General features: G+C 49.0%; 1 protein-coding gene across 5 annotated transcripts; it reads left to right on the top strand.

Annotated features, from left to right (window-relative positions):
* Positions 1 to 6,714: 6,714 nt before the first annotated feature.
* LOC102396444 (feline leukemia virus subgroup C receptor-related protein 2) lies at positions 6,715 to 65,125 on the top strand. Of its 5 annotated transcripts, none has more exons than XM_044924724.2 (10): positions 6,720 to 7,861; positions 35,639 to 35,780; positions 38,222 to 38,362; positions 48,595 to 48,662; positions 49,897 to 50,000; positions 56,277 to 56,387; positions 57,189 to 57,294; positions 57,443 to 57,554; positions 58,236 to 58,291; positions 64,759 to 65,120. In XM_044924724.2, the coding sequence occupies exons 1-10, from the start codon at positions 7,157 to 7,159 to the stop codon at positions 64,837 to 64,839; spliced, it is 1,626 nt and encodes a 541-aa protein (XP_044780659.2). In that variant the 5' UTR covers positions 6,720 to 7,156; the 3' UTR covers positions 64,840 to 65,120. The 5 variants fall into 5 exon arrangements, with proteins under 5 accessions (XP_044780661.2, XP_044780662.2, XP_044780659.2 ...); XM_044924725.2 differs by lacking the exon at positions 64,759 to 65,120 and adding an exon at positions 62,898 to 64,094 and having other exon boundaries at positions 6,722 to 7,861; XM_025296481.3 differs by lacking the exon at positions 64,759 to 65,120 and adding an exon at positions 62,253 to 64,094 and having other exon boundaries at positions 6,725 to 7,861.
* Positions 65,126 to 65,734: the final 609 nt, after the last annotated feature.

Below are 65,734 nucleotides of genomic sequence, written 5' to 3'. Positions count from 1 at the left end.
TCGAGGACAGACTTGGAGACTCTCTGAAAGGAAGGAAGAGGGGAAGGAATTCAGGTTCCCCATCAGCATAGGCGTGCCCCCCGATCATCCTGACCATGGGCTCCATGAGATTTTGGGTGAGGGGCGCAGGATGGAAAACACCCATGGGGGAGGCGCCTTAGGAAAGAAATGAGCAAATGAAGCGAACAAAGATGGGACGATTCAGAACCACCTGGACCTGCTTTCATTCATGCCAAGGCCTCTGGAGGGGGATTCGTCAGGAATTGCCTCTCAGAAGTCACTTCAGTTATGCCGTCATGTCCCTTCTAGGTCAGGACAGCAAGCCAGAGGTTGCGGTTTGAACATGAATAGGCAAGATTCCTACTGAGGGACTTGAGGGACTCAAGTAAGTGGATGACTTACTGAAGAAAATAAATATTCATGCTACTGTAAGACAGGAGCTATCATAAAGGGGAACGTACAGGATATAAGGGAAGCCTCTGAATCACACTTGGGCCCTGAGGAAGGCTTCCTGGAGGAGGTGATGTTTGTCCTGCAGTGAGGCAAGTCACATGCTAGGCCTGATGAGTTCATAATGCTCGCTGGGAGCTACAAGCGGGCCCACCCTCCTGGAGCGAAAGGTGGGAGTGGGCTGTGGTGGGCGAGGTGGCCAGAGTGACATCACAAAGACCTGTGTGCTAAGCCAAGGAGTGGGAACCTTCTGCAAACTAGCGGCAGCCACCGGAGGACTCAAGGCAGACCCGAGGCAGGGAAGAGTCCTAGAGAGAAGTGGAGAGCCCTGTGGAGCTGCGGGATGGGGACTGGGAGGCATAAGAACAATGAGGAGGGCATCATAGGACCAAGGTGAGAAGCCATGAGAATCTGAACTAAGAAGGTGAGGAGGTCTGCACCCAGTGGACAGAGTGATGGTGCCTCTCAGGGCTTGGGTTTGGCTGACTGCGAGCTGGCAGAGCTGCTCACTGACACAAGGATTCAGGGGAGAAGCAGACCTGGGTCGGCCTTTGGATGCTGGGGCAGCAGGTGAGCCACAAATATTATAAAAGGCATCAGACCCCCAGAGAGGCTACAAGCCTGAAAGTCACTAGAAGCAGACAGAAGGCCAGAGAAGGGTGAAGACTTGAGTGTAGGTAACAGGGCCTCTGAACACACACCTGCTTTTCTGAGGAGACACCCAGCACAGGCTTCCCTGAGTCTCCAAGGCTGCAGCCTAGGTATTCATTTTAGCTCCAACATTGTAAAGCCCAGGATGGAACTGACATCGCCCCTGGAAACACCCGTGGGCCTCAGTGAAGCAGCTCAATCTCTGTTTAATTTGGTTCTATTTTAAAATTCTTTAGTTTTTTTTAATATATATATACATGGTTTAAAAATCAGTTATGTATCAAAAATATCACTGCTTACCCTGCTTTCCTGGTCCTCTGAGTCAACTATTTTCAGCCATTAGCAGATGATTTTTTTTTGGTTGGTATTTACCTTCCTAGCTCTAAACAACATGGGTGTATAGATACTTGCTGGTTTTGTCCACATTAGGCATCATCCATTGACTTCCCAGTACGGCGCACAGGGATTCAGCTCTGCTCGCCCCACCCTCACCTCCACCACATATGTGTGCCCACTTCCCGTTCCTCCATCCTCCCAATACAGCTGTCATATTTGGTTATATCAATTTTCAGTTTTTACATTATTATGGTTGTGTTCATGCTGTTTACAACTGAGTCAATTCAAGTAACCATGATTTTATTCCCCTTTCCTCCATAGCTTTTTATATTCCACCAGAGTTCAAAATTGTGGCACTTAATTTGTGCTTATCACTACTCCAATCCCCCAGTTCTCTCCCAATTATGTAAACCGTTCCCAGTATTTTCAGACACAGTCTTATCAATGTCATCTTTTGGACCAATCTTTCCTGGAGTCTTTGATCAGCTTCCATCAGAACAGGCTGTTTCTCTGACTGGCTCATAGCTGTCCACCCGGGATGTTCCTTTACCACGATCTTGGTGAATTCCATCACTTGCTGTCATGTCCCAGTTTCCTGGATCTCATGTCTTACTCTCTAGGTTTCCTCCCTTGTTTTGGTGGAGCACTTCCTTTAGCAGCTTCCTGAGAAAGAGGATATGAAACTACCTTTTAAAAAACTATTCATGTGTGAAAATGTTTGATTCTTTTCCAATACTTCTTTTTTGATAGTTTTGAGTATAGGATTCTAGGCAGGAAATGATTCTCCAGAAGGCATTGTTCTACTGACCTCTAGTTTTCCAGGCTTGAGAATAACCTGATGACATTCTATACCTGTTTTCTTTAAAATGTTTTAAGAAACCTGTTCTTCTTGCTCTGAAAACTCCTTGGATCTCCTCTTTGTCCCAGTTTTCTGCAATTCTGTGGTGATGTGGAATTCAACTCAACTCCACACATAGATATGAAGACAGTCCTGTGCAGTGGAACTACCCTCACTCAGGGTTTCAGGCTGAACAGAGACGTGCCCAAGAGTTTAGAGCTGGAATATATGGGAACTGAGAGAGGGGTGTGGGTGAGTGTGCTGTGTTACACACATACGTTACTCATACAAGATGTGTAAGGGCAACCTTTTTACAAATTCTATCTGTCAGTACTTTTTAAGGGAGACTCATCCAGGGTCGACTTTGCCCTTGTGGCACAGTGGTAAAAAATCTGCCTGCATGCAGGAGGTCTGGGTTCGATCCCTGGATCAGGAAGATCACCTGGAAAAGGGCATGGCAACCCACTCTAGTATTCTTGCCTGTAGAATTCCATGGACACAGGAGCCTGGCGAACTACAGTCCATCGGGTTGCAGAGTAGGACATGACTGAGCTACTAACTTTCCCTTTCATCCAGGATCACAGCCTGATTCATTAGCCATTTAGTTTTCTCATGCCCTCTTCATGCACCACGTTCCCACATCTACAGCTCCAGTGGAGATGCTGCTAAGCTATCAAAAAAGATGCCACAGCTTGACTTCAAGTCCAAGAGTAGTTGCTGGCCTCTACGGAGCAGGCTTCCCAGGTGGCGCTAGTGGTAAAGAACATGTCTGCCAAAGACAAAGAGCTGCAGGTTCAATCCCTGGGTTGGGAAGCTCCCCTGGAGAAGGGCATGGCAACCCACTCCACTATTCTTGCCTGGAGAACCCCATGGACAGAGGATCCTGGTGGGCTACAGTCCATGGGGTTGCAAAGAGTTGGATATGACTGAAGTGACTTAGCACGCACGCAGAGGGATCAGACATTGCTAATTTTCTGTAGAGAGCCAGGAAGGCTTGAGTTCCAGGTCAGTGGGTCCCAAAGCTCCCAGGGATGACAGCTGAAATAGAACCAGGAACCAGGGCCCTTTTCAGGAAGCAGTCCCTAAAATGTACTCACCCTGAAGGTGTACCTATTGATACTGATAAGTAGATATACCGATAACTAGATAGAACGTGTGGTAAGCTGCTCAGTAAATGTCTCTCCAGTGGATACATACAGAATAGTTCAATGTAAAATCTACCTGACATTTGTATACCTGTCCCATCCCTGGTGGGAATCAGCCAAGAGACAGCACTACCCTGGAGACCGCCAGAATATCATTATTGAAAACCGCTGATACACTATCTTAATTAAATCTCATAACAACCCTATGAGGCAAGTAGTTTTAATCCTCATTTTACACATTCAGACGCTAAAGAGGTAAAAGAACTCGCCCAGGATCCCAAAGCTCATTGTTGTTGTCATTCAGTCACTCAGTCGTGTCCAATTCTTTGTGACCCCAAGAGCTGTGGCATGCCAGGCTTCCCTGTCCTTCACCATCTCCCAGAGCTTGTTCAAACTCATGTCCATTGAGTTGGTGATGCCCTCCAAGCATCTCGTCCTCTTGCTGTCCCCAGCTCCTCCTGCCTTCAGTCTTTCCCAGCATCAGGATCTTTTCTAATGAGTTGGCTCTTTGCATGTTTCGCTTCAGCATCAGTCCTTCCAATGAGTATTCAGGGTTGATTTCATTTCGGATTGACTGGTTTGATCTCCTTGCAGTCCAAGGGACTCTCAAGAGTAACTTGATAATAACAACTCTCAAGTTGTTACTGTCCAACACCACAGTTCAAAAGCATCGATTCTTCGGCACTCAGACTTCTTTATGATCCAACACTCACATCCATGTGACTATTGCAAATAACATAGCTTTGACTATACAGACCTTTATTGAAAAGTAATGTCTCTTGTTTTTAATATGTTGTCTAGGTTGGTCATAACTTTTCTTCCAAGGAGCAAGCATCTTTTAAAGCTCATAATGCAGAATAAAACTTGAGTACACTGAATCCAGAGCTCACAGTAGATCTGACTTCTTCCACACAAAAAGCAACCCCAAATATCACTTGAATCTCAGGTGACAGCCCCTGGGAATTCTCAGCAAACTGAAGCATTGCCCCAAGGAGCATGTGGGAGAGACATGTGGAAATGAACACAGGAAACCTATCTCCTTATTACTGGTTCTGATGCTAATCAGCTGTGGGAGTGTGACAACACTTTCTGACTCTGGGCTTCAGTTTCCAGATCTGTTAAATGAAGTCAAGAATGTATCTGTGGAGTTTGGGGAGAGGACCTTGATAACCTAGGGCAAGGAACAGAGATGTCAGAATGGTTTCTAAGAGAACAGAAGTTCTGTGTTCCCTGGAGAAAGATGGGAAACACTATTGGAAAACTGAGAATAGTGAAAGTGAATTTAATGTATTAATACAAATTCTTAAATGGGTATGAGTTCTTTCAAATACTCCATTGTAATCCAAGACTCCATGATTTCTACCCCCAAAATTGGGTGCCTCCAATGAGAACCAGTGGTTCTAAAGCCACAATGGTGCTCAAACTTGGCTGAACATTGAGGTCACCTGGGTATCTTCAATCATACGGATGCTTAGGTTCCCTCTCACAGATCCTATGGAGAAGGAAATGGCAACCCACTCCAGTATTCTTGCCTAGAGAATCCTGTGGACAGAGGAGTCTGGTGGCCTGCTGTCTGTAGGGTCGCACAGAGTCGGACATGACTGAAGTGACTTAGCATGCATGCATGCACTGGAGAAGGAAATGGCAACCCACTCCAGTATTTTTGCCTGGAGAATCCCAGGGACGGGGAGCCTGGTGGGCTGCCGTCTATGGAGTCACACAGAGTCGGACACGACTGAAGTGACTTAGCAGCAGCAGCAGCACAGATCCTAATCTGAGATATGATTCAGGCTTCGGGAATGTGGAGAGTTGCCCATGGGATTTTAATGCGCAGACCAAGCTGAGAATCTCAGCCCCAGAGCTTTGAATTCTTCATTTTGGGGGTGAAGATAAAAAGAAAAACAAGGAAGCACAGGCACCCAATGGCTTTTTAATGAGCAAACAAATCACCTAGATGTCTCTTAAAATGCAGCCTCTAGTTCAGTAGGTCCAGGGTGATCCTGGGCTTTTAACAAGCTCCCAGGGCATGCCCACACACTGTCCCCAGACTCTGCCTGAGAAGCCAGGCTGCAGCTTGGATAAATATGAGATGAGACTTATGGCTCTTTAGGTCAGCTGAGACTTTTCTTCTTTGAGGTCAGTTTTCTGATCTATAAAACGCAGACAAGCAGTAGCACTTACACCACAGAATTCTTGGATGCTTAAATGAGGTAACAGAGTATACATTTCTAGCACAATAGAAATGTTCAGTTTTTAATTGTTAGGATATCCGACACTCTGGGAAGGCTTATCATCTGCCAGGAATGTTTCAAGTGCTTTCAAGCGTTAACTTATCCAAGCCTCAAAACAACTCTGTGAGGTAGGTACTATTATTTCATCATCCCTGTTTTACTGATTTTCCCAGCTACTGAGGCACAGAGAGGTGGGGTATCTTAGTTTACTAAGCAGGCCTGGGAGCATCTAAGTCGTGTTTGAACCCAGGGAAGATCTGGGCCCTTATTCCTCCCTAGGTCCCTCCAACGACCTTCCAGAGGCCGTTGACTTCTTTTCTGCAGAATGGGCTGTGCACCAGCAGGGGGCAGCATAGGGCTACATGCGTGCAGAGCCCACTTACCGGGCGCTGTGCTGGGCACCTCACTACAAAACCTGCGCTGGGTCTTCAGCGTCTTAGAACTCCCCTCTCTTTTCCGTCCTCAAGTTGTCGCCTAGGAGGCCGCCCGGGGATCCATGAAAAAAGAAGAGTCCTACTGAAGAGATTCAAATCTGAAGTTCCCCAATGTAAGACCAGGTTCGCAGGGAAAGCAAAGAGGGGAAGTGAGTTTGCGCTTCTCGCCTTTACCCCAGGAGCGCAACCAGCCCGGGAAATCTACAAATCTGTCTTTATTCCGAAAGTCCAACAAGGGCTGAGGAGCTCAGCCAAGTGGGCAAAAGTCGAGAATCCCTCTTGGATACCACAGAGCCGTTTGGAGGCGCCGGGCATCCGTGTGGGCGCGCAGGGAATGCGGACTGACAGGGAGGAGACTCTATTTAGAGGATTACCTTCGCAAAAGCGAAGGGCATTTTCTTGCAGAGTGCCCCGGGAGGGGGCAAATGAATTTGAGAAAGCAGTGCCAGGGTGAGGGGGTTAACCGGGCGGTTTCCATGGCGCCTGGGGCGTGGGGGGGAGGAATGCACCCGCAAGCGGTGGCGAAACAACTGTACTGTCCGGCCAGCGGCTAGAGAAGGCTGGAGGCTGTGGGGGCGGGGTGGGGTGGGGTGGGGTGGGAGTGGGGGTGGGGGGTTCGTAGTGGGGTGGAAGCCGCGCACGGCGGGGGCGGGGCGGTCACGTGTGCGGAGGGGGCGAGGCTGCAAGCCGCCGAGGAGCAATCCGAGTCCCAGCCGAGTGGCTGCGCCGCCGGGAGAAAACTGTGACCAGGACCTAGGGGCTGAAGGTGGCAGGACGCCTCCGAGGCACTCAAGGCACCAGCGGCCAGGACCTGGCTCAGGCCGGTCTGCAGCCGGTCTGGGGGACAACTGTCAGGGACGGAGGACGCCAAGGAAAAGTGAGAGCCGAAGCTTGGGGCTGAGCGGAAGAGTCCCACTCGCTGGCTTTTACGCAGGCTGGGGACTCAGTTTATTCCTCTGGAGCAGGCTGGGCAAGTGCCACGTCAGCTGTAGCTGACCAGGCGACACCACTGTCCTTTAAGTCGACTCGAGTTGTCAGCACCTGCTTAGGGCGCCAGGAGAGGCTGCGGTCATGGTGAATGAAGACCCTAACCAACAGGACCACGATGGCACCCCTTCGCAAACTTCGGCGCTCCAGGAGCACCCCAATTTCTCAGTCCACCCCAGCGTCTCGGCCCACCCCAGCGTCTCGATGCACCCCAGCGTCTCGGCCCACCCCAGCGTCTCGATCCACCCCAGTGTCTCTGTATACCCTAGTAGTTCGGCCCACCCAAGTACCTTGGCTCAACCTAGTGGCTTGATCCAACCCAGTAGCTCGGGCCCTGAAGATCTTAGCGTGATCAAGGTGAGCAAGCGCCGGTGGGCGGTGGTCCTGGTGTTCAGCTGCTACTCCATGTGCAACGCCTTCCAGTGGATCCAGTACGGCTCCATCAATAACATCTTCATGAACTTCTACGGGGTTAGTGCCTTTGCCATCGACTGGCTGTCCATGTGCTACATGCTGACCTACATCCCTCTGCTCCTGCCGGTGGCCTGGCTCTTGGAGAAATTTGGCCTGCGGACCATCGCCCTCACTGGCTCCGCTCTCAACTGCCTGGGGGCCTGGGTGAAGCTGGGCAGCCTGAAGCCACATCTCTTCCCAGTCACGGTGCTGGGCCAGGTCGTCTGCTCTGTGGCCCAGGTCTTCATCCTGGGTATGCCCTCCCGTATTGCTTCCGTCTGGTTCGGGGCTAATGAGGTGTCCACCGCCTGCTCCATAGCTGTCTTTGGCAATCAGGTGGGTAGAGGAGTGGGTGGCGTTCACTGTGGGACTGAGGGTGTTGGTTGTACCAAACTGCTTCACTGTGTGAAGACTAGCTTTCCGACTTCAGCAGTGTTTGTGACTCTGGCTGACTGTGGCTGGGTGTGACTGAGTGAGTGGATGATTGTGACCGAGCGAGTATGTAAGAGAAGTGGGGAAACGAAAGGAAGGGCCTTTGCTGTCACTGCAGTTTCTCTTCCTCCAGCAGAAAGCGTGCTTCTGGAACACATGTTGTCTTTATGATCTCATTCCTGAACTTACTTCACCAGCTTGAACAGGATAGCTCTTTCTCAGGGAATAGCTCCTGGCCGTCAGACTATTCTGTGTCATCAGAGGTTGGCCCGTGTTTTTTGCCTGTCCAACCAGCTTTCCCAGAGTGCAGCATCTCCTACACCACGTGGAAAGGCAAGAGCAACGTTGGCGCTGCGCTCACCTTCTTTATATACAGCTGGAGCCAGGACAGTGGGAGCAGTGCTTGGTGTCAAATGCCTACCCTGAGAGTTAGAGTCAAGTCCAGGAGGATGGAATCAAATTCTTGCTCTGAATTTCCAAGGCCTAGAAGCCATGGGAAGGCCTGAAAAGTTCACATCTTAATCCTTTGTCTTTCCTCCTTAGGGGAAGGAGAATATTAAATTCTTTGCATCTCTGTCTGGATATGACCCAGAAAGGTGGGCTTGTTGTGAGTCTGATCCCTGTGTCTGAAAGGCTGAGGCAGCTATTTACGGGGTCCTTCTTTATCTGGACCACTGCCTGGGGGGGTGGGTCTCACTTCTTCCAAAGCACATGCAGTTTTGGTGACATATCTAACAAATGACCAGGAACCCTTAGTTCTTGAAGGCTTGTTTTCTCTTCCCTGTTTATTACATTTAGAACAGGGGTCCCGACTTTTGGGCCATGGACAGGTACCTCCTGTCAGATCAGTGGTGGCATTAGATGAGAAATAAAGTGCGCAGTAAATGTGATGAGCTTGAATCATCCCCAAACCATCCACCCCTCCCAGCCTGTGCAAAAATTGTCTTTCATGAAACCTGTCCTTGGTGCCAAAAGGTTGGGAACTGCTGATTTAGAACGTTTAAGCTTTCATTTAGAAAGTTCTTATTTGGGTCAGAAATTTCCAAACTTCTCTAAAGGTAAATTGTCATTCTGTTCATCTTTACCACCGGAAAGGTAACTTGAGCTAAATTTTTTCAGGCCAGTAAGTCCTGCCACTTGGGTAATAGTGTAAGCAGTCAGTGAAAGCAACAGGCCTTCTCAGCACGAGCAGACAACAGAAAAGCCTCTACCCAGTTTTCTTTAACCTGTGGGTTTGACCATTCAGAAGATTGAATGGAATTAAGGGCTGGGGAAGAAACCAGTTGGATATTTTTGTTCAGGGTAATTAAAAAATAGGTACTGAGGGTGACATTTACAACACCCTGTACTCGAAGGTCGGAGAAGGCAGTGGCACCCCACTCCAGTACTCTTGCCTGGAAAATCCCATGGACGGGGGAGCCTGGTAGGCTGCAGTTCATGGGGTCACTAAGAGTCGGACACGTCTGAGCGACTTCACTTTGACTTTTCACTTTCATGCATTGGAGAAGGAAATGGCAACCCACTCCAGTGTTCTTGCCTGGAGAATCCCAGGGACGGTGGAGCCTGGTGGGCTGCCGTCTGTGGGGTCACACAGGGTCAGGCATAGCATAGCATACTCGAAGGTGCTGTGACCACAGATTTGAATATCTCCATTGCAGCATTGTTGGTGGGGTTGACGTTACTGGATGTTTTCTTTATCCGAGGGTGAAGCTGAGGAGTCGGGGGGCAGGATCTTTCATGTCTCCAGAGGGTTAAAGCTGTCTATTTGCAGCCCCAACAGGATTCAGATAAGGTCACTGCAGTCCCAAACCCATTGTTTGGGGAGGGCAGGAGAGAGATGCACCCTCAGGTGGCCTGATGAGATCAGAGAACCCAACACTTTTTTTGTTAACCATGGAGCAAAAGCTAATTGCTTTTCAGACTTCTCCACACACACCTGTGAGGGAGAAGTTTAAGTGTTAGTCACTCAGTCGTGTCTGACTCTTTGCAACCCCATGGACTGTATCCCACCAGGCTCCTCTGTCCATGGGATTCTCTAGGCAAGAATACTGGAGTGGGTTGCCATTCCCTTCTCCAGGGGATCATCCAGACCCAGGGATCAAACCCAGGTCTCAAGCATTGCAGGCAGATTCTTTACCATCTGAGCCACCAGGGAAGCCCTAACTTAAAGCCAAATATATCTTTAAAATTTAGTATGAATAGTTAGCCATTTCCTACCCCTACTCCCCACCAAGGTCAGAAAACGCTAAGAATTTCACATTGAAAGACACCCTAACAGCATATATTCTTGTCATGGAGCCATCAATTTAGTGTGTTCTTTTAGGCTTAACCCACCAGGCTAAGTTAAAAAATTATGAAAAGCTGAACTGCTTATGCTTCCTCACGTAGAGGTGACTGGCTCTTGGCATGTGTTTTAACCTTTTTTCCTAAGTAAAGCATGTTGGAATAGTGGAGAAATATTAATAGAACACCTTGAGCTCTTTTTTTAGGGGAAAAAAAAATAGATTCCATGAAGCTGTCTAAACAGACTATAAGCGTCTTTTCAGAGAGTTACTCTTCGTGGCCGCAGACTTCACACTGATCAGCCAAACTCCTGTTCCCTGGTAATTCTGACCTCATTCATTCCTTGACTCAATAGGCATTTACCCAGAACCTGCAGTGGCTCAGTTGGTAAAGAATCTGCCTGCAATGCACGAGACCTGCACTTGATCCCTGGGTGGGAAAGATCCCCTGGAGGAGGAAATGGCAACCCACTCCAGTATTCTTGCCTAGGAAATCCCATGGACAGAGGAGCCTGGCGGGCTACAGTCCCTGGGGTTGCAAGAGTTGGAAACGACTTAGCGACTAAACCACTACCAGCATGGCTGGTGTATTAGAATAGAAACAGACGCCTTGGCCAGGTGCTGTGCTGGGGCTACACAGAGGATCCCTTGCCTTCAGAGTTCTCCTCCCAGGCTTTTAAATTGTACCAGGCACCAACATCCAGATTTAAAAAAAAACAAACACACAAGAAGCAACAAGATGAGGGTATAGAGGATTTGTTTTCAGTTCTTTGCGAGGTTTTTACTGTTTTCTTGTCATTGCTAAGGGAAGATTGAAGGAGAAAGAAGCTAATTTCTATCAAACACCTATGATAATACAAGGCACTTTTTTATCCATATGCTTTATTTTTTTTTTTTTTTTTGCCTCTGAGGTGGGTGGGATTGTCTTTGTTGTTACAGGTGAGAAACTTCAGATGCAGATAAATGGAGCAACCTTTTCCAGGGTCCTACAGGCCCTGAGTGATAAAAAGGAGGTTTGAAGCCAGTTCCACTTCCACAGGCCCTGTCAGTGGGCCATTATTGGGTCTTCATGGGGACAAAGCATATATTTAAAAATAAAAACGGCACGATTCCGAGTTTCAAGTTTTGGTCCTGTGTCTCGAGGTTTGTTGGTGGTGACGCAGTGTCTAGCAGTTTGTCTAGAATTTGTGAGCCAGCCCCTGCCTTCTGTTCTGACTTTCCAGGCATTAGCATTGCCTCCTCACCTGATGGATTTCCCAGGTGGCTCAGTGTAAAAGAAGCCGCCTGCCAATGCAGGAGACACAGGAGATGTGGGTTCAGTCCCTGGGTTGGGAAGATCCCCTGGAAGAGGAAATGGCAACCCACTCCAGTATTCTTGCTTGGGAGATTGCATGGACAGAGGGGCCCAGCGGGCTGCAGCCTGTGGGGTCACAAAGAGCTGGGCGTGACTAGCAGGCACACTTCACCTGCTGCCTGCGGAGGGGCTGTTCCTGCCTCCCTGAGCCTCAGGAAGGTGGGGCTCCAGGCTCCGGGGTGAAGAAACCAGTGGATCTGAGCTGGGGTGAGAGTGGACAGGGAGTCGTGGACCGCAGCTGAGGCACTTGCTGTGACCCTCGCACAGGTGGTAGCAGTTCCGCAGTGTTCGCAACACTGGTTCCATTGTTTCCAGGGAGAACCATCTGTGTGGGGTTTTGAGTGATGTGGACACATTGTTATTGAGCCAGGCAGGGAGGAAAGCCTTGTGTGAGATCTGGTGACCCCTTGGTAGCATGGGAGTGAGGGAGATGTGGGAGCAGGGTTAGATCTTCAAGGCAGCCCCAGCCCCAATGAGGAGCCTCCAGCGCTGAGACCAGAAGGGATTTCCTCCAGGGCCCCAGGGCAGCTCCCAGCATAGCGCCACCCAGAAAAAGACTAGAGAGAACCAGTTTGCTTTTCAACGTGAAGAAAATACAGTTACCTTAGAGTTCTACAGCAGCCTTGGCTGTGGCCTTTGGAGAATAGCCCTGTCCAATAGAAATATAATGAAAGCCACAAACACAAGCCACATACATGACCAAATTTTCTAGGAGCCACATGAAAAACAGGTAAAATGTAGATTTGTTTACAAAAGTAAACAGAACAGTGAAATTAGGTTTAGAACTATATTTTATTTAACTCGGTATATCCAACATAGTATTTTGACATGTAATCAATGTAATAAAATTACCGAGAGGCTGTTTTACATTCTTTTTCCATGGTGAGTCTTTAGAAGTTGGCATGTATTTTAGGCCTACAGACTAGCAACATTTTCCATTATGTCTGGAATGATGATGCTAATTGTAGTGGAGGAAGAAGTTTTCCTTGACTGCCTTAGAGTCCCCAGCTAAAAATTAAATGGACAAAGTCAGATTAATAAAAGCAAATTATGCATAATTATTTACTATAAATATTAGGTGACACGGAAGTGTTTGTGAGGAAATGAAGCAATAGTTGGACCTATGCACTTCAAAAAAAAAGATTTTATTTATTTTTGGTTGTGCTGGGTCTTCGTTGTTGCATGGACTTTTCTCTAGTTGCAGCAAGCAGGGGCTACTCTAGTTGTGTGTGGGCTTCTCATTGCGGAGGTTTCTCTTATTGCAGAGCACGCGCTCTAGGGTGTGTGGGCTTCAGCAGTTGTGGCTCCCAGGCTCTAGAGCACAGGCTCAGCAGTTGTGGCACACGGGCTTAGTTGCTCTGCCATATGTGGGATCTTCCGGCATCAGGGATTGAACTCGTGTCTCCTGCACTGGCAGGCTAATTCTTTACCACTGAGTCACCAGGGAAGTCCAGACTTGTGCACTTCTGTGCCGGGTTTGATAAGAGTGGACACGCAGAGGATAGGTCTGAGATCATTGTAGATCGGGAGCACTGTCAAGGCCTATATGTCAGGATTCTTTTCTGCAGTGTCCTTTTATCTTCAGAGACAAGGATGCTCCCTTCCTCTGGGTGCCAGGAGGGTACCTCCCACAGGAGGGTTTTAAGGCTCGTTTTGGGGAAGAAGGGGAAGGAAGGGGGAGGAGGTCAGAGTGACCTTCCTGCTTTGCAGTTCTCAAACTCCTTCAGCTTAAAATATTCACTATGCCAAGGTCCCATATTCGGGGGCATTGGGTCCTGAATCTCATCATATTTCAAGCATTTGGAAATCAGGCTCTCGTGGATAAATGCGGGCTCTAGGAAAGTGAGTCACATCTTGAGGAGGTGGTGTTCACTGGACTGGCTGGTCGTCTGTTGCCCAGGGAGACTGGGTGTTCCTGAGGCTGACTCAGGAGTCAAGGTCAGGAGAGGTGGCTGGCCAGCCTCGTCTTGTTCCAGACTCCCAAGCACATGGGTGGGTCAAAGTTCAGGCTTATCAATCTGGCTGTTGCCATGTCAGAGAAACTCACAAGGTCTGAGTGATGTCTGAGGAGAGGTGAAGGCCAGTGCCTGTGTGCTTGTGTTTGTGGTCACTGTCAAGGCACGTGAAGCACCTGCCCTCGTGGCTGGCTACTTGCTGACCTCCCCTTCTGGTTGGGAGAGAGGACCAGGTAGGGACTGGGAGAGCCAGGGCAAGGCTGGTGGAGACTGGCATGAGAAGGGGTGGGGCCAGGACCAACCCTCTAATGCTCATGGGGGCAGCCAGGTCGTGCAAGGAAAAGTGACACAGGAGGGGGGTCACAGCATCGTGAGAGCACGCGTCCCAGCTGAACTGGCAGCTGCTTCAGCCTCCGCCAACCATTCTTATACACAGCACGACCGTCTCATGTTATCAGACCATCTCATTTGTTGTTGCCTTTAAAGAAGCCAGAAACCAGATTTTTACTTAAAAATTTTTAATTGTGCTAAAATTATAACTTATTCATAATTTTAACCATTCATAAGTATACAGTTCAATGGCATTGAGTAGTTTCACAATGTTGTTTAAGAATTACCAGTATCTATACCTGAATATTTATTTTTATCATTCCCAACAACTCTGTACTCATTAAACAGGAACTCCTCTATAATCTCTATTCTATCACTACTCTATTCTACTTTCTGTCTCCATTAATTTGCCTATTCAAGGTACTGCATAGAACCAAAATCATGCAATATTTTGTCTTTGGAGTCTGGCTTATGAAATCTGTTTTTGTTTTTTGTTAATTCTGATAAAACTCAAAAATTATGCTGTTGTTACTGTCCATGTTTTGAGATTGTGGGTCATATAAGACTTCTAGGGTGAGACTTCTAGGGAAGGTAAAGAGGAACTGAATGCCAGTTCTGGTTTCTCCTTCATGCAAAGCCGTCACCAAAGATACAGGCAGGTGGGTGAGCTCAGAGGCTGGCCACTCCGGGAAGGAAACTAGACCAGTGCTCCCTCAAATGGTGCCCATTTACCTCACCTGTGGGTCCAGGACGGACGACAGATGCCTGGGCCCTCACCTGGACTTCCCAATCAGATCCTCCAGGGAAGAGGCCAGGCGCCTGTGTTTCCACCTGGCTTCCCAGGCGAGGTTTGTGATCAGACGTGAAATCACCAGGAGAGAGGAGCTCCGTGCCCTGGGAAGGCGCCCTCCTGCCTGGAGCCGGGTTCCTGTCAGGGCTGGCGTGTCTGTGCTGCTGTAGGAAGGGTCCAGCTCCCAGGGGGAGGAGCTGGGAGCTCATTCTCCAGAGTGAGACGGGAGGGTGGGCTTGGGGCAGCGCTTATAATTCTGATTCACTTGAGGTTCTGAAAATAAACAAAGCCCTGGGGGTTTGGGGGGGGGTTTGGGGGGGTGGAGAGGCCCTGCAGGCCTGTGAGGTGGAACCATAGCAGAAGCTCCTAATCCTCCTTCTTTGACCTTCAGCTCAGTGCACTGCTCGGGAGGAGGCTCTGGTAGCCTGGCCTGACTCCCGACTTGGCCGTGTTGTGTTGGCAGGCAGTCTTGAGGGTCTGATGATTCCGTGGAATCAAGTCTACGTCTTCAGTTTAGCATCCAGGGCCCCTCCTTCCTTGCCTTTCCTAGCCAGCCTGTCTCTTGTTCCCTCCCAGTGTTTCCCCTGCTTTGACCTTGCTTTTCCCCTGCTCTGGCTTCTTAGTTCTGTCCTTGAAGATACATTGCTTAGAGATTAAGCCTATAGCCTTGGAGAGTGACATCAGTAGATGGTGAACCAGGAAGCTCCACACGCTTCTTCTCCCATGGAAACATTAAATAAATGAGAAACTGGCTAAAATAACCTTCCCTATGGCATTTCTGTACATCAAAGATCTACAACAACCAAGGAAGGAAACACCCAACTGAAGAAAAAGTCACATTCAAAATGGTAGAAAGTTTCATGGCCGTTTTGCTCAAGTTTGCCCCTCCCCTCTCCCTTCTCCTGTGCCTCCCTGCAAAACTGAGAGCACAAAGCAGACCAAACTTGCAACATTTTACATCGATTGTTTCTATAATAACAATGAACAATCCCCAAAGGAAAGTAAGAAAACAATTCCAATTACAGTATCATTGAAGAAAACACTTGAGTCATTTAACCAGCAAAATGAAAGACTTGTGCACTGAAACTGTAAAATGTTGCTGAAAAAAATTAAAGAAGTCATAAATAATTGTAAAAACATCCTGTGTTCATGGATTGGAAGACCTTAACATTGTTAAGATGTCAATACTACACAAAGCGGTAGTATAAATCTATAAATTCAGCACAATCACTATCAAAATCCTGATTTTTTTTACATATGAAGAAAAAAAATGCATCCTAAAATTCATATGTGGAAGTTTAAGGGACATTGAGTAGTCAAAGCAATCTTGGAAAAGAATCACAAAGTTGGAGATCTGACACTTAAATGTGTCTAATAAAACTAACAAAACTAATAACAAAGCTATAGTAATCATGACAGTGTAGTATCAGTGTAAAGACAGACTTACAGACCAAAGGAATACACAGTCCAGAAATAAACCCTCACATCAGTTCAGTTCAGTCGCTCAGTCATGTCCAACTCTGAGACCCCCTGAATCACAGCACGCCAGGCCTCCCTGTCCATCACCAGCTCCTGGAGTCTACTCAAACTCATGTCCATCGAGTTGGTGATGTCATCCAGCCGTCTCATCCTCTGTCATCCCCTTCTCCTCCTGCCTCCAATCCCTCCCAGAATCAGAGTTTTTTCCAATGAGTCAACTCTTCTTATGAGGTGGCCAGAGCATCAGTCCTTCCAATGAACACCCAGGACTGATCTCCTTCAGAATGAACTGGTTGGATCTCCTTGCAGTCCAAGGGACTCTCAAGAGTCTTCTCCAACACCACAGTTCAAAAGCATCAATTCTTTGGTGCTCAGCCTTCTTCACAGTCCAACTCTCACATCCATACATGACCACTTTACGCAGTCAAATGATTTTCAACAAGAGTGTCAAGACCGTTTAAGAGGAAAAGGACAGCCTTTTTTTTTTTTTTTTTATAATAGACTTTGTTTTCTAGAGCAGTTCCTAGGGTCACAGCAAAATCAAGAGGAAGGTAGAGGTTTCCCATATATTCCCCGCACCTGCTTCTTGTGTAGCCTCTCACATTGTCAACAGCCCCCACTAGAGCGGTGCATGGGTTACAACCGATGAACCTACAAGGACACATGATGATCACCAGTCTTTTCAACAAATGGTATTGCGAGAAGCTATAAAACTCTGAGAAGAAAATGTAGGGGGAAATCTTCATGATACTGGATTTGGTAATGATGGCAGCGGTTTCTGGGATGTGACACTAAAAACGTCTATAACAACAATAGCATAACTGGACTACATCAAAATGGAAAACTTTCATCTAAAAAGGACTCTCTCAACAGAATGAAAAGGCTAGCCGTGGAATGGGAGAAACTATCTGCAAATCATGTATCTGATATGCAGTTCATAGCCAGCATACATAAAGAACTCCTGCAGCTGAACAACATCGAACACACAACCCAATTTAAAAATGAGCCAAAGACTTGAATAGAAATTTCTCTCCCCCAAAAATGCGTGGATGCTCAATAAGTATATGAAAAAAAGCTCAACATTAGGGAAACACAAATCAAAACTGCAATGAGATGCCACTTCATTGCCCCTTAAGATGACTGTCCAAAAGAAAAAAGTAATAAATGTAGGAAAAAATGTGGAGAAATTGTAACCCTTGTGCATCGCTGATGGAAATGTAAAATGGTGCAGTCACATGGAAGACAGTGTGGCACTTCCTCAAAAAACTAAAAACAGAATTACCATAGCATTTAGCAATTCTACTTCTGGGTATATACCCAAAAGAATTCAAAGCAGGAACTTGAACAGATATTTGTACCCATGTTTATGGCATGATTCTTCACAATCGCTAAAAGGTGGAAGCAACCCAAGTGTTCATCTATGGCTGATTGTTAAAATATGAAATATACACATGCTGGAATATTATTCATTCTTAAAGGAAATTCTGACATGCTACACATGGATGGACCTTAAAGACACTGTGGCTGAGTTGAATATGGTAGTCACAAAAAATAGATATTCTGGAATTCTACTTATGTGACGTATTGAGCTGTCTTTTTTTTCTGACACCAACCAATTCTGACTTTCTGCGATACCAACTGGGTGTTCCCCAATTCAGTTAACTCGGACACTAACTACTTGGAGATAGTGCAGACCCCAGAAATTAAGGGCTTGGACTCACAAGACTGTCTCCATTTGCAAGTCCTGCTTCTGCTGCTGCTAAGTCACTTCAGTCGTGTCCGACTCTGTGCGACCCCATAGACAGCAGCCCACCAGGCTCCCCCGTCCCTGGGATTCTCCAGGCAAGAACACTGGAGTGGATTGCCATTTCCTTCTCCAATGCATGAAAGTGAAAACTGAAAGTGAAGTCGCTCAGACGTGTCCGACTCTTAGTGACCCCATGGACTGCAGCCTACCAGGCTCCTCCGTCCATGGCATTTTCCAGGCAAGAGTACTGGAGTGGGGTGCCATTGCCTTCTCCGTTGCAAGTCCTAGGGACCCCCTTTATTTCTGACTGACTAGCTATAAGGTGGGGTTGCTATGAGCCCTGCTCAGGATCTGTAATTTGCTAGAATGGTTCAGGGAACTCAGATATACAGTTGACTTACCTGTTTTTCCTGGTTTATTATAAAGGGTACAAGTCAGGAAAAGCCAAGTGGAGGAGATTTCAGAGCCTCTGTGGGGTGCCTCCCTCTTAGCACTTTGATGTCATGTGTTTACCAGCCTCACAGAATTTTCCTGGCTCAAGAGTTTTTGTAGAGCTCAATTCCCAGCTGCCCTCCTATTCTCAAGGAGGGGGAGAGGGGTTTGCTGCTGCTGCTGCTGCTGCTAAGTCACATCAGTCGTGTCTGACTCTGTGCGACCCCATAAACAGCAGCTCACCAGGCTCCCCCTTCCCTGGGATTCTCCAGGCAAGAATACTGGAGTGGTTTGTCATTTCCTTCTCCAGCGAGGAAAGTGAAAAGTGAAAGTGAAGTCGCTCAGTCGTGGACTGCAGCCTACCAGGTTCCTCTGTCCATGGGATTTCCCAGGCAAGAGTACTGGAGTGGGCTGCCATTGCCTTCTCCGGGGGTTTGCTGAAAGTTCCCAAACTCTAATCACTTGAGCTTCTGGAGACCAGCTCCATCCCACGGCTCTAGAGGGGCCCCAGTCTGAGTCACCTCATAGCATAAGCTCCGGTGTGATGGAAACAGGATCCTTATGAATCACAAAGGATACTCCTATCACTCAGAAAAGCCCAGGGTTTAGAGCTCTGTACCAGGAACCAGAGTAAAGACTAAATAAATTTTTATTATACCACAGATACTGGGAGTAATCAAATTCATAGAGGCAAAATGTAGAATGGTGGTTTTGGGGGGCTGGGGCAGGAGGGTGGCAGGAGCTCGTGTTTAATGGATACAGAGATTCAGTTTGGAAAGCTGAAAAGTATTGGCGATGGATGGAGGCGATGGTTGCACGGTAATATGAATGCACTTAGTGCTGCTGAACTGTACAGTTAGAAACAATGAAAATAGTAAAGGTTAGGCCATATGTGTGTGTGTGTGTGTGTGTGTGTGTGTGTGTGTGTGTGTATTCTACTTCAAAAGAAACAAGCTACACACTGCTTGGGAGGTGTTTCCTGCGCTTGGGTACCTGGTACCTGCTCACCCTGCCGTCACCTCGTCAGTCTCGGTGCCGGCAGAAGGTGGTCCTTGCCCTTCTGTGTAACTGCTGAGTTTGCATGGATACTGGCCTTTTTTTCCCCATGGTTCGTGTTTCCCTGTTTCCTTAACTTTTCTCCTGTCCTCTTCCCCTGTTCCTCCACCTCCTCTAAATGGGAAACTTGCCGAAGCACTGGAACCCTGACTAGTACATCTCTCCCGTGTCTCAGGCCTCTGGGCATAGCAGGCGCTTATGAATGGTCAGACTTATTAGTAAACAAGTATTCCTTTCCTGAGGGGAAGTAAGGTGACCACTCAGGTAGCTGAGAGCTCAGGTGGTTGTCGAAAGGGACTCTCATGCCTGGATTGTCTTCCTGACATGACTCAATCTTATTCCTTCAGTGGAAAAATCTATTCAGTCCTTACGGGGCACCTTGAACTCTGCTGGGCCCATGATGGTTAGAACACTGTCTTTAGCCCTGCTGTGTACTCTTGGACAAGGCCTTAACTTTTCTAACTTTTGGCATCTTCTTTTGCAAGATGGAGATAATATTGAAAGAAAGCATTAGTTACTCAGTTGTATCCGACTCTTTGTTCCTCCGTGGACTGTAGCCCACCAAACTCTGTCCATGGAATTCTCGAGGCAAGAATACAGGAGTGGGTTGCCATTCTCTTCTCTGGGGGACTCCCCGACCCAGGGATCGAACCCAGGTCTCCTACATTGCAGGCAGACTCTTTACCATCTGAGCCATCTGGGAGCCCACAGGAGATAATATTACTAATGGATATGAACTTGGGAAAACTTGGGGAGATGGTAGGAACAGGGGAGGCCTGGAGTGCTGTAGTTCATGGGGTCACAAAGAGTCAGACAGGACTGGGCAACTGAACAGCAGCTGCAAAAGGCGGCTGAGAGGAGTAATGAGCGCCTTTAGTGAGCAGAGTTTATCTGCCGAATGAAGAACAGGTGCTGTCGCTACTATATCCTCAACACGGATAATTGGCTGCTGATCTGGAAAGAGAGACCAGCACTAAATGCTCATTATAGCACTGTGTGGCAGGCTTAAGGGTCCATGTGTACAGGACATTCAGGGCTCACTCTGTGGGAGGACATGCTCCAGAGTGAATGTCGGGGGACCCAGCCGGACAGCATCCCCAAGGGGGTGATGGTTATGAGCCGATTCTCCATGAATGAAGTGACCAGGAATTGGGTCAACAGGGAAGAGTGGGCCTTTCTAGAAGTTTCCAGGCAGTATCCTGATGGGAACTTGTTCCTCTTGAGAACTACTCAGACTAAAAGCTGTCTGGTGCTGGGAGATGGTGTTACCTTCCCAGTGTGTGGTTGATGGAACCTGGCATCTGTGTTGAAGATTTTAGGGTCAGGGATGATACAGGTACTGGGCCGGCTCTACACATCAGACCTCAGGCTTACAAATCCAAGACCCTACTGAAGGAGGGATGGCTCCCAGGCTTATCAGGTGGACACAGCCCTTTTCCACTGCCTGAATCTTGATGTTTATCCAACAAAGCTGTTAACAGGATGTCCTTTCCTTGCCTTCACCTCCCCCCAACCCTGCCCCTGACATCAAAGGGCCCTGTGTGAATTGGTTGGATCCCTATCAGAGATCCCTATCAGGGCTTTTTCCCCAGTGGCTCAGACAGTATCTGCCTGCAAAGCAGGAGACCTGGGTTCAATCTCTGGGTTGGGAAGACGCACCTGGAGAAGGAAATGAAAACCCACTCCAGTATTCTTGCCTGGAGAATTCCACGGAGAGAGGAGCCTGGTGGGCTATACAGTCCAGGGGGTCGCCAAGAGTCGGACACAACTCGGTGGCTAACACTATCAGAGATGATAAAGAGCTACAGGGTTAGGGTGCAAGTGGGTGTTTGCTCTTCTTTCTTTCTTCTCTATCTCTTGACTTCTGTCTAGCACCATCCCAAACTTAACCCAAGGGAGCATCTCCCTTGTCTAGGTTCTTCAGGACTATGGGCCTTTGTCTTTGCTGAGTTATTCACGGGTGGGAGGTATCCTGCAGGTTCTGGAGGCCCATCCGGACTCCTCTGCCTCTTCCCCCTTTTGCAAGCATCTCTCCTTTTCTCTGCTGGTGAAATCTGTAGCTTGGCCTCTGAGCCCCACTCGGTTGGAGATGAGGCCTTGCCCCAGCGTGAGGACAGAGAGCACCAGGGCACTGTGTTTGCAGGAGGGTCTTGGGAGGTAGGGCTAGCTTTCCCTTGATCATCAACTTCTTGGGATTAGACACAGTGTCCCTGAACCACAAGTGGAGTGGTATTTGCTGTGGCTCCTGTCCGACTCTTTCGAGAGGAGGTGAACACAAACCCCTTTCGGTACCAGATCAGTCTTGATGGGACAACTCTGCTGACTCCAGGAAGGAAGGGGACAGGAGCTGGAGCAAGGTTGGGGGTTATTTTTCTTCCTTTTCCTCTCCCCTGGACATTCCTGATCTCTACCCCCACGTTGCTGTGTTGGCATGGCTGTGTCCGCCCTGCTGGCTCTGGACGCAGCTATCTCTGCTCAGGGCCATTTGCTGTGCCCACCAACTCAGAAATGTAGGAAGTGGGGTGCCATGAGTCGTGGCCTTAAAGTGGGGTCCGTCGCAACCAGCTGTTTGGGGTGGTGGCTCCCCCTTGAGCAGTCCTCGCTTCCTCAGACCTTTGACCTGGGCTTCCTGTTTGTGGAGCCACTCAGTGAACTCAGAGGCCCGTTTCTTCTCTGTCAAGGAGCTAGGCAGGAGCACGCTGGGGTCCCACCATCCACCCCTGCCTGGGACTCCAAGGAAGGCAGTAGCTGGGAATTAGCTCTTGATTTCTGTCCTTGGGGGGTGCTAAGTCACTTCAGTCATGGCCGACTCTGTGCAGCTCTATGGGCCGTAGTCCATCAAGCTCCTCTGTCCATGGGATTTCCCAGGCAAGAATACAGGAGCGGGTTGCCATGCCCGTCTCTAGGAGATCTTCCCGACCCAGGGATCGAACCCTCGTCTCCTATGTCTCCTGTATTGGCAGGCAGGTTCTTTACCACTAGCACCACCTGGGGAGTCCTCGGGGCAGTGAAGGGCCATTGTTTCTAAGTGAGCTCCAGGAATCTCCAGCTTCAGCAGCACCTGGGCGGGGGATGGGGAAAGGGGGAGTGGTGTTGTTAGATATGCAGATTGCCAGGCCTAGGGGGCCAGATCCAGGGAATTACCCTCTCCAGAGTGGGACTTTAGAATCTGTGGTTTTGATTCTCCACCAGGGACTGTGATATTGAAATTTGAGAACTCCTGATACGGGAGCCGTGGGACCCTGACCCGGCTCTGCCAGCACCTGTCTTTGGGGCCTCTGGTTGGACACCTGCCCTCTTGGCGCATCAGCTTCCTTATCTGTAACGAGGAAGCCAGCCTCACAGGTGGACATCCACATTAAACGAGGTGTGAAAGCTCCTGAACCTGGAGGAGCCTCCACAGACATTCACTGAGTGCACATCCTTCTTCTCCCTCCCACCAAACGCAGGTTCGCAGCACTCCTTCAGGTGCCTCTGGATCTAGGCCTTTCTTTCATCTCAGCTGCTCTCCCAGGAACACCACTCACCGACCCTCCTCCCTGACACCATAGGTCAGGAAGGAACTTAAGCAGACCTGCCTGTCTACTCCCTCCACCGATGCGTTAGGTTGGTGCTGGCATCCCCACCCTTCTAGAAATAGGTCACCCCCCATAAGACCTTCTTTATAGAAAACAGGCCAGAAGAGGCCTTAGTGGGCACACGGTGGGGACTGAGAACGTGCTGATGGAAAGATGGATGACTGGTGTTCTGGTTTTACCCTTTATCTTTGGGGCATTGTCTTCTCATTGCTGAAGGGAGATTCCAGAGCATATATTTGCCATCGAATGACATGTCACCCAGGGGCTCAGGAGCATGGGAGTGGTGGGTGGAGGAAAAATGCAGCTTGGCCCAGCCCTCTTACTAATCTTTTCCACTTTTTATGTGTCAGTGGGCCTCCTGAGAAAATCCCCTCCACCTGCTTCCTCAGCAGCCTTGGAAGCTGGTCCTGGGAAGAGTGGCAGGTGGGGAAGCTCCTCCTTCTTTGAGACTGGCTGACTTGAGGGGTGAGGCCTGGGAAGACCTGGCTGCCAAGAGACATTCTCAGCCTGTAGCCTTGGGACAGGCATCTCGATAATGCCTTGCTTTATTTGTGGAGTCAAGACAGCCCTAGGGCTTCCCTGGTGTCTCGGTGGTTAAGAATCTGCTTGCCAAGCAGGAGATGCGGGTTTGATCCCTGGGTCAGGAAGATCCCCTGGAGCAGGGAATGGCAACCCACTCCAGTATTCTTGCCCAGAGAATTCCAGGGACAGAGAGGCCTGGCGGGTTAGTCTATGGGATCGCAAAAGAGGCAGCAACTATACAACGGTCATGACAGTCCTCCTTGGAAATGTTCGGTTCTCTCAAGGCTACTGTGAGGGAAGGAAGTTGTGTTTGCAGGGATCAGATCACCACTCTCATTTTGTTGAGAGACACCCAGAGATATTGACATTTTCTCCAGTTACTGTAGTGCCTCTGACTCGCTGTCCAGAAAGAACTTTAAGAAGAAAGTTATTTATTTACTTGGCTGTTTTGGGTCTTAGTTGGGGCATGTGGGATCTAGTTCCCTGACCAGGGATCGAACCCAGGCCCCCCTACATTGGGAACATGGGCTCTTAGCCACTGGACCACCAGGGATGCCCCTAGAAGGAACTTTGATAATAGGTCCAGAGTAATTGTTAGCCATTCTAACATTCAAATGACCCAAACACATTCCTTAGTTATGTAGCAAACCCCATTGCAAAGGACCCCATTGGTCCCTGGCTCATCTTGGGTCTCAGACCACGTGTTCCTGGGCTGTGTGGCTGCTTGAAGCCTGGCTCAGCGAGGCTCTGTGGGAAGAGAACAGGGCTGGGAGTGGACCAGCAGAAGTCCTGATGTTACCTCACTACTGATCAGCTCTGTGACTTCAGCGAGTTGAGCCAACTCAGTTATGAAATGGAGAGAAGGATGGGCCCTCCCAGGGCTCTGTGTCTCATCTGTGCCATGGGCTTCCTGCTGTTCACCTCACTGGATGGTTTTGATGCTGTTTGTATGCTGGACGTGCAGGTGCCTTGAAAACTGTGAAATTCTGTGCAAATGTGGGCTTTTGAAAGTGAAAATGATAGTTGCTCAGTCGTGCCCAACTCTTTGTGATCCCAGGACTTATACAGTCCATGGAATTCTCTAGGCCAGAATACTGGAGGGGGTAGCCTTTCCCTTCTTGAGGGGATCTTCCCAACCCAGGGATCAAAACCCAGGTCTCCCATACTGTAGGCGGATTCTTTACCAACGGAGCCACAAGGGAAGCCCAAGAATACTGGCATGGGTAGCCTACCCCTTCTCCAGGGCATGTTCCTGACCCAGGGATCGAACCGGCGTCCCCTGCATTGTAGGTGGATTCTTTAACCAACTGAGCTATCAGGGAAGCCCCTTAAGTGCCCTGAAAAAAAATGTCTGTAGACCTGCCCATGACACTCAGAAAGTAAAAGGCTTCCTGTATATAGATCAGGTCCTGGCCACCTGGTAAAGAGCCACCTTGGATTAGGGGCCACACCCTTGGTTTACAGGGCTCACCATTCTTGATTTTAGGGTCAGCTGTTGATTTCATACAAAGTTCCAGTCGTTCTGGTTGTCGGGGCCTCTCCCAGAGCTGCTGGGTTCCAGAGCATCCCTGCTGATTTGGTCTTTTTGACTTGAGCCATGATGCAGCTCCTGAGGTCCTATGGACCATTCTAACTCCTTTTTGATTCCAAGAAGGCCTTTTGCCGGGGGTTGGCACAAAGCAGCTTTTCAATCTCTGTATGCCCTGGATGGCTCCCGTCTTCAATGTGGGCAGTAGCCTTGGTGGCAGAACGCAGAACTGACTTAGCCCTCACTGTCAGGAGAGGCTCCCGGGAGCAAGAAGCCTTCCTCAGGGCCTAGTGGTCCTGGTGTTACCACAGTTTCTCCCGGGCCCCTTACAGTTGGGCTTTCCTGGTGGCTCAGTCGGTAAAGAACCTGCCTGCAATGCAGAAGACCCGAGTTTGATCCCCGGGTCAGGAGGATCCCCTGGAAAAGGAAATGGCAGCCTACTGTGGTATTCTTGCCCAGGAAATCCCATGGACAGAGCAGCCTGGTGGACTACAGTCCATGGGGTCGCAAAGAGTCGGACACGACTGAGCTACTAAACCACCACCAGCAACCACCTAAGGGTGATGCTGCCCCACAGTAACAAGCGGGGACTGGTGGGGCTCAGACCGTCCATGTGCCTGTGATCACCGACTTTTCTCTCTCCAGAGTTCTTCTGTCTCTCCTTGGGGAAGAGGGGACCCCATTATCTGCCCCAGGAGTGCTCGCCTTGTATTCTCATGCTGCTCCACAAAAATCCACATCCTTTACCAGGGTGTCCCCACTGTGGGCCAGATCTCTGTCCCTTTCAAGTACCTGACACAGGCCCCTGGCCATCAGTCTTTGTTTCTCTTTGAATTCTATTGATTCTGGATTGCATCCATTCCAGCCAGCCTCTGGGTATTTCCCCAGTTGACAGACCACATGTAATGTGACAAATGAGAGCAGTGAATGAAGGCTCTAACCCCCTTGGCTGTCTATCTCATGTGGTACAACCTTGGATTAAGGGTTTCGATGGCTGGTTGTTTTGTCGTTATGTCTGGCTCTTTGTGACCCTATGGACTGTAGCATGCCAGGCACCTCCATCCATGGAATTTCCCAAGCAGGAATACTGGAACGGGTTGCCATTTCCTTCTCCAGGAGGTCTTCCCAACCCAGGGATTGGATCCAGCTTGGCAGGTGGCTTCTTTGCCCCTGAGCCACCTGGGAAGCCATTAAGGCCTGTGTGTATGTGTGCTAAGTCCCTTCCGTGGAGTCTGACTCTTTGCAACCCTATGGATCGTAGCCCACCAGGCTCCTCTGTCTATGGGATTCTCCAGGCAAGAGCACTGGAGTGAACTGCCATGCCTTCCTCCAGGGGATCTTCCTGACCCAGGGATCGAACCCACGTCTCTTACATCTCCTGCATTAGCAAGCGGGTTCCTTACCACTAGCACCACCCAGGAAACCCATTAAGGGCTATACTCTGCATTTATAGGGCCAAGCACTCTGACCTTTATGTCAGTTCTTGGGAGCTATGGTTTCTTTGAGACAATGCACCACAGCCTTTATTTACTGACTGAACAAATATTTCTTGAATATCTACTCTGTGCCAACCCACATTCTGTGCTCTGAGGAAAGAGTTGTTCAGTCACTCAGTCGTGTCCGACTCTTTGAGACCCCATGGACTTTAGCAATGAAAAGAAAAGTTCCTGAATTCACATCTAAGGGAAGAGGGATTAGACTCTAAGGCTGATGAAATGACTAGTGGTGGAAGTGTCGGGCCAAGTAGGGGGTGAGCTGACCTCAGGTAAGTAGGTCCTGGGTAACTCCCTAAATCCCAGGCCAGAGTTCATGGTATTACTCTCCAGGGATGGTGGTAGATATGGGTGATTAATAGTTTTTCTGGTGCAAGGTTTAGATTTCTTTTTCTTTCCAGATCTCTCTGGGACCAGGAGCCAGGGCTAGTTACCTTATGAAGTTGGCATCTTAGGGAAAAACTACCTAGGGCCCAGCCTGTCTCTTTTTGGAGGCTCACCCTGAAGTAGGAGGAGCTGGGTCTGGCTCGTGGCAGACTGTTAAGAAACCACTCTTCCAGGGCCTGCCTGTGAGTAAGCCCTCTGGTCTGAGTTTCACCTCTGAAAGTCAGAAGTGGGGGTCTTTCAACCAAGAAAGCCCAGTCAGACTCAAATGAAGACTTGGGAGTATTAGAAATGTGTATGGTCACATAAGGGGCTTCCTGGTAGCTCAGCTGGTAAAGAATCTGTCTGCAATGCAGAAGACCCGGGTTCAATCCCTGGGTTGGGAAGATCCCCTGGAGGAGGGCATGGCAACCCACTCCAGTATTCTTGCCAGGAGAATTCCATAGACAGAGGAGCCTGGCAGGCTAATGGGGTCACGGAGTCAGACACGACTGGCCGACTAAGCGTGCACTCATGGTCACATGAACTGCTTTCAGGAATGACAGCATGTGACATATCAGACAAAGGAAACAGTTCTTCTGCTTTGGGCTATTTCACCATCTGTCACCAGGCAGGGAGTGGTGAGGTTGAGCATGGGAACAGTACCCGAGATGTGTGAGTTCAACTGTTGGCTGCCGTGGGCTGGCGTCTGGTTGGGGGTTGGTGGAAGTGCCAAAGCATCTCAATGGAGCTTTTTATTTTTTCCAAGAGTTGGAGAAAGTGAGGTCTGCATCCGCCCCTTTCCTGGCCTGGTGGTTAGAAAGATGTCCCTTTTCTTTCCTCTTCCCCGACTGAATCACTGGGGAAGTTCTAGGAGCCTGTGGCCACTGGCTGTCCGCTCTGTCATGAGGGGGACCTTTGGGTGGAGAAGTCGGCCATGAGTCGGGCACTTGGGGAAAGGGGAGCAGAGGCTGGAAGGGGGTGAAGGCTGCTCTCACCTGGACCAGGACCGAGCCTTTGCTGACGTCACCCCAAGCACAATTTCAGGAGCAGCAGCGACCCTTAAAAGGAGGCACGTGTGCACCAGGAGCCTCCCGAGGTGATGACTGAAGGCAGCACAAATATGAAGCTGAACTAAAAGAAAAAAAAAGCAAGCCCTTTGTCAAAAAAATTAATCAAAATTTTCCAGTAGAACTCAGACCCCTTCCCTAAACTTAGCACCTTCTCTGTTTAGAGCCCAGGGTACCTCTGCTGTCTGCACCCTCTCAATAATGAGGAGGAAACCCATCGCCGAGGCTGTAGGTCAAGTTCAAGGCGTGTTGGTTCCTTGGAAGCTTGGTAATGCTCTTCGTCTTGCATTTATCTCCTCCCCTACCTTTTAGTGTGGTGCTTCCTATCAGTGGGTGTTCAGTAAATCTTAAGTGTAGGTTTGAGGGTGGGTGGTTGATCAGCCTACATTCCAGTGACCCCCGTGTCTGATCTTGGGGAGCTCTAAATTGGGGGTCTTCCCTGCGTCATTCCATCTTGCATCTGCTTTCTTTTGGTGGTCAATTCTTGCAGTTCAGCAAATTGCTACTCTGCCCAGCTTCTTTGCTGTAGCAGAAACTGGCAATACTTGATTTAGGTTTGAGCTGTGGAGTTCTGAAAGTCTTCTCTGTTCAGAAGGTATTTCCTGAGCCTCATCTCTGTTCTTGGCAGAGTACTGGTGTGGCATGGGGAGGGGTCACACAAGGAAAGGTTTGTCAATGTCCCTGTCCTCATGGTGCTGAAATCTAGCTGGAGAGATGACAAATAGCCTACATGGAAGACAATCAGAAGTCAAGCATGTAAGAACAGGAAACCCCATAGGGGCTGACTAAGTGGTCATCAGTCAGACTACAGCTGGAACCACATCTGCTGATTGCTTCCTCCGGTAGCTAGACTTCATGGGAGGCGCTTGAATGATAGCATCGCACCTGCAAGCCTGGAGATGTTATCAGGTCTCTGAGGCAGTTCCTTCCATGAAATTTGCCCACTTTGGCAAGGGGCTTGGAATCCGATTGCCAAGGGCTCACATCTCAGTTCTGCCATTAGAAGCTGGGTGACCTTGGGCAAGTTATAGTTTTCTCTTCTGTAAAAACCAAACCAGAGATAATCTTGCCGACTTTAGGGAGTTGTTGTGAGGAATTAAATAAAATAGCGTGAAAAACAATTTAGCAACTGCCTAGCACACAGTGGGTGCTCATTATGTATTCATGTCCTTCCTTCTGCTTTGAATAACAGCTAGGACTGGAATGTTTGGCCAAATGGTTAAGGCTACGCACTCTAGTACCCATGGCCTGAACTTGAAGCCTAGCATAGAACACTTGCTGTTCTGTGACCTTGGACAAGCTACTTAAATGCTAGTTTTCTCAATTTTAAAATAGAGATTTGGGGACTTCCTCGGTGGTCAAGTGGTTAAGAATCCGCCTTCCAATGCAAGGAACACGTTCGACCCCTGGTCAGGGAACTAGGATCCCACATGCCATGGGGCAACCAAGCCTACACGCCACAATGAAAACCCAGCACCGCCAAAACAGCATAGAAAGCAAAACAACAACAAAAATAGGGATTAAAAGAGGGTGTGTGTGCATGTAGGTACAGCGTTTAGTAGCACCTAGGCCGGCAGCTGTGGCGTGGCAAGCAGTGAGTCAGCCTTGATGGGGTTTCTGACCTTCCCTGGGAGGCAAGTCTTACAGGCCGTCCCGGTTTCCCTGGTGCTCCTCCTGCCTTCACCTCACCTCTTTCCTCAAGCACCTGCTAAGTTGCTTCAGTCGTGTCCGACTCTTGGCCTGCTAGGCTCCTCTGTCCATGGGATTCTCCAGACAAGAATACTGGAGTAGGTTACCATGCCCTGCTCCAGGGGATCTTCCTGACCCAGATATCAAACCCATACCTCTTTCGTGTCCTGCACTGGCAGGCGGGTTCTTTGTCACTAGCGCCGCCTGAAGGGCCGAGGAAACCCAAGAGTGTCGCGGTTATGTAAGCCACCAGCGCACTCACAGGTCTGAGGACAAGCCCTGTGATTAGGGGAGGGCTTCTAAGGGAGTCTAGAGTCTGACCAGCTGTGACACCGCTTCTCAAGTTCTTAGGGACCTAAGCTTAGCCTTTTAAATCCATAAACCTCTTTCATGGGCGATTTGTCCCCAAATCAATGAGATTGCTTTTGTTTCTGAAGGTCTGCTCCATCCTTAATCCCAAGTTGGCTTTTTCAGAAGAAGCCAGGGGCTGGGATTTGGGAATTTAAAAAATACAGTCATGTGAGCAGGCTCTGCCTGCACATTATTGCTCACTGTGATGTGTTCCTAGGAGCTGCCAGGTGGTCCTGGGTGGCCCGCCCTCATGAGTAAACCGTTGATCGAGTTCAGTGTTGCCGTGCCCAGCAGCCACCTCGCTCCTTTCCGGGGCATCCAAGACTCAGTCCCAGGACCGCCCTCTGAACCTGGGCTTTCCTGCAGCGTGCCACCCCGCCCTGGGGGCCCGGAGCCTTTTCTGTGTGTCATTTTGCCCAGATTAGTTATGCCTTGATCACTGAGGTGTAGTGTTTTCACTGAGGTGTAAACAGTGGTCTGAGTGGCCCTGGCCAAGCGGGGAGAGTGGCTTTAATAGGAGTGGAATTTTGTGTTGAGCGTGCCGACTTGTCTCAGCAGCACCGCTTTGTGGTGTTTAAATGCACACAGCAGTGTGTAGGGATGAACCTTGAGTGCTGAAGTCACTTCTGGGTTTTGTCCACAGGGTGTGGTGGCGGCCTCCCTGCGGATGGCCCTGCTGTCCACGTCTGAGGCACCAGAGTCCAGACATGAGCCCAGGAGTGGGTGGGTTTGTGTGTATGGGATGGAAAGTTGACATATTGCTTTTTGTAGCGCCTTTTGGTGCTTCCCTGGTGGCTCAGGCTGTAAAGAATCTGCTTGCAGTGTGGGAGGCCCGGGTTCGATCCTTGGATGAGAAAGATTCCCTGGAGAAGGAAATGGCATCCCACTCCAGTATTCTTGCCCGGAAAATTCCATGGAGAGAAGGAACAGAGAAGGATGAGGAGGAGAACCAGGGTAGGTGGCTGAGCGGCTACATCGGTCAACCGAGCACGTCTTGTTTGTCCAGGTGGCCTTTCTTCCCAGGCCTGTCGCGTGTACTGTGAGAGAGCATGGCGGGTGGGAAGGGAGTGAACCCTCCTGACATAGAGCATCCTGCTGGGAAGTCCATTCCGATGGGCCCACTAGTCCTCAGAGCAACCCCCTGAGTGGCAGTACAGTACCTTCCCGTGGGCTAGGAAACAGGCTAAATGAAGGGAAATAACATGTCAACATCAGCCTTCTAGTGACTGGCAGCTGGGCTGTGAACGCAAACCTTTCTGACCCCAGAGCCTAAGCCCTTAACTGCTGTATAGAGTGATGACAAGTCAGAGGGACATTGGGGTAGAAAGGAGGAAGCAGGAGAGGTTTGCTTTGAAATGAACAATGTTCACTCTCAAAATGAACCTCATGGATGTGAGCTCCTTGAGGAGCATGGTGATTCCTGGTGAAGACATAAGGAGACCAAGTTGGAAGGGAGCCTTCAAGTCCGGGGCTTCCGCTGCAGGGAAACTGCTGACCCAGTAAGGGGACATTTCTGATCTTTGGTCCCAGGGAGCTGGCTCTTGGGAGCCCTGAAATCCAAGAGATATGTTGTCCTGATCTGGTGACTATGGCCAGAGGGGAGGAATGAGGCAGTGGGGGCCTAGCCGTGGGGCTGAGAGTGGGCCCGGCTTTTTCTGATCAGCCGGTCTGCCTGCGGGAGGAAAGGGCCAAGGAGGAATGAGGTTTGGTGGGTGAGAACCTGCTTGCTGATATGGTTGCTTCCTACCAAGAGGAGCGGCACCCTCCTGGCCAATACCTGGGTCTGGAGGATGAGGTGCCTGCGACCCTGGCAGAGGGTTCAGATGGGGACCAATGGTCTGTCCCGGTTCCGGTAGGACTGAGCCCTCACCATGGTTGACACAGAGCTCCCTGCCTTTTGCGAAAGCCCCAGGGTCTTCCTCAGATGGTCTGGGCGTGTTCATGATCAGGCAGCTTTGGGGAGACCCTGGATGGTCTGGGCATGTTCATGACCAGGCAGCTTTGGGGGGCAGCTTTGTGCCTGGGTTCTGATTCTGTCTGACTTGGGGCTTTTCTGGGTGCCCCATGTGGATGGTGATGGGGACAGTGGTTCTGTGGGTCTCAGAGCAAACATAACACATGTTGTGCTGTGCTGTGTAGTGGTTAAGTGTGGACATTTTACCCCAGATGCAGCCTCGTGGTTTCTGGATTAATTTTTGCTCTGCCAAGTGCATGAGCCGGAATACCAAGTGATGCATGACGCAAGTATGGCTTCCTCCTGTCACCCGAAGCCCTCGGGCTGCACAGGCGTGTTTTTAACTGGAACATTTGCTCTGCAAGTGCTCATGATCGCAGCTCTTGCAACAGGGTTTAGATGTCATCCTTGCGTTTGCAGAAAGGGTGAAATCAAATCAAAGATAAAAATAGAATGTCTTCCCAGTCTGCATCTCCATTCTTCATTCACCCCGTTTGGATTAAATGTCTTCTTTTGGGGCAAAGTGCACCATCGTAATTAGGCTCCTAGGCTCTGAAGGCTGGAGACTGTGACTGGGTTTGTCTATGAGTTGTGTACTTTGCCCATGACTATTTGAGGAGGATAAAACTAGAACAAATGCTGGGGCAAAGGGCAAGCCAGAACCAGTTAGCAGTGATTTTTTTTTTTTTTAAGCAGTGATTTTTAATCCTTTACATTCATGGTGTGGGTCCTTGCTTTTTTTGTGAGCATGGAAAAGATGAGGATCCTACCCTTGGGAGCAGCATTCTCTCAATTCTTCACATTTTCTTGGTTTTCACCCTGGTGGGTGTCCTATTGAGTGTGTGACAGAACTCAAAGGAGTGAAAATATAGGCTTCTAGGTTGACTGATGTCCCACCAGCACCATTTCCTGGGAGGCAGGAGGTGAGCTGGGGCCCAGAGTCGGACAGAACTGGTTTGGGAGCCCAACTCTTATGCTACCAGCCAGTGCGATGCTGGCTGCATACTGACCAGTTTTTCTCATTTTTGTCTTTGTTGTAAGAGTTCATGGACTAAGTGAAAAAGATAAGCTGTATTACATGCCCAGTGCCTAGCAGATGCTCAAAAGCTAGTCAGGATCCTACCCTCTTCCCACCCACACCCCCACACCCATTTTCTTCCCTTACAACTGGAAGTACAGCATGGTTTGTAGAGAGAACATAGTCATTAGCGGGCAGACCTGTGTGATTCTACCAGCTTTGTGTAGATAAGACCTTCTCCCAATATCTATCTGTCCATCCACCCAGCCAGCCAACATGACTGAGTTCCTGCTAAGGCACAGACTCGGGATCTAGGAGCTGGGTATAGGGCTCTGCACACTCACTGAGCATGGCTTTCAAGAAGCAGGAGAAATATATGCTCTGAAAAACAAAAGAGGCAGCAGCCGGCAGCGCGATCCCTGTGTTTGAATGTTCACACTGGGTATGAAAGTACCGCCAAAGCCGGCATCCTCCTGGAGAAAGGTCCCTGTGGGACAGCCTTGCCGCCTGGCCAGGGCTGCCTCAGGCCCTTAAGCTGATTGCCCCATCCTGAGGCTGGAAAAGCACTCGTTCAGGCTTAGAGTGTGGACGGAGTGTGGACAGAGGATGGAGTGGGGCCTCTGAGGGCTCAGGTGTGCAGCGTGGACCCAGCTGGGAGGACTTACCTCTCGAGGCAGAAGATCACTGGGCATTAGGTCCCCCTCCATCAAGGTCCTTTTGAGAATGAGAGAATCCCAGGACCTTGAGTGAAGTCCCACATCTTCCCTCGTTCTTGCCAAAGGGACCCTCTGGCATCCTGTTTGACGCTAGATCTGCAACTTCCAAGCACTTAGGAAACCAAAGAGGGCGTGCAGTGGCCCAGATTCCCCCCTGTGAAGGCTACATTTGCCCCTCTATCTTTGGCTGGTTTTTACCCTCAACATCTTGGAGACCAGCAGTTAAGAAGCGGGACTCAACTCTGATAGATTAATGTAAGTGAGGATCAGATAAAGCTCTAAGGACATGAAATACCTTCTCTCATGGAGGAGCCTGCTCGCTTGGACTTTTCTCATGACTTTAGCCCTGAAGGGCAATCTAGGCCCCATGAAGGAGGCACGTCTTAGAGATGCCAGGAGATCTGGTTTCTCAACTCTGTGTGACCCTGAACAAGTCACTAAACCTCTATTTGGTCCTCTAATAATGGGTTTATAACAGAGGATGATAAAGGAACTCTGGAACTATTGTTCAATCATTTCAACCCACAAATATCTCCATTTGTGTTACCTTTTGTATCTCTCTTTTAATTCTCCCTGTCCCCACTAGATTATAAAGCTCCTTGAAGCAGTATCTGCCATGTACGTCTCTGTTGCCCCTCAGAAATCCAGCAGAATACATTTCAAAAAGCAGGTGCTTAGAAGATCAGTTTGACTTGTTGATTGTATACAGTACGCACTGGAAGAATGCTACTCTGGACCTGTTGATGATGACTTTTGAGACTATTTCAGAGCTAAGAATCACTAGTGACTACCTTGAGTGGCTATAATTGACAGGCTAGAAAACCAACTGGGACGATGAGTGCACTGGCAGTTAATGAAGTTATAATCGGCCTGAAAGCAAATTGCTTCTCTCCCTGCAAATTCAATAAAGGAGAAGTGGTACCTTAACACAAAAGAGTTAGCATCTCTCAATTCTAGAATTTGAATCTTGCATGAGTTTCCAGGCTGTTTTCCAATTTCCACCTTGGTATTTCATGTGGCAGAAAGGTTTGGGACCTTGTATCTCAGCTGGTCACTCCTGAATCACGGTGTTTCTGCTGTCAGAAATCGCCAACTGTTAGGTCCCTGAAGTTAGAACTGCAGTGCTGATATAAGATGTTTCAATTTGTTGGGGTATGTGAGTGTGAGTGTGTGTGTGTGTGTGCGTGTTTATAGCCAGTTTGCATGTGCCAATGTCCTGTGTATATAAATGTATGCAGTTCTGTGAATTCACACCACAGATGCTTTCTAAGTGACAAGTTATAAAGTTAACTTAAACATTCACGTTTGTCAGTGTGGTCACAATGTTTGGCTTCCATCTCTCACTGAATGCAAGTTCTTGGGGTTGTAGTGTATAGAATTTATCCCTCAGCTGATCTCTCAGCTACAGGTTAACAGATTCAGTGAAATCAAGAATTTAACTGGAACCAAAAGCAAAACTAGCATTGTTTTACTTTACCACAGAGATGGGAGTATAAAAACTGCTCTTCATTAATTTGTTGTTAGAAAAAAAAATCGCCTGCAATGAGAACCCCAACTATAATCTTTTTCAGTGGTTCCCTCGTAGCTCAGTCAGTAAAGAATCTGCCTGCAATGCAGGAGACCTGGGATCAATTCCTGGGTCGGGAAGATCCCTTGGAGAAGGAAAAGGCAACCCACTCCAGTATTCTTGCCTGGAGAATCCCATGGACAGAGGAGCCTGGCAGGCTACAGTCCATGTGATCACAAGAGTCGGACACGACTTAGCAACTAAACCACCACTGAGAGTGACGGTGGTCAAGAGGGTGTGTGGGTTGACCTGTCAATCAAAAGAAAGATCTCTGGTGTCTTGAGTGGGAAACAACCCCTGTCTGGGATTTAAGGACTGGAAGTTGAGGATTGTTTCTTATTAGGAGTCTCTTAAATGTGTGCCTCTTGGCTATTGATACTATAATTGATTGTCTCTGTCTTCTATAGCTTGGAATTGCCATTGGGTTCTTGGTCCCTCCCGTCTTGGTACCCAACATCAAAGACCAGGACAAGCTTGCCTACCACATCAGCATCATGTTCTACATAATAGCAGGTGTGGCCACTCTGCTTTTCATCCTTGTCATCATAGGTAAGGTCACAGATAGACCCATGGGGGGCAGGGAGACAGGGATGTCCTGCTGACCTGGTTGAGGACCTTGTGAATATGGCCCTAGAACACCATTCTAGGTATCATGTATTTTATAAAACATGTCTATAGAAACTGGAAGCCAAGCTTCCAGTGGTCTTCAAATGTTTTAGCCAGAGTAGTTGCTGCCCATACAATATTAACTGGTCCTGTGTGCTTTGTTAGATGCTCAGTCAAGATTAGTTCTAATGACCAGTTCCTCAGTATGACCTTATTAGAATTAATGGGCAGCCTTGATCCCCTTGATGCAACTCTGCTGAGCACTTGTGATACCACAGGCCCTGTGCTGAGTGTACCTGTTCTCATTGACCCCTATGAGGGCAGGGGTGGGGGGGGGGGGGCGCCTAGTATCAGTGTCTCTTAACCAAGAGAAAACTGTGACTTAAGAGGAGATAAGGAAATTATTCAAGATTAGATAGTAAGTGGCAGAGATTGAATTCTAGCCTAAGCTGCTAACTCCATAATCTACATTTCTGAAATAAAACAGGATTGACCCACAAACACTAAAGCTCTCATATAATCACCTGAGAATGCCTGGGGCCCACATTTTTTAAATACTTGGAAAAAATGTGTATAGGATAATGCTCATTATGAAAAAATATAGAAGATACAAAAAAGCATACACAAAACGATGACCATTAACTTAGCCTAGAATTAGTTAATCCCAAGGACCAGCCCCAGAGAACTACTGTTACTCCATGTATACAGATTTAATCATTGAGATGTTTGGTTAGTATAATTTATATCATCTTTTATTATCTGAGTAATATCAGATGGGCTGTGATAAAGAGTGTAGAAGAGGTTTTCATTTTCAGTGAGTCAGTTGTCTTTAAAGGTTAACCAGCTTTCATTTAATATTTGAAACTCCACCATACACGTTAAAGGTTTCCTTCCCGCCTGCCGGCCTCACCTCCAGAGTCAAACACTATTATGATCATGGACCTCCCCTAGCTGATCTCACTGGGTCATTCCCTCCCTGGGGTCCACACTGAGAGGAAGGGCTTTTCAGAGTTCACAGAATCTCCTGGACGGAGAACCTGGAGTTCCTGGAAAGGTGAGAAAGGTGTTCCTTTGAAGCTGTGGTTGAGAACAGGAAGGAATATCCTCAGACAGCCTTGAAGTTTTGAATTATAATGTGCTCAGCTCCAGATTCTTGTGTTGGTAGCAGGTGAGGGCCTGGTCCTTTGCAGAGATCCTGGAGTTGGGACCTTTCTTTGCTTTACATTATACTAGCAAGCACTGACCACTGCTCACTGAGTAAGGAACTGGAAAATCTTATCCAAATTGTGGTTTGTGGTTGCTCAATCCTTGAGCAAACAGCTATTGTTGCCAAGATTAAAAAAAAAAAATCTCTCGCCTTGATTTCTTTCCCCTGATAGAAGGGGAGGCGAACAGGTCAGACAATGATTGAGAGGTTCCCAGCGGGTGGGGGAAGTTGGCCAGGACTATTTCCGGAAAGGAAGAAGCAAGACTCTGAAGTCCGGACTGGAGATTTATCTGGGTGGAACGGGAAGACCTTTGATGTTCAAGAGAGTAAACCTCATTTCCAAAGCTTCCTCTAACTGGAAACCATCTCCTGACCTTTCAGGAGCATTCTCATGGAGGCTGGGGGTGAAGATGGTGCTTCAGCTGGGGGACCAATTTAGGCAGACAGCTGGTTAAACTGGTCTGGCCCCCAGAGAACTGGACAGCAGTCAGTGCAGTGAGATGGACTGTACCGGCTGTACTGAAGCTAGAACGTACGGAGAATGGTTTTCCCACTGTCCCTCCCCGGTCCTTCCTATCAGAGCCCCAGTCCTGCAGGAGCGTGTGTTAGTCCTCTGGTTTCCCAGGAGGCAGATGTCCGATTCACATTCTGAAACTAGGGAGGGACTCGAGGTCTCTGCAATAGGAGAAGCTCCTTCCCTCACTCAAGAAGTGTTTATTGGCAGCAGGTGCCAGGCTCTGTGCTCTCATGGGCAGCCCAGCCCTTTCCCCGAGAGGCGCTCTGGGGCTGAGTCCTCATCTGGGCCCACAATTCCCAGAGCCTCAGCTCTCACTTCCTTTCTGTCCACTGGTTACTGTGGGATTCTTCAGTGCTCTGCCATTTGGTATTTGCCATTTATTACAGGACTCCTTTATCCTTGAGCACTGCCTGGAAAGTCCAATGATCGCAGCTGTCCAAAGGTCATTAAGAAAAAGTAGTCAAAGGACCAGCCCCTCAGCCACAGACAGTGAGATGCAGCTTCAAGAGAGGAGACTCGAGAGGATTTAATCAAAGAGTTAATATTTCCTTTTGGAGTCTGAGCCCCTTCTCAGATGAGGGAGTCAGCTCTTATCCATGTGTCAGCTCTGCAGGAGTAGGACCAGGGGACTTGCAAAGATCTCTGTTTGTTTCCTTTCAGTGTTCAAAGAGAAGCCTAAACATCCTCCAAGCAGGGCCCAGTCCCTGAGCTATGCCTTGGCGTCTACTGATGCTTCGTACTTAAGTTCCATCATCCGACTCTTCAAAAACCTCAACTTTGTGCTGCTAATCATCACCTATGGTATGATACACGTGTGTCTGGGGTGTACTGGAACCGGGCACTTGAGACAAGAGACCTGATGTTTCTGTGCATCTTACAGTTTCCAGATCCCAAATGTATATGTAAAGTCGTCATTTAGGGTTAAGCAGAAGAGCCAGCTGTGCCTCAGAGTCTTCCCTGTTCCTTTAAGTTTACCTGGGAAACCATTCCTTCCCCTGTCAAGTCACCTGGCAACATGCCTGCTGATCCTCCAAGTCTCATCCCAGTATGTCTGCTGCAAAGCAGTATTAGAAAGAAAGTGAAGTCGCTCAGTCGTGTCGTACCAGACTTAGCCTCAGTCATAGCCTAACAGGCTTCTCTGTCCATGGGATTTTCCAGGCAAGAGTGCTGGAGTGGGTTGCCATTTCCTTCTCCAGGGTATCTTCCCGACCCAGGGATTGAACCTGGGTCTCCTGCATTGCAGGCAGACGCTTTACCCTCTGAGCCACCAGGGAAGGCCTAAAGCAGTATTAGGTGACCGTTTATTGTGTTGTTCTTAGTACATCTTTTAGTAAGTGTTAGTTGCTCAGTTGTGCCCGACTCTTTGAGACCCCGTGGGCTGCAGCTCACCAGGCTTCTCTGTCCATGAGATTTTTCCAGGCAATGATATTGGAGTGGGTTGCCATTTCCTTCTCTAGGGGATCTTCCCAACCCAGGGATTGAACCCAGGTCTCCTGCACTGCAGGTAGATTCGCTACTGACTGAGCTACAAGGGAAGCTTGTAGCTTTTTTAGGGCTTCTCTGGTGGCTCAGAGGGTAAAGCGTCTGCCTGCAATGTGGGAGGCCCAGGTTCGATCTCTGGGTTGGGAAGGTCTCCTGGAGAAGGAAATGGCAACCCACTCCAGTATTCTTGCCTGGAGAATCCCATGGATGGAGGAGCCTAGTAGGCTACAGTCCATGGGGCCGCAAAGAGTCGGACATGACTGAGCGACTTCACCATACATCTTTGGAGAAGTAAATGGCAACTCACTCCAGTACTCTTGCCTGGAAAATCCCATGGTCAGAGGAGCCTGGTGGGCTACAGTCCACGGGGTCACAAAGAGTCAGACAGGACAAGTCATTTCCAGATCTCTTTCCCCACAAACTAGGAACTCCCTGAGAGTAGAGATTTATGTCTTTTTACCTGTATAGTTCATCAGCAGTAGGAGGAACTGTAGCCTGGAGCAGGTACTCCAGCAGTTGTTAGATGCGTGATTGAATGAATGTGTGGATGGACGTTTACATGAGTCTCACTACGTGAATCACTCCCCAACCAATCCTTCATCTGTTAACTTGGCCTCTTTTCTACCTGAATGGAAGACAACATCCAAATTTCATGTAATTTTCTTGGCTTTGGTAAGATAAATGTCAGTCTTTCTGTTGGCATATTGGCTTACCTTTCCAGCAAGGTGTTTGCAGCATCTTCTTTCTAATGATTAATGGTAATGTTGTCCTAGACCTGGGCAAGGCCACAACCTCAGGGCATTCCATTAAAGGTGTCTTACAGATCCACGCAACTCTACTGCTATCCACTCTGCCCATTTACCCCTCCAGTTTGGTGTCATTAAAATCATGAAAGTATATCATGCTCAATAACCAGAAGAAAAAAGATGTGAGATTGGTTTGACATGACTTATTCTTAGTGAAATCCCAGTTGGCTATTGTTCAGTCGCTCAGTCGTGTCCAACTCTTTGCAACCCCATGGACTGCAGCATGCCAGCCTTCTCTGTCCTTCACTGTCTCCTGGAGCTTGCTCAAACTCATGTCCATCGAGTCGGTGATGCCATCCAACCATTTCATCCTCTGTCATCCCCTCTTCCTCCTCTTTCCCAGCATCAGGGTCTTTTATAATGACTTGGCTATACCCTTAGGTTTTCTCTAGGCTCCGAAACCATGTGTCTTTCAACAATAATAACATTTGCTATGTGCCAAGAATTTTTTATTTAACTCCCACCACACCAATGTGCGGTAAATGGTATCATTTTCCCCATTTTAACAGATGAGGAAACAAACTCAGAGAGATTAAGTAATACCTCAAGAATACACAGCTTTTAAAGGGCAGAGCCAAGATTCAAACACAGATTTGTCAGACTCCAAAGCCTGATCCATGATTGCCTGTGCTCCTTCTTGAATTTTGCCAGGGAACGGCAACCCACTCCAGTACTCTTGCCTGGAAAATTCCATGGACAAAGGAGCCTGGTAGGCTGCAGTCCATGGGGTGTCGAAGAGTCAGGCAGGACTGAGCGACTTCACTTTCACTTTTCACTTTCATGCATTGGAGAAGGAAATGGCAACCCACTCCAGTGTTCTTGCCTGGAGAATCCCAGGGACAGAGGAGCCTGGTGGGCTGCTGTCTATGGGGTCGCACAAGGTTGGACACGACTGAAGCAACTTAGCAGTAGCAACTTAGCATTTTAAGCTTATCAATGCCCTTTACCTGAATTAGAGTGTTTGCCTGCTGAGGCGTTAGCTAAGAGGTGGTATCATCAGTAGAGAGGCACCCCTGGTTTTCAGGCATATGAATCGGTTAGGTGAATAGCACCAGTTATCCATGTCAGTCTTCAAGGTCCGTGGTCTCCAATCCTCCTCTCTCCACCTTCTCAGTTCTGAGCGTGTCTCTGCATTCATTGACAAAACAAAGTTTCCAGTTCTCAGGGTGGCCAACTAAAGATAAAAATGGTGATAAAGTGATAAAAATGGTGATAAAGTGGAGTTGCTCACCACTGAGAGATATTCAAGTGTAGGTGGAACCAACTACTTAGTGGGGATATTGTAGGGAATATCAGCCTATAGATGGATGGTGAATCATGATAGTGAAACTTTGGCCACCTGATGTGAAGAACTGCCTCATTAGAAAAGACCCTGATGCTGGGGGAGATTGAAGGCGGGAGGAGAAGGGGACGACAGAGGATGATATGGCTGGATGGCATCACCGATTCAATGGACATGGGTTTGCATGAACTCTGGGAGTTGATGATGGACAGGGAGGCCTGGCGTGCTGCAATTCATGGGGTTGCAAAGAGTCGGACACGACTGAGAGACTGAACTGAACTGAACTGAAATGGGATCTTTTGGTTTCCTTCCAGACTCAGGATTCCATGCTTCTAAGAACTTTCCCTTTTCCCTAGAATTAAACGTCTTGAGTGCATCAGCCCTTGACCGCTATAAACCTTATTGTGTCTGACAACAGGGCATTTGAGACCTACCATGGAATTCTAGGAGAAGACAATGGCACTCCACTCCAGTACTCTTGCCTGGAAAATCCCATGGACAGAGGAGCCTGGTAGGCTGCAGTCCATGGGGTCACTAAGAGTCGGACACGACTGGGCGACTTCACTTTCACTTTTCACTTTCATGCATTGGAGAAGGAAATGGCAACCCACTCCAGTGTTCTTGCCTGGAGAATCCCAGGGACAGAAGAGCCTGGTGGGCTGCCGTCTATGGGGTCGCACAGAGTCGGACACGACTGAAGTGACTTAGCAGCAGCAGCAGCAGCAGTGGAATTCTAGGGCAGATAACTGCTTAATAAATATCTTCTGTGAGTGAGAATGGTGATGGTGGTATTAACCAGGCAGTGGCCTCATTCCAGAGGTTTCAGTCTTCAGTGCTAGAGGCTGTTGATGGCAGGGTTAAGTCACTGACCCATGAAAGTAAGAAATAACAAAATGTATGAGGAGCAGCACTGTTTGATATGGGCTGGGCTCTGGGTTCTGGATACTCTTCCTTATCTATCTGGTTAAGTGATAACACAGAGAATAAATGGGTTAACACTTCTGGGATGGTGGAGTGAGGACAGTAGATCTTCTGCTCCTCCATGAAAACAAAAACACTGGCAGAGATTATCAGCATCAGTAATTTCAGGGTTCTTGACTAAAGGCCTAACCCAACGAGCATCTGTTCAAGGCAAATGGCTAAATAATGGTAAAGTAGCAAGCCTTGTGTCTTAACTTGTCCTATTCCAATCCTCCCCTCCAGACTCTGTGGTAGCCTTGAAAACTAGCTTCCCAGACATGATAGCTGTGAAAACTAGCAACCTCACAGCCACTGGAGGGGCCAAACAATTTTGGACAGCCCCCCGCCCCTGCCCTGCCAACAAAGTCCCATCCCTAGCTCACTGTTTATTTGACTTCCGTTTCCCTGTAAAGGGTCCATTCAGAGGATTTGCCTATATTTGACCTGACTCAGAGTTTTCTCAATGGGAAAGCACTATGTCCAGGGTATTTATTAAAAGCAGTCACTGTTTAACATCACAACTGTCTGAGGTTGCAATACTGGTTGGGGTCATCAGGAGGCTGGCCAAAGATCTTGAAAGGAAAATCTGGAGAATGAGACAACCAGGGGGCTTTGGAAACCTCTGACATATTCTTAGCAGTCTAGAAATCTGCGTGCCCAGAGCTATGCACATGCTCAGGACAGACCCAGGGAAGTGCTAAAGTCTCACCTCTGGCTGAACGTGAAGCTCTGTGTAAGGGGAAAGTGAAGGCTAGGGCAGAGGTGGCACCACCCTGCTGAAGCATCACAGGCGAATCCCAGCGAATACACAGAGGTCCTCAGCAAAATGGGAGACTTATGGGCTTACAGTATTTAAGGAAATCTCTGTCTAATCATTAGTCCTAAACTAAGTTAGTAGAGCAGAAACCAGTGGTTGCACATGACAAAGGACACAGGTGTTACAAAATGAGTCCAAACTGCAGCGGCAACAAATGGGGAAGGAGAAGAATCTCGTTTGTAGGGATGACATTATATTAAAAATGTCCAGTTTCAAAAAAAATAGAATTTCTTAACATTTTTCTCAAAAGCCTGGGGCAATCCCAGTGAGAAAGCGTTGAACTAATCTGGTTGTTTGCACACATTTCATTATAGTCAGAAAAACACAAGCCTTATTTTCTTGAGAGAGGGTTGGACTTGGTGACAGGGTCTTTGCCAACTAGGAAATGATTCTTAGGCTTGATCACAGATTTGGGAAAAAATGTTATCAAGCTGTTACTGTGTGTCAGGCACCGTGTAAAGTGCTTTATATGCATTATCTCATTTAATCTTCTAAAGAAATCCATGACCTAGGTGCTTAACTGCTCCATTTTATACCTAAGGAAACTGAGGCTCTGATTTAATTCCTTGCCTGTGATTAAACAGTAGTAAGCAAGAGAGCTTAGTATAAACTGTCTGTCTGAGACCAAAGCCTGTCTTCCTAACCACGCCACTTTGTCTCCCCATGCCGAAGGGAGCCTCTTGGAGACAGAACGGGGGTCCGTTTTCAGCCTCAGTTGCCTGAGTGGCCTCTGGATCTGTCTGGCAGGGGTGGTAGTGATGGATTGTCCTTCCTCAGATTCAGTCCTCAGACCCTTTCCCTGGGGCTTGCTTTCCTTGAAGATGAGGCTCTGGAGTTCTGGGGGTTAGAAGCAGGACCTGCCTTCACTGACCAGCCATCTTTGGGACATGGGCATGATGAGGTTTCAATCTTAATGTGTCTTTCTGAGGGTTACAGGTCATATAAAGGCACTGTTTGACACTCAATCTGCCTAAGAATCCCTGCTTTCTTCTCCTACAATCTTTGCTCCAAATTGAAAAGGCACACACAACCAAAAAAAAAGACCCTCTACAAATTCGACTAAATGCTGTGAGACCTCCCAGAATCCTGCAGGTTAAGCTTTGAAAAGGGACATGGTTCATACTTTAATTATATGCATGTATAACCATTTCGTGTAGGGCTTCCCAGGTAGCTCAGTGGTGAAGAATCTGCCTGCCAATAAAGGAGATGCAGGAAACTCGGATTTGATCCCAGCGTCGGGAAGATCCCCTGGAGTACCCTGGGGTAAGAAATGGCAATGTACTCCAGTATTTTTGTCCAGAAAATTCCATGGACAGAGGAGCCTGGTGGGCTACAGTCCACGGGGTCGTAAAGAGTCGACACAACTGAGCGACGAGGACACATGTAACCGTATGATACACAATGTTTGTATTTTCCTCTGAATTATGAACTCTTAGGACCATGTCGTTGGGAATCAAGCAGTTGATAGAGTTTCATGGACAAATGTGCTGGATCTGGGTGCACATGTCTTGGATTAATAGCCTTGATTGATGGGCCAGTGAACGCAGAGTTGGTACATAAGGAACATAAGGTCTGAGTTTTTGGTATCAGCTCTGCTAATGACTGAGTGTACCACCTTCACCCATCCTGGGGTCCTCCTTTGTCTCTAAGAACCGGCCCCTCAGAAAAGAATAATAACCTTTGCTTCCCATTTGAGTTCCCTGGAACTCAAGCTATGCTTGTGAAGAATCTGCAGGGTTGGGCATCTGAACTCACAGCCTCAACCTGAGTCCGAGGACACCTGTCCTTGGGGCTCTCAAGGCCTTTACACCGCCCTACATGGGCCTCAGTGGAGCTGTGTGACCCCTCAAGATGCTGGCAAGATACGGGGTGTAGCAAATCCTTCTGGGAGTCCCTGGAGCTTTGCTGAGGTCAGGCTGGCCCTTTAAACCAACAGTTTACTCCAGGTTCAGGAGGACAAAAGGGAAATGAGCACAGAGTTCCCAGAACCCAGACATGAGATCTGGGATCAGAGTTTCCCACTCTGGCCTGATAGTAGAGTCCCCTGGGTTGTGGGTGGTGTGTGTCTGGATTCCCTGCCTCTCTTCTGGAAAGTCAGATTCAGAGAGTCTGCGAGGGCCTGGGAATCTGCCTTTGCAAGCATTCCAGGAGATTCTAGCATGCAGCAGAGTTGAGAACCTCTAATGTGGGTGTGTAATGGGTGATTCTTGGGGTCTTGAAGCCCCTTCCCCTCCCAGCTGCCTCCATGGGAACCCCAGCCTCTCACAGCCTGGGCCTGCTCTGTGATCTTCTTGTGCCCAAGGCCATTTAGTCACCTTATCAGTGAGTTTAAGAGATGCCCGGGGAGGGGGGGGTGGTTTATTGTTGTTAAAATGCAGATTCCTAACTTCATTCCAGGAGAATCAAATTAAGTAGGTCCTGGTAGAGCTCAGAAATCTGCATTTAAAAAATCTGAGGCCTTCTAATGCCAGTGATCTCTAGGCTGCCATTTGTATAATTTAGTCTTGACACAAGACAGAAACTCAGAGTCCCTTCTGCCTTTCTAAAGTCCACCCCCTCAGGGACCCACACCTCTCCCACAGGTGGCTGATACAGGCATGACCTGGCCTTTCAGGGGCGATCACATTTCACTGACCTGGCAGGCTTACATTGTTGAGGGACAATCACACTCAAATATAACACAGTCACCTGCATTCCTGTGAGAAGTAGTCATGCACAGGACAGAGCATGAATTCCATTCCTACCCTTCAGTGTGGACGCCGGACCCCTTGGTTTGGTCAGTGGAGTGGAAAGAAAGTGAAGTCGCTCGGTCGTGTCCGACTCTTTGTGACCCCATGGATTGTAGCCTACCAGGCTTCTCCATCCATGGGATTTTCCAGGCAAGAGCCATGGGATTTTCCAGGCAAGGTACTGGAGTGGGTTGCCATTTCCTTCTCCAGGAGATCTTCCCGACCCAGGATCGAGCCCAGGGCCCCTGCATTGCAGGCAGAAGCTTTTACCGTCTGAGCCAGCAGGGAAGTCAGTGGAGTAGACTCTCGCCATTTAACTGTATCTGGCAACCTTTGGCAATATGGGGAGGGCCATCTTATTCAAAAGGGATTCGAAATTTCTAATTCCTTTAGGGTTGGAATGTAGAAAGAATTGAAAAGAATGGCAGCCTTCCAGGGGGAACCCCTGCCCGGCTCCACACCCTCCCTGCCTTAGCCCTGACTCCATCTCCTATCTGGCTGGGAGCCAGGGATGGTTACTGGTAGATGACACTAATCTAGCTGAACCAGTGGGTCTCAAGCTTTATCAGGATTACCTCGAGGACTTGTTAGCACGGACAAAAGCCCCACTCCCAGTTTCTACAGCAGGAGGTCTGGGTGGGATCACGATTTGCATCTCTAACGAGCTCCCAGGGGTTGTTGATCTGGAAGAGATTTTCCTAAACCTTTGAGCATCACAAAGCTGCTCGCCTTCCCTGATCAGCCCTCTCTGCACTGTTTCTTTCTCTGTTTTGGGGTCACGAAAGTGCTGGTGTTTAGAGTTTTTTGCTCCCAGTCCTCTTGGATAATTTCTCAGTTGCCTGGGGATTCTGCCCTCCTTGTTCAGCCCAGGTGGGCCCAAGCTGAACTTGACTGGCGTGTGCCCTGTCCCCTGGCCTTGTTAAACTGAGGGGCAGGAAGGGGGCTGGTATCATCCTCCTTGCACCACCCTACCCCCCATTTCAGGAATGTGTCTCCTTGTGGGTTCTCTTGACCTGGAAATGGAATTTCCAAGTGGCTGGGAGTGGTAAGTGGTAAGAAGGTGAGGTGTAGCTATGCTTGTTATCTAAGAGGTTGCTGAGAGCCTGAGTGGCAGCTATAGTGATATTTGGTGGCACGTCTGGGGCACTGAGCTCAGCCTTGCTGCATCCCTGAGGTGACCTGCTCGGAGAGTCTGGGCGTGAAACTACCAGTGAGCTGAGCTGGGGGAGTCTTTGAGGATCAGTTCCGTGAGGATATAAAATCGAGTGTTTAAGATGGAGGAGCTGGCACCCTACAGTCTGGGTTTGATGCAGCCCTGCCTCTTACCACGAACATGATGGTGTGGAGGGCAAACCAGACCCCCCACTTTGCAGGAGAATTTGACCTTGGCTTAACTTTGTATCTCATTGCTCTGGGAACCTGATCAAGAATGGAAGTCAACTGCGGTTAGACTTTACTTCTCATGAAAATAACTGCAGTGGGCTGGGCGATCTTCTCAGCCCTGTTGGGAAGCCATTCTTTGTGTTTCTCTAGGCACGGCGACTCTCTCCACGGGCCTGTCCTTTACGGGGATCCTGGCAACTATGCCTGTGCTTGAGTTACAAACAACAGTGGCTGCTGGGAGGGGTTGAGGCAGGGTGGGGGTCACGCCCATGTTTCCCTGCGCTGAGCCATCCGCTTGGGGGCAAAAGAGGATGGCTTCTGGGTGGCTCTGCGCCCTGAGGTCCTGTGGACCGGCTCCAGTGAAGAGGGGCGCCCGAGGCTGCCGTCCCTGGGCACCGTGTCCTGTCTTACGTCCTTCTAAGCGGGCCTAATGCCAGGTGTGCCAGTGGCAGTCATGTGAGCCTCAAAATTAGCTGAAATTAAAAAGACCCCTGGTGGGCCTTCCAGAACGGCCTCTGTATTTGTTTTTTAAATGTGTGTGCCTTTTCTTATCCATGAAATGGGAATGAGGATATGTCAGCTGCTTTCCGGGATTGTCATGAGGACGGTAAGTTGTTTAGAAAAGCGCCTATTAGCACATAAGAGCGCGCTGCTGCCCTCACCGCCGCCACCACCACCATCAGCCATCACCACCGATTCCTGAGGCTGCCCTGCCTGGGCACCGGGCCCCGTCTTACGTCCTTCTCAGTGGACCCAAGGCCAAGTGTGCAGGGGCGGCCGTGTGGCCTGACCGCCATCGCCAGCCCTGCCATGTCCCCATCGCCACCGCGTCCTCACCCTCACCACACGCCCACCTCCACTGTCGTCACCACGACGCCACCACCGTCGTCACCGTCACTGTTAGTAGGAAAGGAGGGCAGGGGGTCCGTCTCCTTTGGATTCATATTTAGTCTCACATTAGCTACGAAGTCACTGTAAGGTTTGAACAAAATGACTTCGTCCCTTGAGGAAATTGATTCTTACAGAATGTTCTAAGTATTCCATTTATTGGTTGGATAAATTGACGAATTAGGAGAGTCATCTAAATGTTCTTCAGGGTCCTTTCTGGTTTCAAATATAAGACTTGTGTGGTGTTGCATCTGAGAAGAAAAGTTGGAGAGATGTGAAAACAGGTGAGAATGGGAGTAATGTCAGGCGTCAGAGGTCTGGAGCATTCTGGAGGGGGCATAGGTCATCAGGAGGAGGTGGAAAGGTGTCCAGTAGTTTCACTGAGCCCTTAGGCCAGGCCAGCGCTTAAGAGGGATGTAGATGGATCTGACCTAGGAGTAATGTGTACTTCCTGGAGCCTGTGTTTTTACAACAGGATAAAGGGATGAGAGGGCAATGGCATGAGGCTAAAAAGAGGTTACGATGGTTACCTTGGGTTGTTCCGGAGCATTTCTTCTTCTCTGAGGTCACCACCTTCAGTGACAGCAAGGATGAGAATCTCCTTCCTCTCTCACCACTGGAGGGAGAGCCAGCGATGGCCCCACCAGGACAGGGACCCTAATGCTGTGTTCCCCTCCTTCCTTCAGGTCTGAATGCTGGTGCTTTTTATGCCTTGTCCACTCTGCTGACTCGCATGGTGATCTTCCACTACCCGGTAAGGGCATCCCGTAAGCTGACCAGTCCCGGAGAGAAGGAGATTTCTAGTGTCTGGGCAGGCGCTGGGGAGGCGGTGTGGTATGATGTGTGCTCCAGGATTTGGAGGGAGGCGGCCCTGGGTCTCAGCCCCAGGTCCGGTGGTTCTCAGCGGTGTGAGAGCTCATTAAAATCACTGAGCTCTTATTCTCTTTTCTGCAAAAGAAGTCTAGTTATTTATTGAAACTTTAATTTAATTTTATATTTTTAAAAGACCAATTTAGAATGAGTAAATCATAAGATTTATACGTGTAAAGTACACAGCACGGTGCCTGGCAACTTAGTAGGGAAACGTATATACACATAGAATCACCTATGAAGTCAATTACGTTGTGAAATGTGAGCAGGATTTAAAGTCTTAGTTGCTCAATGGAAAGCAGGTTGCATGTCTCCAGAACTAGGGAGGGTTAAATACTGGGAACTGGACATTGAGTATCCTGGAGTTGGGATGTCAGGCCCAACCCTCTTTCGGAAGGTCAAGGGTCTCAGCTTGGGAACCGTGGGCTACCATGGGTGAGTGAGTGTTCCAGTGTGGGAGGTTGACAGGTCTGAGTTCAAATCCTGCCTCTGCACTCAATAAAGGCCTCATGACCTTCGGCTAGTAGGCTAATTTCAGTGTGCCTTGATGTCTTCATCTGTAAAATGGAGAGTATTGATTCTTAACCTCCTGGTGGGCAGTCAGGAGAATTAAATGAGATGATGATATAAAACCCTCAACATGCTATCTGGCTCTTAATAAACACACAAACATATGTAATGTCTTCCTACCTCAAACAGTGATGAGTGGGGAAAAAAAAAAAAAAAAACCCTAAGTATGAAATGTTTGGATATACATATTTCAGTTTTTCTATCTGTGAAATGAGAATAATGATAAAGGGTTCCTATTAGGATTATATTTTTTAAAAATCTACCTAAAACTGGTTTCTAAGGATAGAATTTGTTTTCCCCCAGCATCCAGTATCATGCACCCACACCCAGGGTTATATTATATTATATTAAGAGGAGCAATTATTCTAGGATTTCCTCCCCTAGAATTACTGGCAGCTTTTTACAGCTTGTCTTGTTCTGCTACTTTCTGAGAATTGGCTGCGGTGGCACCCCAGTTACTTGCCTTACCCCTTTGCCTCCTGGTGAGTGCACCCCATCAGATGTCTTGTTCCATCCTTGAGTGATCCTTGGGGCTATGGTTTCCCCAGGGGGAAGAAGTGAATGCTGGAAGAATCGGCCTGACCATCGTCCTTGCAGGAATGCTTGGGGCTGTGATCTCAGGCATCTGGCTGGATAGGACCAAAACCTACAAGTAAGTGACTCTTCCGCTTGGACTGAATTGGAGACCCATGTTTTGAAATGACATGTTCATTAGGAACATGGCTGCAAGGATGTGATTGCAGCAGCTGGGGTCTGAGTGGTCAAAGAGGCAGTTCAGATGTATCTTCTCGGGGATGAGAAGGTGGTTCCATGGCCAAATTCCCATGGCTTGCTCGTGGACCTCCTGGGGTTAACCAGGGTGCTCTGTGCTTCCAACAATTTTCAGTGTATTACCTTGCAGTTGCTTCCACTTCATTGGTAAATACTGTGATGTGGTTTAGTCCTGAACGCCCAGTGCATTTCTAAGAGCCACTAAGGTTTTAGTGGATTGCAGGATAATCCAGGATGCTTACTACAAATACAGATCCCTGGGCCCCACTCCTCATGGATGTCAACTCAGTAGGGGAGTCTGCATTTAGAAATCAACCCAGACGCCTTGATTCAGTAGCCAGCCTTGGAGAAAGTGCTCTGGAAACAGAGGCTCAACTTGTGTCTGTCCCGTGCTCTGCATCCACTGGGTGCTCAGTTAATGCTGCTCAGTGGGGCAGCTGCCTGGGCTGTCCTGCGCTGGGCAGGGCAGTATTCTGGGTTGCTTTGTCAAGGCCTCCAAAGTTCCCAGTGTCTGGAGGCGACAGACAGCAGCAGACCTGTTCTCTGCACACAAACCCGCTTCTGTCAGGCTCTGGTCAGACCAGGGCTCCCTCTGGCTGCCCTCATCAAAGGCCAGTTGAGGCCCTCCCTGGGGATGTGGCTGCCTGGCTGGACACAAGGAGGAGCCCGGCCAGACTTAATTACTGCTGGTGGAGCTGGGCTACTGCCTCCTTTCTGCCATATGCCAATTGCTTGCTTCAGGCAGTGAGGACTGGCCACCCTTGAACCAGGGAATAGCAGCATGTCTTTTCCGGGCTTGCTCTGTGGCAACAGAAAGGAGGGGTTGAAATGTTGGCGGGGCCAGGATATGGGCAACCAGATGGTTCAGATGAACCAGAAAAGACAGTGAAAAGACAGTGAAAGGCTGGGAGGACACTGCAGAGTCTAGCTGACACGGTTCCTAGTGGCATTTGATGTCCGCATCCTGCAATCAGCATGGACATTCTTCTTTCCACTCCACTACTTGGGCAGAGAAAGGGTGGGGGAGCTCTGTCATCTGGGCATTTTGGTGCCTGTTCCTTCTCCCTGAGGCTCCCAGGTGTGTCCCCTTTGGTTTGGAGACGGAAACTGGATGGTCAGGTCCATTTATGTCTGGCTGAGGCTACAGGTAGCTTTGCAGGGAGACCAGTGGTTTAAGAAGAAGCTTTGTGTAAAGAAATATGGCAAAAGGCGAGCTTGTGTGGTCAGCAAGGGAGATGGGTGTCCATGGGGCTGGGTTCTGCAGCGGGAGGGCCTGGATGCGGGGAGCAGGGTGAGAAGAGATGAAGGCCCTCTGACCTCAGCAGCTGCTTTGAAGACCCAGGAGGGAGAGGTGTCCTTCAGAGGCTGTTGCTCATTTCCGAAGATGTAGCCCCATCTTGCGTTAGTATTCCTATGTGTGGGAGTGGAGAGAGCGTGGGTTTCTAATCCTGCATTTACCTACTGGGTGACTTTGGACAAGTAACTTGGCTGGTCTGAGCTCAGTTTCCACATTTGTCGTATTGGAGATAGTCATATGCTTCTTTTTTCCTACCCGTTTTATTGAGATATAATGGACTTAAACTGTATCTATATACAGCATATGATTTAATTTACATACATCATGAAATCGACATCGCAGATAGTTTAGTGAACATCCATCATCGTGTATGGATACAAAATTAAAGAAATAGAAAAAATTTCAGGATGAGGACCTTTAGGACTTATTTTCTTAACAACTTGTATACATAACATATACCATGTTGATTATATTTATCATGTTGTACATTACATACTTGTGTGTGTGTGCTGGTCGCTCAGCTGTGTCCGACTCTTTTGCGACCAGATGGTCTGTCCATCGGAGAAGGCAATGGCACCCCACTCCAGTACTCTTGCCTGGAAAATCCCATGGACGGAGGAGCCTGGTAGGCTGCAGTCCATGGGGTCGCTAAGAGTCGGGCATGACTGAGCGACTTCACTTTCACTTTTCACTTTCATGCATCGGAGAAGGAAATGGCAACCCACTCCAGTGTTCTTGCCTGGAGAATCCCAGGGACAGAGGAGCCTGACGGGCTGCCGTCTGTGGGGTCGCACAGAGTCGGACACGACTGAAGCGACTTAGCAGCAGCAGCAGCAGGTCTGTCCATGGAATTCCCCAGGCAAGAATACTGCAGTGGGTAGCCATTCCCTTCTCCAGGGGATCTTCTTGATCCAGAGATGGAACCCTGGTCTACCTGGGTAGAATGTAGGGTAGCAATGTAGGCTGGAACCCAGTCTACATTGCTGGCAGATTCTTTACTATCTGAGCTACCAGGGAAGCCCACATTACATACTCAGTCCTTACTTATTTTACACCTGGAAGTTTTTAACCTTTTGATTGCCTTCTTCCTATTTTCCCTTCCCCTACCCCATCGTCACCTTTGGTACCCACGAATCGGATCTCTTTTTCTGTGAGTTTGCGTGCTTGTTTGGTTTTTGACATTATTGACCTACTACACTAGTAGGTTCCTTAACACAACTTAATGATTCAATGTTTCTAGGAATTTCAGAATGAGCCCTAAGTTAAGTCTGGCTGTGGTCTGTTCCCATACCAGGATATTACTACTCATGGACTGTATTCCCCGCCCTGTGCATTTCAGCCCTTTGATTCATCTGTTTTCCGGCTGTAAGTTTGTACCTCTTAGTCTCTCTCACCTGTTCCTTTCCTCTCCCCTGCCTTCTCCCTCTGGCAGCCATCTGTGTGTTCTCTGTCTCTATGAGTGTGTTTCTGACTTAACGACTGTTCATTTGTTTTGTGTTTTAGACTCTGCATAGCAATGAAATCATATAGTGTTTGTATTTCTCTAACTTATTTCACTTAGCACAAGAGCTTTTGGGTCCATACATGTCACTGCAAATGGCAAGAGTTCGTTCCTTTTTATGGCTGAAATACGTATGTGTGCATACCACATCTTTTTAATCCGTTTATCTATCGATGGGCACTTAGATTGCCTCTGTATCTTGGCTTTTGTATGTAATGTTACAATGAACATAGGGGTACATATATAGTTTTGAATTAGTGTTTTGGTTTTCTTGGGATGAATGCTCAGGAGTGGAATCGCTGGGTCATCCGAGTGTTCTGGTTTGTCCTATATATGTGTATGGTTTCATTTATTTTGGCTGAGCTGGATCTTTGTTGTTTTGCAGTCTGTTCTCTAGTGGTGTGTGGGCTTCTCACTGCAGTGGTTTCTCCTGTGGTGGAGCACAGTCTCTAGAGTGCCTGGGCTTCAGTAGTTGCTGTTCTAGAGTTCCATTGATGGGGTGCACAGGCCTTCTTTCTCTGCCCCACGTGGGATCTTCCCAGACCAGGGATCAAACCCATGTCTCCTGCATTCGCACATAGATTCTTTACCACTGGGCCAGCAGGGAAGCCCCCTGGGTGTTCTATTTTGAACCTTTTTTTAGGAATCTCCGTACTGTTTTCTATAGTGGCCGCACCAATTTGCAGCGCCCACCGGCAGTTCACAGGGCCCCTTTCCGCGTGCTTCTCGGCCGTCTGTGTGTCTTCTGTGGAAGAATGTCTGCATGGATCCTATGCCCACTTTTCCCTTGCGTTTTTTTTTCCTTTTGATGTTGAGTTGCATTAAATCTCTGTATAGCTTGGATCCGGAGAAGGCAATAGCACCCCACTCCAGTACTCTTGCCTGGAAAATCCCATGGATGGAGGCGCCTGGTGGGCTGCAGTCCATGGGGTCACTCGGAGTCGGACACAACTGAGCGACTTCACTTTCTCTTTTCCCTTTCATGCATTGGAGAAGGAAATGGCAACCCACTCCATTGTTCTTGCCTGGAGAATCCCAGGGACGGGGGAGCTTGGGGGGCTGCCGTCTCTGGGGTCGCACAGAGTCGGACATGACTGAAGTGACTTAGCATAGCATAGCATAGCATAGCATAGCTTGGATATTGACTCCTTACAGATACACCTTCTCCATGCAGTAGATGGCCTTTTGCCTTTGTTGGTAGTCTCCTTTCCTGTGCTAAAGCTCTCCAGTTTGATGTAGTCCTGTTTGTTTGATTTTGCTTTTGGCTTCCTTGCCCGAGGAGACACTTCCTGCCCCTCCCGCCCCCCCCCGCCCCCCCCCCCCCCCGAAATTACTAAGACTGATGTCAGTGTACTGCCTATAAATTTATTCTAGAATTTTTGTGGTTTCAATCTTAAATTTGTCTTTAATCCATTTTGAGTTTGTTTTTCTGCATAGCGTGAGAGAGCAGTTGAGTTTGATTCTTTTGTATATAGCTGTCCAGTTTTCCTAACAGCATCTATTGAAGAGTCTGTCTTTCCCCCACTGTATGTTCTTGCCTCTTTCATCATGGGCTCATTGTTCACATACACGTGGGTTCATTTCTGAGTGCCTATTCAGATCCATGGATCTATGTGTCTGTTTGTGCCAGTATCATTGTGGTTGGATTACAGTAGCTTTGGAGGACAGTGTGAAATCTGGAAGAACTGATACCTTTAGTTTTATACTTTCTCAAGACTGCTTTGGCCATATGGGGTCTTTTGTATTTCCATACAAATTTTAGAATTATTTGTTCTAATTCTGCCAAGTTGCCATTAGTGTTCTGACAGCAATTGCTTTGACTATGCCGACTGCCTTGGATTACACTGTTTAAAGATTTTTCTTGTGTCCTGAGACTTGCTTGTGTCACTAAAAACTTGCCTCTTGGAACTGCTTTTCCTGTACCCTGCATAGTTTGTGTTGTGTTTTTTGTTAATTTGTTTCCAGATGTTCTTTTTTTTTTTTTAATTTCTACTTTGATTTCTTCAGTGACCTAGTGGTTGCTTGGTAGATAATTGTTTAGCCTCCATGTTTTTGTGTTTTTTTGTAGTTTTTTTCTCATTGTTGATTTTTAAAAAATATTTTAAAGTTCCTTTTTACATTAAAAAAAATTTGCTTATTTTTTAATTGAAGGATAATTGCTTTACAGAATTTTGTTGTTTTCTTTCAAACATCAACATGAATCAGCCATTCTCATAGTTAATTTCTAACCTCAGTTTTGTGATAAGAAAAGATGCTTGATATGATTTCAGTTCTTAAATCAGTCATACATTTCCTGCAGGGCTTTTGTAAGGGTTAAATGAAATACTAAATATATGTAAAGTGCTTATGAGAATCTCTGGCATCCACCAAGTGCAGTATTAGTTTGACATAAGCACAGTATACACCTGCCGGCCCCACCGTGTTTCTGGCTTCAGCAGAGTTGAGGGCAGGCTCTGAGCTTTCGTGGTCTGAGTCCTGATGCTCGTGGCCAGAGTGCACAAGGAGGTGCCTTGTGCGTCCCTGACCTCAGTCAGGAGGACGGGGAGAGGGGGCCGGTCCCAGTGCAGGACTCAGGGCCACAGCGGTCCTGAGGGGCAACCTGGGGGAGAGGGGCACAGGCAGGGTGAGCCCGAAACGGAAGCCAGCACTGATGGGCCTTCTGAGGGACCAGCAGAGGGACACGCTCCCGGGACGGGGCGCAGCTTTCTCCCTTGGGCTTTGGAGTCAGGGGCTAGTTCAGGGCTGGAGACTGTTCTCTCAGCTGCACTGTCAGGAGTGGAGGAGTTCAGATTCAGCAGGAAAAGCTGTGCTGCACGTGTGCAGGTGGCAAGAGGAAGGACGTGGAGACGACAGAGACTCTCACAGTCAGGTCCCTGCCCGGCACTGTCCGGGGGGCGGGGGGCGATGCAGACAAGCAGAATGGGCTTCTTGGTCCTGTGACCACTCACACGTGAGCACAGCTGGTGTGTGCCCCTGTATTTTGTTTTTTTTTTTCTGGTGGAAGGAGAAAAGGAAAGGGCTGTGTCCCTGCCTGTGGATAGGATGTGGCCAGTCCAGGTGCAGTGTTTACTCGCTGAGAGGTTTCTGCAGGAGAACACATGTGCTACAAGATGGCTTCACACTGCCCTGGTCTGACCCTTTGTAGCTCTGAGCACAGTGTGATCACTGGTCCAGTGTCCATCAACCTCATGGACAGAAAATTCTATGAGAGTAAATAGCACACAGACGTGGGCTTGCTCAGCACTCAGCAGTTGCCCAATAGATAAGAAGTGGGGTGGAGGAAAAGAGCAAGGAAGGAAGGGAAAATATCCTGTTAAAGTCTGCAGTTTATGACTCAACTTCATTGCCTCTGCTTGTAGGGAGACAACTTTGGTGGTCTATATCATGACTCTGGTGGGCATGGTGGTTTACACATATACCTTGAACCTGGGACACTTGTGGGTAGTATTCATCACAGCTGGCGCAATGGGGTAAGTTGTATTTCGAACCTACTTAACTGGAAAGCACCAACCATGGTTCCGAGACCTACTGACATCCTAAGATGGCGATAGAGATCTGCTGCCTCTCATGACTTCTGCAAACCTGGAAATGGCCAGAGGTCATGTTCACTCATAAGACTTCAAAAGGCTGCCTCGGGCATCCAGGCTATCCATGCTGTTGGAATGGACTATGTCCTTCATAAATCTCTGGGAGGCTAGGAAATGTTTAGCGTCTTTATGAGCTCTGCCTGGGACAACATGGGGTCACAGAAAGTACACAGGCCTGGATCACAGAAAGTACACAGGATCAGAAAGGGTGGGTCCTGAGCTCACTGTTGCCGACTGTTTATTAGATCGTAGGCACCTCCCTACTCACTCTGAGGCTCAGTGTCTTCATCCGTAATTGCAGATGAGTGGCCTCCCTTGTGGAGTTGTTGGAAAGAAGAAGAGGATTAACAGATGTGAAAGCACCAGGAAGTGTGGTGCAGTTGTAAGAGATCAGAGCTGGAATTTTCTAGACCTGTTGTATGACAAAGTATAGGAAATGGCGCCCCTTCCACAGGGATCTCTGCTCAGCTTCACCTCTTGCTTATTTTCCTATGGACGATACACGTGAGGGTGTGTGAACATGCGTGTGGGTAATGACCACCTAGGGGGTGGCCTGATTTTCAAGGGCCTGTCATGTCTTGATGGGAAGAAACAGAAAAAGGAGTTGTAGGGCAGGAGCTGGGCACCCTTTTTTCCTTGCTCTGGAATTTCTCCATCACCTCGTTTCTGTGATCTGGCCTTCAGATTCTTTATGACTGGCTACCTCCCACTGGGGTTTGAGTTTGCCGTGGAGCTGACATACCCGGAATCAGAAGGCATGTCGTCTGGCCTCCTCAATGTGTCTGCCCAGGTAGGCCTCTCGTTGGGTGGTGGCACTGGAGCCGTGGGCCTGTGTTCCCTGCCGGGCTCGGCGGGTGCAGGCGCTGCATATGGCCGCTCAGCTCCCCGTGGGCTGCGTGGCTGGGCCCCTGTTTCCCGTTTTCTCCGTGTCTTTGCAGGTATTCGGGATCATCTTCACCATCTCTCAGGGCCAGATTATCGACAACTATGGAACCATGCCTGGGAACATCTTCCTGTGTGTCTTCCTGACCCTTGGAGCGGTGCTCACTGGTGAGTCAGGGCCTCAGGACAAAGTGATGCTCTGACTGTGCCTGAGTTTATGCTGTTGGCAGTTTGGCACCCAATGTCTTCACTGATCATACAGCTAAGGGGCTCACGTGCAGCAGGGCAGACGAGAGGCCTCATGAGGAAGTATCTTTGGCAGGCAGTAGCATATTTTGTTGGAATGAGCTTCAGTTTTGGAAGCTTCAGTTTTTTGGAATAAGCTTCAGTTTTTTGGAATGAGCTTCAGTTTTTTTGGAATGAAACTAATGAGCTTCAGTTTTTTGGAATGACCTTTCCAAAAGACCCTTGTTGGAACCCTGCACTGTGACACTGACCTCCATAGCCCTTGGCCTTGGGCAAGGGGACCAGCCTCTGGGAGCCCCACTTTCCTAATCTGTAGAATGGAGATGGCTGTGAGGCTTGGAGCACTGTGTGCAAACTCCCTGCAAATATCAGGGGTCTATGCATGGAGGCCAGTGTCGTCACTGGCTTCTTCCTGTCCGGCACAGCAGTGGTTCCCAGGCTCTGTCAAGCTGGCTGGTGGAACCTCCAGATCCCTGGAAGGTCTGAAGGAGGTGGGATACCCATGACCCTTAGGAGAGTACGGGCTCCCTCTTGTGGTTGAACTTGACCATTGCTCTGCTTGATGTCTTTCGGTTGCTCTTCTTCTGTGTCCTTGAACCTCAGCATTCATCAAGGCAGATCTCCGGAGGCAGGATGCAAACAAAGAAATTCCTGAGACTGTGAGTATGTGGGAGCTGCTGGGCTGAGATGTGGGCTCAGACTTTGCTGAGGCTGTGGCATTGGGGGGAAGCGGGGGGTAGTGCCCAAGGGACTGGTGGCTGTGAGAGCCGCTCAGCGTCACACATGTGGAGATAAAGGGTTTCCTCCGTGGGGCTCAGCCCCGCTTTTCTGCTGCCCTCTCCAGGTTTTTCTGCCACTTCCTTCCCTGCTCCTGGCCTCCCTGCTCTGGCCCCCAGAGCTGGTCCCTGCGTCACAGTCTGCCGAGCAGCACCCACCCCGGGGTCCTGAGACAAGTCCCGAGGCCCCGGCTCCTCTCCTCTCAGCCTGGGGTTCATGAACAGAGAGGAAATGTGGGGGGCTGGCTCCTCACCCTGTCATAGCGGTGGTGGCCCCGAGGCAGTGGCTCTCCTGGCATGTGGCAGGGCCTCAGGAGGTGCCAGGGAGGGGCCAGAGCCAATGGGTTGCCAGCAGGGCTCTAAAAGTACAAGTCACGAAGCAGGAGTGGATCATGGTGGAAGGGGAGAGGACCAGGAATTAGATTGAGAACAGAAGAGTATTTCCCATCTTTTCTAATTGGGAAAGATGGGCACTCTTTTAAGCATCGTGCTGTGCTGTGCTTAGTCACAAAGTGTCCGACTTTGTGACCAAGCACTTTGTGACTAAGTCACTTCAAAGTGTCCGACTCTTGGCAACCCTATGGACTGTAGCCTGCCAGGCTCCTCTGTCCATGGGGATTCTCCAGGCAAGGATACTGGAGTGGGTCACCATGCCCTCCTCCAGGGGATCTTCCCAACGAAGGGATCGAACCCAGGTCTCCCGCATTGTGGGAGGATTCCTTACCATCTGAGCCACCAGGGAAGCCCAAGAATACTAGAGTGGGTAGCCTATCCCTTCTCCAGGGGCTCTTCCCAACCCAGGAATCGAACTGGGGTCTCCTGCATTGCAGGTGGAGCTACCAGGGAATCCTTTAACCAATGTGTTAGGTATCAAATCTGAATCAGGATGAAAGGAATTTCATCTCTCAGGAGTCAGTGGGATATTGCTTAAAAAAAACAAAACACCCAAAACCTGTTACAGAGGTAATACACATACTTTGTAGAAAAAATTTAAAATATAGCAAAGTGTACAAATTTTTTAATCGTTTGTTTTAAAGTGTACAAAATTTGAAAGACATCGTGTAATAGCATCACCTAGAGATGAGGTCCTGTATTTTTCATTTCCTCACACATCTGTGTACACATATATATGTGTAGTTATATGTATGTATTTTTTAAACAAAAGTAGAATCTTGCGCTTTTGTGGTTCTGCAAGCTTTCTTGTTCCATGTGCTTTCGCACTTTCTGCAAGCACTTCGTCAGGTCATTAGTCTTTTACAATTTACTTGACATCACAGTGTTCTAATAACTGCACATGGATAGACATGATTTGATTGACAACTTTCCTGTCCAGGAACACTTAGAGTCTTTCTGATTATTGTTAGAAATGATATTGTGTTTACTGTTCTGCAGCTGACTCTTTGGGCATGTTCTTAAGCACTGTATTTTCTTGAGAAATGGATCAGTGGTTGTGCCTGTAGTTGAGACTTTGATATGTGTTACCAGACTGTCCTGTAGGAAGGAGGTACTATCAATACTACTAATGTACATTGCTCTAGCGGTGTATGAGGCCAACCCTGAGTATTTATCATTTTGAAAATCTTTGCCAATTATCGAAGGCAAAAATGGTATCTGAGAGAGGTACGTTTAAGCTTTAAGGATGTGCGCTGAGAGACGTTTGTCCTCTGATCTCACACCCTGGAGTTGGCAGGTGGCAGCAGGGAGCAGGTGAAGGGGGAGGCGAGGCGCCTGGGACAGGACGTTCAGTGGGGACACGGGGAACGCCTGAGACAGGAGCGGTCTTCTCAGGAGCCTGTGAGAAGCGTGGCATCAGCCCCGCAGAGATGGGCTTGTCCCTGTGCCATAGACGAGGACACGTGATCTGGGACACTTGGGTGACTATACTGTGAGCCTACGAAAAGGTGCCTATGATAACAGGATGGATTACTCGTGAAAAGCTTTCAATTTGAGATGTGATGCATTGTGTCAAGCTATATGAGACTCTGCTGTGTTTACTCTGTAATCAGTGTTTCCCTGGGCAAAAGCAAACAGAGGAAAGTAAAGGCCGCCTGTAGGCCTAGTGCCCAGAGGTACCCTAGTGACACTTTAGTCATTTCCCAGTGTCTTCTGTGGATGCAGAAATGTGCTTGTGCACGCTGGATTTTCTACTCTGCTTGTTTCCTTAGGAGAGTCTGACAACCTTTCTACACCGCTTCCTTAGGAGAGTCTGACAACCTTTCTACACCGCTGCCCGCAACCCCACGTCTCCATGTACACTTGTCCGTTTCCTCCTGTTTCCTACTTAGGTCGGCCCACATTTCCCTGTCTCGCAGGTAGATCCTTGTCCCCGTGGGCCAGGTTTGTTATCCAGCAGGCGGTGAGGGCTCAGTTCTGTGCATGTGGACTGTGGGAAGCAGCGTGAGTCGGACCAGGAGGCCAGTGGGTGCAGGCTCACGGTGCTGTCCTGGATACACCTGGGGGGCCTGGTGGGCCGGGGGTCAGAGTCACGCGGGGCTGGTCCCAGGGGAGTCAGCGCTGTCAGAGGGCGTCCTGAAGGAGCCATCATTTCCCCACCGAGGTGGCAGGTGTGAGTGGGACCTGCAGACCGTCTCAGGACTTCAGTCTCAGCGCCAGGGGACGACAGGGCAGGGAGCGCATCGGGCCAGAGCTACGCTTTCTGATCAGTGAGGTGGGTCATTGGCAGAAAGAGCCAGAACTTCCAGTGAGTCAGGACTGACGCTGATGATGACAATCTGTGTTTGGGTTTCCATTTGTCTTCCAGTTGGTAGTTCTCGGCCCCAGAGACACTAAGCCCTATTTATCTGTGACTTCAAGGTGATGGCGCTGAAGGAGGCGGGTGTGTGTGCCTGAGTGTGTCAGAGACAGGAGGTGGTGTGAGTGGTTGAAGTCTGCTGCTGGCTCCTGAGTGAGGGCTTTTCAGGGATGAGGCCAAGCTGGTGCCGACAAGTTAGCAAGATGGAGAACCGGACGCTGGATCTCCCGCTTTGCCTCTGCCACGGGCTGCCCTGCGGGTTGTGGCAGGTGAAGTGCCGTTTGTCCAGCTGACGTGGCCTGCATGTGCTCCGCCAGCCTCGATGGTCAGAGCTGTGTGGGGCTTGGCCTGTGCTCGAGGCCTCGTTGGGAGCAAGATGAGCCCCTGAGGGAAGAAGCAAAGTGTTCCTAAAACAGCAGACAAACGCCCAAGTTGGCAGTTAGTACTTAGAGGCCTCAGAGCATAATCTTCAGGGCATATTTAAATCCCACCCAGCTAACAAGCGTCACCCTGAATACCTTCTAATTCCGTGAAATTGTCCCTAAGAAATCTGATGACAAACAGCCGAAGTCTCTTCTTCTCTGGGGGCGCTATATTACTATATACATCCTTTGAGCCATACTGCATCCTGTCTTTATAACAGTTCACTGTGCGTCTGTTCCACACACGTGGTAACCGTGCTCCTCACCTGGGGGCTGCCCCTGATGGGGATAGTCAGCACCCCCGAGGAGAGGACAGACCTGGCCCATCCACAGCCACGTGGGGCTCCATCCAGGTGGGGTGAGGCTGTCAGAAGGGGAGGAGGGTGACCAGAGCTCAGTGGCACTCACAGTGAGATGGTCCCTGGAGGCTGTGGTGTCCCTGAAGGCTGACCTTTTTGCTCCTCCTTTACCCCTGTCGTGATGGTGTGTGTGTCTGGGGAGCACTGTGCGTGACCGGAGCCCCTGTCCTTGTCCTTGTTCAGTCAGGGATGCTGAGTGCCTGGGACTCTGGTCTTCCCCCCGGATTCTAGACGTATGGGCAGGAAGATGCTCCAGCAGGGAGGAGTCCCTGCCTCTTCCCTCAAGGGCTGTCCCCTTGTCTGTCTTGTAGAAACCCCAGGAGGGGGAGGAGGAGGAGGACAGCAAGAGCAGCAGAGCCCCCACCACTGTGCAGGAGGAGCATTTCTGAGAGAGGGCAGAGGAGCGACTCGGGGGACTCGGACCGCCCCCACCTCTCCAGCCAGCAGAGCTCTGCCTGCCAGCCCCACGGCCTTCACCGAGCAGCTTCTGGGGGAACTGGGAGGAATATCTGTGTCTTGTAGGATAGTGCCTCTGCCTCCTGGAACCCACTCCAGAGCTTGCCCTGTGTCCGTGGGGCTGATGCCCTTTCCACCACACAGGTTGGGGCCCCGCCCTCCCCCTGCAGGTTCTGGGAGCTGGGGAGGCAGAGAGAATCCTGGAGTCAGTCCTGGCTGCTGCCTCACCTTCCTGCTCCAGTCCATCTCTTGGGACAAAGCCTGCACATTATCCCGAAAGAAAGCTTATTCAGGAGATTAACGTTTTCTAGTGTCTGAAGACCCTTAGGAGCCCAGTTTTAAGGAGCAGCGGCTGCTCTGGATGAGGGTCATTCTTGGGCCCCCAGACTGACCACTGAGATTCTGTGGGAGAGCAAACACCCTCAGGACAAACCCTCAGGACTCTGGGACCAGGTTCTTCTGGCTCATGTTGCGAATGTCTGCAAACCCTCTCTCCTCAGAGCTGATCAAACCAAACATCAATAAACTTGATAAAAACATTGCTGTGACCTAGAAGACTAAGCCGATTTCAGACAGTTGACCTCAGGATGTGATGGTGCTAAGAATCTGGGGAGTCTGGTAGCCTGATTCGGGAACAGAAAGGCTCTCTTCTGCAGAAGACATCCCGGCCCAGGGCCTTGTGTGCGTCACTGCCACCTCCGTGCCTTCCTCCAGACTCCACTCAGGGGCTCGTGTTCTCCTGCCTGTGACCCTCACTGCAAACTCAGCTGGGTCCTTCCCCCCTGAGAACTCCAAAGGTCCCTGAGCGATGAGGGGAAGGGGCAGAAGGAGAGGTGGCCCGTGAATGGGACTCGGGTCTGCTGGGTTAGGTAAGCATGTCCACTTCTGGTGGGGACAGTGTTTGCAGCCCCAGCCCCTCTCGCCACCCCCTTCTATAATAGTAATAATTCTTTCTCAGATATTCTGAATTTAAAAGGACTCCCTTTCGATCAGGGGCTTCTCAGGTATCGCCAGTGGTAAAGAATCTGCCTGCCAATGCAGGAGACTCAAGAGACACAGGTCCGATCGCTGGGTCGGGAAGATCTCCTGGAGCAGGAAATGGCATCTCACTCCAGTATTCTTGCCTGGGGAATCCCATGGACAGAGGAGCCTGGCAGGCTGTAGGCTATGGAGTCCCAGAGTCAGACATGAGTGAGCGCACACATACACATGTCCTTTCAACCAGCCCAAGCTGCCTTCTCCTGCCTCACCTGCTGTCTGGCTCTACTCACGGGCTTGGGGAGAATCTCCTCAAAATAGGACATTTTGGTTGTTTCTCACGTGCCTTGAGCTCTGTGATCACAACCTCTGTGCTGCTTTGTTGTGGCCACTGCCCCGGGCTCAGCGTACTGGAGCTGCCTGCATGGAAGCACTGCTTGGGTGCTTGGGCCACTGCCCGAGGGCAGCTGGTGTGTGTGTGTGTGTATACAGTGCTCTGTACATAAAAGAAGAAGTTCACACTTCTGGTGCAAGGACTGAGTTAGGGGTGGAAAGGAGGTGGAAAATGAAGGTGCCTTACTTTTTCATAAGCAGAAAGTGTTTACTCTTGAGTCTCTTAATTTTATAAACAAAATGTTTACTGAAACCATCGTTTTATTTGAAATCATAATTAGTATTTTCTATTTGTAACACCAGATGTATTAAAGCAATAAAATATCCTCCGTGTGGTCTGCCTTGTCACTGGTTGGGACAGAGATGGCTTTGGCAGTGGGAACAGGCTGGAGGGGTGGGGGCTCGGGGTAGAGGAGGCGCTCCTCCACACTGTGGAAGGTGGTCCTCCGTAGACATAGATGTTACCATGCTCGTGGGTTAGTTTTTAAAGATGAGGCTGCAGACGTTACTGTCTGTCCACGTGGAGACTGCAGCTCAAGGCAGGATCAGTGGCTGCAGCAACTTTCCATTCCGAGTGATCCTTTCACAGTGCGTGTCAACCACATCAGTCCACTTCAGACCCTCTCCTAGCTTCTTACCTCAACCACAGCCCAGACCTCACCAGAGCCCACAAGACCCCATGCACTGTGGCCCCCACCTTCCTGTCTGACCGTCTGTCCTCCACGGTTCTGTTCAGTCTCTCTGCTCCAGCCACACGACCTCCCTGCCGTGCCTTGAATGTACCAAGCCTGTTCCCACCGCAGGGCCATTGCACCTGCCAGTCCCTGTGTCTGGGGTGCACTGGCTGCAGATGTCCATATGACTTGTTTCCTCACTTCAGCTCAAACATCCCCTCTCCAGAGAGGCCTCCCCTGCCTGCCACCTCACTCTGTCTTGCTGCCTTACACGATGTTGTGATTGTTGTTTATCTACCGACTGTCTTCCCCACAGGACTGGAAACTTCACTTTGGGGACCTTGTCACTGTGTTCACTGCTCCTTCCTCTGTGCTTGGACCAGTGCCAGGCATGTAGTCAGGGCTCCAGATGCACTGTTGAAGGATGACCTGGAAGAGTGGGTACCACCCCCCCGAGACCGTCTCCACCCCTGCCTCCCCCCACTTCTCAGTGACCTTCGCAGAAGGGAGGAAGGGATTGCACACTATGAACAAGAGCAATTTCCGTGGACTCTGGACTTTGCCGTGGCCGAGGCAGCTGCAGGAAAGGGTGGGAGGCCCAGTAGGGAAGCAGGAGAGAGGACCAGGAGGCAGGGAGATAATTCAGGCACTTTTCCTTCACAACTTATCTCTGCAAGATTTCCAGGAGGTGGCTGAATTTAAAAAATAGATACACAAAAAGCAGCAAAGGTTTACTGTATAGCAGTGGGGACTACAGTCAATATCTTGTAATAACCTATAATGGGAAATAATCTGAAAATAATATGTACTATCTGTGTATGTATATATGTAATTGAATCACCTTGCTGTGTGCCTGAAACATTGCAAGTCAATGATACGTCAATAAAATATATATATAAAGAAAAAAATTCCACGGACAGACGAACCCGGTGGGTTAACATCCATAGCATCACAAAGAATTGGACAAAACTGACTGACTGAGCTTCATCATCAACCTACAAAGGACCATCCAGTGATCTCTCAAAATTGCTTGATTTGCACTAAAAATAACCCAAAGACTGCTGTCAGATCTCCCCGGATAGGGACCAAACACATAGGAGCCTGCGCCACGGACTGACAAATAGACTTGACTTCAATGCCTTGAGCCACAGGAAATTTCAGATTCCTGCTAGTATTGGTGGTCTTTTTCAGGATTGGTGGAGGCACCAGGACTGAAAAAGCCTCCAAAGTAGTGAAAGCCATGTTTAAGGAAAATTTCCCCCAATTTGGATAGTTTGCTGCTGCTGCTGCTG

Source organism: Bubalus bubalis, chromosome 11, assembly GCF_019923935.1.
Source record: "Bubalus bubalis isolate 160015118507 breed Murrah chromosome 11, NDDB_SH_1, whole genome shotgun sequence".
In the NCBI taxonomy this organism is placed as follows: Eukaryota; Metazoa; Chordata; class Mammalia; order Artiodactyla; family Bovidae; genus Bubalus; species Bubalus bubalis.
This window is presented reverse-complemented; position numbering and strand designations above follow the sequence as displayed.

What these genes read in the sequence shown, in the direction of transcription:
- LOC102396444 (XM_044924724.2), top strand. Translation starts at nt 7,157, where the DNA reads ATGGTGAATGAAGACCCTAACCAACAGGACCACGATGGCACCCCTTCG. An exon ending in TGGTGATCTTCCACTACCCG is followed by an intron (nt 48,663 to 49,896) that starts GTAAGGGCATCC and finishes TGGTTTCCCCAG; the next exon opens with GGGGAAGAAGTGAATGCTGG. An exon ending in CCTTGGAGCGGTGCTCACTG is followed by an intron (nt 57,555 to 58,235) that starts GTGAGTCAGGGC and finishes CTTGAACCTCAG; the next exon opens with CATTCATCAAGGCAGATCTC.